General features: G+C 63.4%; 4 protein-coding genes across 36 annotated transcripts in view; all 4 read left to right on the top strand.

The window, feature by feature from the left end:
- UBAP2L (ubiquitin associated protein 2 like) overlaps nucleotides 1-15,827 on the top strand; it is a 397,837-nt gene extending 382,010 nt beyond the window's left edge. For 17 of the 28 annotated variants that reach the window (XM_073323130.1, XM_073323152.1, XM_073323146.1 and 14 more), the window contains 13 exons: nucleotides 706-760; nucleotides 1,333-1,507; nucleotides 2,027-2,099; nucleotides 3,646-3,841; nucleotides 4,035-4,123; nucleotides 5,223-5,276; nucleotides 5,973-6,054; nucleotides 8,425-8,642; nucleotides 8,738-8,843; nucleotides 13,036-13,103; nucleotides 13,577-13,774; nucleotides 14,198-14,248; nucleotides 14,934-15,827. In XM_073323130.1, coding sequence (XP_073179231.1) covers nucleotides 706-760; nucleotides 1,333-1,507; nucleotides 2,027-2,099; nucleotides 3,646-3,841; nucleotides 4,035-4,123; nucleotides 5,223-5,276; nucleotides 5,973-6,054; nucleotides 8,425-8,642; nucleotides 8,738-8,843; nucleotides 13,036-13,103; nucleotides 13,577-13,774; nucleotides 14,198-14,248; nucleotides 14,934-15,029 — 1,461 coding nt within the window. In that variant the 3' untranslated portion in view covers nucleotides 15,030-15,827. Of the gene's footprint in view, nucleotides 1-705; nucleotides 761-1,332; nucleotides 1,508-2,026; nucleotides 2,100-3,645; nucleotides 3,842-4,034; nucleotides 4,124-5,222; nucleotides 5,277-5,972; nucleotides 6,055-8,424; nucleotides 8,643-8,737; nucleotides 8,844-13,035; nucleotides 13,104-13,576; nucleotides 13,775-14,159; nucleotides 14,249-14,933 lie in introns of all 28 variants that reach the window. The other 11 variants (XM_073323155.1, XM_073323151.1, XM_073323150.1 and 8 more) reach the window with 4 other exon arrangements.
- A 1,940-nt stretch (nucleotides 15,828-17,767) lies between these two features.
- Nucleotides 17,768-23,662, top strand: LOC140902652 (uncharacterized). Of its 3 annotated transcripts, XM_073322970.1 has the most exons (7): nucleotides 17,768-17,973; nucleotides 19,480-20,799; nucleotides 21,599-21,740; nucleotides 22,272-22,373; nucleotides 22,496-22,736; nucleotides 22,818-22,937; nucleotides 23,361-23,443. In XM_073322970.1, the coding sequence occupies exons 2-6, from the start codon at nucleotides 19,757-19,759 to the stop codon at nucleotides 22,898-22,900; spliced, it is 1,611 nt and encodes a 536-aa protein (XP_073179071.1). In that variant the 5' UTR covers nucleotides 17,768-17,973; nucleotides 19,480-19,756; the 3' UTR covers nucleotides 22,901-22,937; nucleotides 23,361-23,443. The 3 variants fall into 3 exon arrangements, with proteins under 3 accessions (XP_073179071.1, XP_073179070.1, XP_073179069.1); XM_073322969.1 differs by lacking the exon at nucleotides 22,818-22,937 and having other exon boundaries at nucleotides 22,275-22,373; nucleotides 23,361-23,662; XM_073322968.1 differs by lacking the exon at nucleotides 22,818-22,937 and having other exon boundaries at nucleotides 23,361-23,662.
- Nucleotides 23,663-26,534: 2,872 nt separating this feature from the next.
- Nucleotides 26,535-31,481, top strand: HAX1 (HCLS1 associated protein X-1). Of its 3 annotated transcripts, XM_073323640.1 has the most exons (8): nucleotides 26,550-26,844; nucleotides 27,270-27,493; nucleotides 27,825-28,030; nucleotides 28,330-28,375; nucleotides 28,745-28,860; nucleotides 29,139-29,289; nucleotides 29,445-29,598; nucleotides 30,003-30,168. In XM_073323640.1, exons 1-7 carry the CDS (start codon nucleotides 26,792-26,794, stop codon nucleotides 29,561-29,563), a joined length of 915 nt encoding a protein of 304 aa, XP_073179741.1. In that variant the 5' UTR covers nucleotides 26,550-26,791; the 3' UTR covers nucleotides 29,564-29,598; nucleotides 30,003-30,168. The 3 variants fall into 3 exon arrangements, with proteins under 3 accessions (XP_073179738.1, XP_073179742.1, XP_073179741.1); XM_073323637.1 differs by lacking the exon at nucleotides 29,139-29,289 and having other exon boundaries at nucleotides 26,535-26,844; nucleotides 30,003-31,481; XM_073323641.1 differs by lacking the exon at nucleotides 29,445-29,598 and having other exon boundaries at nucleotides 26,540-26,844; nucleotides 30,003-31,481.
- Nucleotides 31,482-37,227: 5,746 nt separating this feature from the next.
- On the top strand, nucleotides 37,228-64,325 carry ATP8B2 (ATPase phospholipid transporting 8B2). Of its 2 annotated transcripts, XM_073323635.1 has the most exons (28): nucleotides 37,228-37,401; nucleotides 40,964-41,031; nucleotides 42,646-42,704; nucleotides 44,581-44,694; nucleotides 44,933-45,031; nucleotides 45,300-45,361; nucleotides 45,646-45,718; nucleotides 45,955-46,025; nucleotides 47,212-47,291; nucleotides 48,479-48,637; nucleotides 48,862-48,950; nucleotides 49,391-49,587; nucleotides 53,102-53,310; nucleotides 53,833-53,876; nucleotides 54,111-54,276; nucleotides 54,567-54,755; nucleotides 55,302-55,417; nucleotides 55,673-55,837; nucleotides 55,933-56,044; nucleotides 56,386-56,491; nucleotides 56,627-56,783; nucleotides 57,084-57,267; nucleotides 57,443-57,666; nucleotides 58,393-58,476; nucleotides 58,864-59,109; nucleotides 59,513-59,651; nucleotides 60,830-60,960; nucleotides 61,426-64,325. In XM_073323635.1, the coding sequence occupies exons 2-28, from the start codon at nucleotides 41,001-41,003 to the stop codon at nucleotides 61,708-61,710; spliced, it is 3,591 nt and encodes a 1,196-aa protein (XP_073179736.1). In that variant the 5' UTR covers nucleotides 37,228-37,401; nucleotides 40,964-41,000; the 3' UTR covers nucleotides 61,711-64,325. The 2 variants fall into 2 exon arrangements, with proteins under 2 accessions (XP_073179736.1, XP_073179737.1); XM_073323636.1 differs by lacking the exons at nucleotides 37,228-37,401; nucleotides 40,964-41,031; nucleotides 42,646-42,704; nucleotides 44,581-44,694; nucleotides 44,933-45,031 and having other exon boundaries at nucleotides 45,297-45,361; nucleotides 45,981-46,025.
- Nucleotides 64,326-65,169: the final 844 nt, after the last annotated feature.

The following is a 65,169-nucleotide window of genomic DNA, read 5'->3' as shown; positions in this document are numbered from 1 at the left end:
GGTTAGCTGCCGAGAGGGGCATTGGTCAGGTGCTGCTGCTTGGAGAGTCTGTCCCTTTCTGGTCTTCCCTGCTGGCTTCTCGGGGTGGCCTCTTTGGGTGGGGTGGGGGAATTGCCTCATGGATCCTTTGGTGTCGCCTCTTGTCTTGTGGAATCTGATAAATGTGCTGAGAACCCCTCGCTGTTGGCCACATGTCATGTGCCTGCCAAGTATCAAGAGTCCCCATGCTGAGATTTGTTCACCTTCAGTGAAATTCACTGGTGGCAAAATGAAAACTGACAGACGGTTCTGCTTTTCACACACCACCTGTGGTACTCACTGCAGAAGGGTAGTGCTGAGCTTGAGACTAGCATGATTCCAAAAGGGCTTGTAGATTCTTATGGATCACAAAACTATCCAGAGTGGGAATAGTTAATGGAACATCTGTGTTGGAGGAGATGTAGACCTCTTGATCAGCACTTGAGCCGGTCTCTAACTACTAGGTATTAGGAGGTTTCTTGCACCTTCCTCTGGAGCATCTGTACTGCCCATGGTCCGAGGGGAGCCTGAATGGGTTAGCCTCGTGTCTGATCCAGTCTGATAATTCATACGGTCCTAGGTCTGCTCCTGGAGCTATTGTGTGGGCCTGGAGGGGGGTTAAACAAATGCAGAGGAGTCAGTGAAGACAAGCTGTAGCCATCCCAAACTCTCCCCTTTCTTTTCCAGAATGGTTTCAGCTCTGTACAGCCCACACAGTTACAAACCACGCAGGCCGTCGAAGGTGAGTTGCCAGCATGACTCGGGGGTTGGGTTTGCTCACACCACACATTCCCTTGTGTTCCTTCTGGGGGTTGTGAGCAACAGCCTCAATCCACGCTGGCAGAAAATTGTCACCTTGCTGGCCTGCTCTGTGCTGCTTGTTTTATTTGCTTACCCTAAAATGTTCTGTCTTTTACCACTTGCCTCTGTGACTTTGGGCAGGTCGCTTAACTTGTGTGCCTGTCAAGTGGGACAGTCTATTCCTAATGATGATCCTTGGCCCTTATCAAGGGCTTTTCATTCATAGATCTCAGCTCTGTGTGAAGCTGGATAAGGATCATTGCTTCTGTTTTACTGTTGAGGGAAACTGAGGCACAGAGGTGCAGTGGCTTGACCATGGTCACGCAGCAGGTCAGCAGCAGAGCCAGAAATAAGCCCCAGGTCTCCCATCTCCCAGTTTTGTGCTTTCGCTGCCAGTTCATGCTGCATTCCCTTCCTCCACGGGCTGTTGGGAGGGGGGAATGTTTGTAGGTGGAAAGTGCTGGTGGTGTTCCCAGTGCTCAGAAGACCCCTAACCACAGCTTTCATTCATAGGTGCTCCAGGCCCTGTGGTGAAATCAGATTCCCCCTCTGCCCCCAATATTGCACCTCTGAATGATGCAGTATCCGCATCGTCCCTGCTGACAACAGCCAGCCAGCATTCATCAGCTCTGAGTAGCCTGAACCACACTGAGGAGCTCCCCAGTACGACCACCGCCCAACTCAGCAGGTGAGCTCGGGGCATGCCAATTGCTGGAGAAGCAGAACGCTAGGCCCTGTTCAGAAATGGTGAGTGGAGAGGACCTTTTGGACCACCTGCTGCCATGTGGTGATGTGGTACCCCTCCTCTCTCCAGAGGGGCCTCCAGGATCCCCTCATTTAGACACCATGGGATGGAGCTTCAGTCATTCTGGGCAAGAAAAGGTGTCCCTTCCCCTACCTGGCCAAGGCGTCAGGGAAGCGCTGGCTCCACAAAGGAAAGTGCTCTCAAGGGACCTTCCCCTGAAATGTACCACGCTCTGTTTGCCTGGGAAGCAAGCTCAGCTTTGCTGTCAGGAGCTGGACTGCACTTGGCTTCCAGTCTTGTTGCGCTCTCCATATCTATCGTCCATCCCAAATGCGGTCTGGTCCTGCACCTGACGTCTCCTGTGGAGGGAGGTAATGGAGCTGTATGGTAGCATTGGAGGGGTAGTGAGCCCTGCTGTCTAACTCTGCAGTTGGCTTGACAGCTTTTTCTCGCCTCCTGCAGCACGTTACCCACCCAGCAGAACAGCCTCTCTTCGTCTACGTCCTCTGGGCGCACATCAACGTCAACTCTTCTGGTGAGTCCAGATACTGCAGTGCAGATTTGCTCAGGCACTGAGCGCCTGTTACTCTGGCCCCACTCACTGGAAATATGGGCGCACCATCCCCTGTGAAAGCCAGGCCCTGATGCAGCAGCAGGCGATGTGTATAGCATAGATCTGGTGGCAAAACTGCCCACACAGCCAAGTAACGAGTGCAGCCTGTCAGAGATGGGGTGGGACTCAGCCAGGCTGGCCAGCGATCTAAAGGTTATGGGGGAGAGATTTGTTTCAATATATTGCATGCCCGTTCATGGCTCTAGGCAGGATGAGGCCTGTTTGTCGCATACCAATAGCTCCTTACTAGCTTGCTGTAGCCATTAAGGGAGAAGTGTATGCCACAGAAACCTGGAGTTGCAACCAGATGCAGTCAGACTAGACTGTGGCTGATTGAACTGCAGTGCTCCGACATACCAACTGCTGGCAGTGCGGAAATGCTGAGCCCAGTGCTGCTGGTGCTCACAGCAGAATGAAATTCTTCCCACTCCACGGCATGCATTCAGTCACTGCTCTCCGGGGGTTGCACCAGAGTTTCCTTCAGCACGTTTAAATACCAGGCAGAGGCTCCGGATGGTTTGCTTATGAGGGCACTGTTGGGAGCGGGGGTGGGCGTCTCTGGGACGTGGCACTTAACCCAGTAACACATGGAATGAGCAGCACCTTTCTCTTGGTCTCTCTCGCAGGACTGTATTGTTCCCCATGTGCTGGAGAAGGCTCCGGGCTCGCTTAGGGGTTTTGCTTCCTTTGTAATTGTGGGTTCTCTCAGTACTGCCCCTTCCAAACTGAAGGGCCTTTTCTTCCTGTATCAGTAGCTTGAAGGGCCTTGCGTCCTGGCCTGAATGTTGGGGTGGTTTTTCGTGCTGGCTGTTGGGCAGCCAGTTCCCCAGATTGTGACTAGATTGTGGCAGTTTGACATTAGAGGATCTCACCGGAGACGGAGTCTGAACAGGGAACCTGCCACAGGGACGGCTCTCTGTGCCACTTGCACAATAGGTGACTGGGTGTGAAGAGCAAACAGCATCTTGTTTCAGCGGCTTTTCTCACCCCTCTTGTCACTGTTCCCCAGCTGCCCCTTTCGGGGTGCTGGAGGGCTAGAGGAGCCCTTTAAACCTGGGATTGTAAGATTTGCCCTGGTGGCTGAGGGGAGGTTTCGGGGTGGGTTTTGTTTTCCTAGTGTAGGTAAACTCCCCCATCTTGTGACTTTTGGAGATGCCCAGTCGCTGTGCCGGATTTCCATGGCCGCATTTAGTTCTGCCTGCAGCCATGTGGTACTCTTTGATAGCTGGAGACATGTAACTAGAACCAGGCCTGCACTTTGGGAGAGCCCAACTGCAGAGCGGCATGCCCAGTGCAGGAGCAAAGCCCTTGCTGCAAACAGCTGCTGCAGTTAGGGATTTCCAGGTCCAGCAGTTGTTTGCACCCTCCCCCCTGCATACCGCTCCTCCTGCAGGGTGGTTGTTCATCCTGCTTGGCTACATGGAGACTGCCTGGGCCTCTAACTCTTTCTCTCCCCACCCCCCTTTAGCACACTAGTGTGGAGAGTGAAGCAAGCCTCCATTCTTCTGCTAGCACTTTTTCCACCTCCTCCAGCACCCTCTCGGCTGCCCCACCTGTGGTCAGCGTCTCCTCCAGTCTTAGCAGCGTCAGCAGCCTGGGCTTGAGCCTCAGCAGCAACTCCACAGTGACAGCCTCCTCCCGGAGCTCTGTTGCAACAACATCAGGTGGCGGGGGGCTGCCTGCAGTGGGGGGGAGGGTGAGAAGCTGATCTGGTACTGTGCGGGGCGGGGGGGCTGCATGTGGTGGAGGAAGGACAAGAAGCTGATCTGGTGCTGGGGGAGGGGCCGCATGTGGTGGGGGGACGGCTGATTTGATCAGTGTTTTTTTCACTGTGTAACTGTGTTTTTCCTCCTTCAGGAAAAGCCCCTCCCAACCTCCCTCCTGGAGTTCCTCCATTGTTGCCTAATCCGTACATCATGGCTCCAGGGCTGTTACATGCCTATCCGGTGAGTGGGGCTCTGGGGAGCTGGCCGCAGAGGTGCGGCATGCCAGTAGATCCTTCCTAGCTCTCTCTGTAGCTAGAAAGGAGGGACAGTGCATGCCAGAGGAATCAGAGTTGGTACCAGATGCAGTCAAGCAGACACCACCTGGTTGAACTTGCAACATAAAACTCTTACAAAAGGCTAATCAATGGGGCTGCACCAGGGCTCAGCTAGTTTGGAGGCTCCCCTCCTGGGAAAAGGCCCTGCGGGAGGGAGCAGTGCGTCTGTGTGCAAAGAGGGGTAAGTGTCACTTGGTGGAGATGACTGCAGGGGTATTCTTGGTGGAGGACTCTGTCTGAGCTGCCTGCTCTGTGGCGTGCTAACCTCCAGCAAGTAGGGCATGTACAGACATCCCCCACCCCCATCCAATGCAGAGCAAAGAGCCCTGGGTCCCAGCCTGGTCAGCCAGCAGCACCTATTGATCCAAGGTCCCTGGGAGCGGAGGTTTGGAGCAGTGCCAGCCCCTTGGTGGGTAACGTGCAAACAGCTGGAATGGGAAGTGGGTGGCAGTGGGACACTAGGACTTACCACTGAGCTTTCTCCTTACGGTAGAGAAACAGGAGCACTGAGTGCAGTGTCTCTGCTGGAGAATTGTCCCAGAAGCTGGGAACCAGGGTGACGGACTGAACCAAAGATCTTAGCCGGGGTGCTCAGTTTTTCCATACCAGCCCCCATTCTGTCGGGTGGTTGCGAGGCACCCCTCTCGGTCAAGAGCCCACAGTCTTAGCTGTGTGTGTGTGTATATGTGTGAAACGAGAGAAGTTACACACTTGTGTATACAACTTCTGCAAACTACTTACAAACCGGGATTGTCCCACCGATATTTGATGAGCCATACAATCCCATGCGGCACCACATCTCTCGGCCGCGAACTAGAGATCTTTGACCAGGTCCCGTAGCGGTTTCTCTCGTTCCAGTCATTCTGTCTCTTGTTGTCATGGGGGCTGGTCTTCATTCTTGGTCATATAATTATCTGGACTATAGTCATTCAGATCTGCCTTGGCTACTTGGTAATGAGCTGTAAGATTTGTGTACCTAATGCAACCTCCTGCTCCTTTCTTAGCCACAAGTGTATGGTTATGACGACTTGCAGATGCTTCAGACGAGATTCCCATTGGTGAGTATGTAAAATAAGATATGTAAGGCGCTTCTGTAGACCCAGCAGCTGGCCTTTATCTCTGGACCTAACCAGTGAATCCAGACAGGCCTGCCAGATTGTAAAGTATTCGTGAGAGACTAGGAAAATGGGATTCCATATGTATACAGCTGTGGCGCTTTCTGTAGAGGTCACTCTAATCAATTTGTGATCAGTTCAGCTCCTCCAGGTGTTCTCTGGCACTTGGGAATCAGTAGCGTTAATTATTTGGTCAGCAGCGGTGATTGGGACAGTAGGTTTATGAAGCCGAGTCCAAAGCAAGCAGAGCTCCGCTCACTGTGAGTGGCGGATGGTGCTGGCTGGACTGACCTTCTCTAGAGACAGAGGGAATGCTTGCCCCAGGGATGTGGTACATGGTCTGCAGAAGAGAAGTTATTCTTGTTCCCATGGCTGTGATGCTGGACGTACAGTCCTGGACCTTTTAAGAGCATGCATACCAGTAGACCTTTTCTAGCTCTTCTAATGGCCAGACGGGGGATGGTAAATGCAAGAGAAAATCCGGAGTTGCTACCAGATGCAATCAGCCTACTGTGTGACTGATCTGAACTGCATTACTCCAACACACTGGACTGTTGCAGCCTGGAAATCCTGTTTCTCCAAGAGGCCCGCCTTTGTAACAGTATGTAGTTCATTGCGCTTTCTCCCTGTCTCTTTTAGGATTATTACAGCATCCCATTCCCTACCCCCACCACCCCGCTGACTGGAAGAGATGGCAGCCTGAGCAGCAATCCGTATTCTGGTAGGAGGGAGGCACTTGTCCCTCGAGTTTGGGGTGGCTTGGCTATAGTGTGAGCACTGGGGCAGTGTTTTCTTCTGAAAGCAAGATCTCCGTATGCATGAGGTTTAAACACTGCACCTGGAAGCAGCCAAGCAGGGGAGCTCTTAGATTCTGGATGCTCCACGTGGCAGGCTCTGCTGGAGCCTCTCTGACTGCAGGCTGAGCGGGAGTGCTGGTGTGTTTCTCCAAATGAGTGTGCGGCATTTCCTGTGCACTGCCCCGCTGGGACTAGCACTGGGCAGTTCTAGCCTCGGGAGTGCGGGGATGGCCAGTGGAGTAGGCACTACCCGTGGCTTGCGGCGATTATCCAGCTTGGGGGCTTTATTCTCTTTTGGTCCCTCTGACAATCCCGTTTCTGGTGTTACCGTGACTGGATACCTCATTGCAGCAAAATATCTAGAGGGATCCATTTAGCAGGGAGATGAAGAGCTGCCTGTCTGGCTTGGCAAAGCAGAGTCTAAGCAGGGGAAGGTACAATTGGCAGATACACATAGAGGGTAGAAACATAGGAGGGACAGGAATGCTGAGAAGTAATGGGATGAAATTCAGGCTGAATAGCTGGAAAATCAGCTCTTTTGGGCTGTGGAAGAGTCTCCCAAGGGAAGAGTCAGGTGGGGCATTTAAAAACTTGACTGGGCAACACACTAGCAAATATGCCTTAGGGGTCAGTCCAGAGCTGGAATTAGGAGGGGCCACCTGGCCTAAAAGGGGCTTTCCATCCCAGCTCCAGCACTGAGGCCTGCAGTTAGCTCCTTAGCTGCTTGTCTTTGCTTTCCTGTGCATCGCTTCTCCTCCTGCTTCAGGCAGGAAGTGCTTTGGACCAGCCCGCTGACCTTAGAATCCCAGCCCCGGGCTGATGGGCCGTCGCACGCATAATTTGCCAAGTTAGCACTGGAGCCATAATTAGCATTTGTGGCTGTCGTGGAGCTGGCACAGTGCCTTACTGTGTGCACTCTGAATGGGGAGAGTGTTTGCAGGGAAGAGCAAGCAGGTGCTCTTAAAGAAATGCAAATGGAGGCTTTCCAGACCCCTCGGCCTGTGCCCAGTCTCCAGGGCCAGCTGCTTGCGGGAGCAGAGGAAGTGATATTTGCGAGTATTCTCTGCAGGTCATTGGGCCCCTGCAAGGGTACTTGCTTCTCTGCCATGGCATGGAGAGGACTGAGTGTGAGCAGCACTGTAAAAAGAAGCTATTCACATCTTCAGCTAGTCAATATCTGACTCCCCTGTTCAATGAGATCCGAGCACCAGGCAGCTACTGGCTGACGGTGCAGGGCTCTTAGGGTATGTCTACACTACTCTTTAGACACCTGTGGCTGACTAGGGCTAAGGGGCCATTTAACAGTAGTGAGATACTTGGGCTGCAGCCTGAGCTTTGAGACCCTCCCACCTTGTAAGGGCCTAGAGCCTGGGCTGCAGCCCAAACTCCTACACTGCAGTTAAGCAGCCCATGAGCCTGAGCCCCACAGGCCCGAGTCAGCTGGCCTGGGCCAGCCGCGGGGTTGTAACTGGAGTGCGCACATACCCTTACAGCTTGGGGTCACTCGTGAGCCTGCTGCTTTGTTCTGGGCCCGTTCCAAGCTGAGTTTGGAATTGCCATAAACTCCGGGATCCTACTTGTGAGATCCTGGTGTGTCTGGCGCCCAGGCTGCGAGTGGGGCCTGCAGGAGTTTCTCAGACAAACCCCAGTGTTGGTGGGTCTCGCTCCCCTGTATGGGGGTTGGAGTATGAAGGCCAGAGGCTGCTATAAGAGCTTGTTAAGCACTTTGGCAGGACACTATGTCGTGTAGCTTAGTCCCTGGGGAGCTGATTACAGGAACCCATCTCCCTTTAGGGTCTGCTTCTCTGTGGGTTGCTCCTTGAGGGGCACAGAGGACAAAGGGGCTTTGAGGAAAGCAATTAGTTTAACAATCCAGCCTTGCATGCTGCATGGCTGCTGTGTGTCTGTAGGTCCTGCTGCAGAGGGGTCTGAAATGAATTCTCTCTCGGCTGCGGGGAAGGGTCGTATGTACTGGGCCCCTTTGATTTAATGGCTTGGAATCCTCGAAGGATCATCTGGAGGTTGGGGCAGGGGCCTGCGTTCTGTTCCTGGTTCTGCGGCTCTCACTCTAGGACCCTGGGCAAGCCAGCTCTCCCCCCCCTCCCCCCCCGAGCGTCACGCAGCAAGGTTAAGGCTCACCAGCACCCCACGGGGGGTTGAGGCCTTTTGTTGGCAAGGTTCTCTGAGATCCTTGGGTGAAAGGTGACCAAGGCAAGGCAGTCGATCCCAGTCACTCACTCGTCGACCACTCAGCCCGGTGGCCTCACTCCCGCCCGTCTCCCTCTCTTCTCCAGGAGACCTCGCGAAGTTCGGCCGCGGCGACGCCTCCTCCCCTGCTCCAGCAACAACTCTGGCGCAGCCTCAGCAGAGCCAGACGCAGACACACCACACCACGCAGCAGACGTTCCTGAACCCAGCTCTGCCTCCTGGCTACAGTTACACCAGCCTGCCATACTACACAGGGGTACCAGGGCTCCCCAGCACCTTCCAGTATGGGCCCGCCGTGTTCCCTGTGAGTGCTCCCCCTTTCCACACCTGGTGGGGGGGGCAGGGCAGAGAAGCTTGGCTGGCCCTGTGCTCACCATCCTGGCCCCTTCCTTTCTCTAGGTCGCTCCTACCTCTTCCAAGCAGCATGGTGTGAATGTTAGCGTCAACGCGTCAGCAACCCCTTTCCAGCAGCCCAGTGGCTATGGCTCTCATGGATACAGCACTGGTAAGAGACGCTTGGTGGGCAGTCAGTCGGTACGTCTGTAACATGTGGAGGGTTGTCAGGGGGGTCACAGGAGAGGAAACGGGCAATTGTCCCGGGCTGGAACAAACTAGTCCACTGAGCCCTGCCTGCGCTGGGCTGCTGGACCGCCACAGACACTGCCTTTCCGCCTTGGGTCTCTCTGGGGTGCTGTTGGAAACAAAGTGCAGCTGCAGTCTGGACAAACACCACTTTCAATCCCAGGCTGGGAGATCCACCAAAAATCATCCTTGTGTCAGACTGCCCCAAGCAGTCCTGGGACTGACTTCAAGAGCCCTGGGGCTACATGGGCATTTACACCTCATGGGGAGGGCACCTGCTGGCTAATTAGAAGCAGTGCTGTGGGGCGACTTGTCCATAAAGATGCTGGGATGTCCTCTCTGTTTATGTACAGACACCTTGTTCTTGGTGGATTGCCCGCTGGTGGGTAAGAAGAGGGACTCTGCCCAGAGAAGAGTAAGGGCCCAGAGCGCTTCCTGGCAATGACTTGTAAGATGTTCATGTGCGGCTCTAGAGGGGTGGCCAGGACCCCTGGCACTCTGAGTCAAGCTTAAGTGAATTCTTCTTGCTCTCCCGATTGTCTGTGACTTCTAGCCTGGATGTACACTTTCAGAGCTGCTGCAGGATTTAGCCATCACATGAGTGACATGGCTGATGTTTCTCTTTCCCATCTGCAGCAGCATCGAGAATGGACTCGAGGAGAGACATTGCTCTGATGCACCCTTGTGCAGCATATTTATTCTTCTTGACCGGCCCAGCCATATCCCTGCGTTTGTTTGTATGGGATCCACGGAGCACTGCACACTCTTCCGGAGAGTCACGTGCTGGATTGCTGGCTCCCTGAGCATCGCTCTCAGAGACTGATAGCGTTTAAAGTTAGCAGGGACCATTAGATCATTTAGTCTGACCTCCTGTATGTGTCACAGGCCTGAGAATTTCACCCACATACCCCTGTAGTGAGTGCAATAACTTGTGTTTGGCTAAAGTACATAATCCTGAAAGGCAGCCGGGCTTAGTCTGCAGACCTCAGGAGCTGGTCAGTCAACCTCCTCCCTTGGCAGTTCGCGGGTGATTAACTATTGGAACACTGAGAAACACTTGTGCCGAATTTCTAAATTACATTTGTCTGGCTTCAGCTTCCAGCCATTGGTTCTTGTTCTGCTGCCTCTGCTAGATTGAAGAGCCCTTCGCTACTTGGGATTTTCTCCCTGTGAAGGTCCATACACGTCATCAAGTCACGCTTTGATCTTTTGGATGAACTGAACAGATCATACTCTCCGAGTCTCTCGCTGTAAGGCATTTTCTTCATCCCTCAAATCATTTCAGGGCTCTACACTTCCTTCATGTTTTCAGCTTCCTTTTGAAACATGCACACGAGAACTGGATGTGATATTCGAGCATCGAGCTAGTCAGTGAAGTATAGAGGTGAAATCACCTCCTTTCTCCCTAAGTCCGAGGATGGCATCCGCCCTTTTTTGCCACAGCATCACACTGGGTGTTCTTGTTCAGTTACTTGTCTGCTATCAGTCACTACCTCTGAGAGAGAGCCCCCGTTCTGTAGGGAATTACTTGTTTCTAGTTGTATAATTTTCTATTCAAACCCACTTTGTTTGAATGGCCCAGTTTACCAGACAATCCGGATTGCATTGTATGACTGCCCTGTCCTCCTCATTGTTTATATCCCTGCCAGTCTCTAGTTCATCATCAGTGACTTTATATTTGTTTCCAGATCACTGGTGAAAATGTTGAACAGGGTCCGACTTAGTACCAATCCCATAGAAACACTCCCATTGACGATGTCAGCCAGTTCTTAATCCATTTAACATGTACTCCACTGGTATTGTGTAGTGTCAGTTTTTCCATGAGAAAGTCATAGGGCACGAAGTCAAACACCTTCCAAAAGTATATTACATCTCTGCATTTACCTTTATCACCCGAACTTGGAATCTCAAGGAAGTAAGGCTTGTTTGACAAGACCTATTTTATGTAAAATCACGTTGACTGCCATTAATTATATTCCTGTCCTTTAATTCTTTTTCTCAATTGAATCCCTTATCAGCTTTTCCATTATTTTGTCTGCGATTGATGTCAGGGTGGCTGGCCTGTAGTTACCCAGGTCATCCTGCTTGCTTTTTCTTTTTTTGATGTTGGCACAATATTAGCATTCTTCCAGTCCTCTGGAATTTCTTTGAGGTTTCTGCACACGTGTTGACAGGCTGGGCTTTGCCTGACACCAGACAGTGTGTGCTGCCTCTGCTGGGCTTTTACAAATGGCAGGTGTATCTTGTGTTCGTGCACAGCATCAGGGTGAGAAGGCTCAGCCGGTCTGTCCCCTCCACCATGACCTATAAATCAGAGTAATTCTTGATGCTGCGCTGGCCTGGTGAGTCTGCTGGCCCTGTCCCGGCAGCCTACTGTCATATCTCTTCCCCCCCTAAGACCCTGAGCGACAGCACCTGTTGCTCTGTGATGCCAAAGTCTGGACCTGGCATGTAGTTTGCTGTGAAGTTGCTAGCTGACATGAAATCTCAGCCTATCTGGTGAAGTTCTGTGCGTGTATTGGCTCTCAGTCCCCATGAATATTGCCTACAAATCGAGGACTTTTGCTAGCACTGGGCCCGGGTGTGTGTTAGACTCACCCCGCCCCTAATGAGTGTGGTGTATTAAGGGGCTACCCTGCCCTTTCTGTGCCTTGTAGGGGTGGGAATGTGGTCTTGTCTAGCTGCGTCATCCCTGCTGCCCCCAGAATGCTATGGCCACAGCCCTCTAGCTCTCAGCCCCACATCCTTGGTTGCGAAGCCCTGGCTAGTTCAGGAGATGGGGAACTGTTCCATCCCCTTCGTTGCGGCAGCCAGGATATCCTGGAAATGTTGCGCTAGAAGGGACTTCAAGAGGTAACCAAGTCCTGCCCCTTGCACTGAGGTAGGGCCAAGTAAACCTAGACCAGCCCTGACTGGTGTTTGTCCAGTCTGCTCTTAAACCTCCTCCCTCGGACGCCTATGCTGGAGCTTAACTCCCCGGAGAGCTAAGAAGTTTTTCCTGATATCTCACCTGAACCTCCCTTCCTGCAGGTTGAGCCATTACTTCTTATCCTACCTCCCGTGGCCGTGGAGAGCAACTGATCCTTAATGAAAATAATTGACTGGTACCGGTCCCAGGCCTGTCCCCTGCAGGACCCCACTAGATACACACTCCCAATCTGACAGCAAACTGCTGATAACTCCTCTTTGAGTTCAGTCTTCCAATCAGTTCTGCACCCACCTTATAATAATTTCATCTAGACCACATTTCTCATTGGAGACCCGAAGAAACTGCTTTGGCAGCAGATTGTTCTGTTCTGGGATCCAAGAGCTGCTTGTCACCCTTGCCTGATGGTCTCCTCCTTGACAGATCTTCCCAGAACCAGATCGAAGTCCACTCCAGTCAGGATCCTTGCAGCAGTTCTTCCTGTTGCTGAACAGCTCTGCTAATTCTGCAGAGCCATGCTTCCCCTGGGGCTCTGTGCCATCAGCGCTGGTCTCCGTACCAGCGTTAGCAAGGTGCTAAACGGCTCCACGCAGGAGGGCTGGGGTGTTGGGCCGTCTCCTCAACACACCCCATAGTGGTGCTGAGGCTGCCTGGTGACAGTGTGTCAGCTCTGAGGGCATGCCCTTGCGGAGCGCACAGCCCAGGGAGCGGGCACTAGTGGAATGGGAGAGATGAGGAAATGGCAGCTGTTAGCCATCCACGGCCACCCGTTTCTAAGGTCAAAGCCCCTCTGGGGACTGTTGTCTGGAAGGACAAAGCTGCTCTGCCCTTTGTAGGAGCCCCTGCCAGGTGCCGTCTGGCAACTCCCACAAAGCAGAGGATTTCTTCTGGTATAATCAGGTTGAAGCAGCGGGGTGGGAGCAGGGTGGGGTGTCTGAGGCCAGGGCGTTCAAGCTGGGAATGTGACAGATTCTCCACTCTTCTGAGAAGGGGCTTCCTCCTGCCAGGTGGGAGCTCTCTCCAAACCCCACCTGGAGTGGGGGACTCCAGTGGCTGCATCCAGTGCTGTGGCTCCTTCCTGCCTGGGAGTGGCGCTGGTTCACCTGGTAACCTCAGGGTGCCCACCCCTGCCCTGCCTGCTGACGGGAGCTCCTGCCTGATGCTGACTTTTGGGTTCCTCCCTCCACAGGCGTATCTGTGACATCCAGTAACACGGGAGTGCCAGACATCTCGGGCTCAGTCTACTCCAAGACCCAGGTTGGTATCTCGTCCATATCTCTGGGCAGATAGTAGCTGGCGGGGGGGTACTCCGGGGGACCTGTGCCAGGCTTTGCGGGAACTGCAGGCCTGTCTGGGTGTCTGCACTGCAGCTAGGGACGTGCCTCTTGGTCCAGTTAGACACTCGCACGAGCTTGGCTCGCGCTACTGCACTGCGAGCCGCTGCCGACGTTGCGACGGTGCTGGCTGGACCGAGAAGCAGGCTCCCAGCTGCCGTGTAGACATGCTCTCTAATGCAGCGGGCTCTGTGGGGTGATTCTCTCCACCCGGAGGCAATCCGGCTGGGTGGGATTTGAGAGAGTGGCAGGAGATGTTTTGGGGTTGGGATACGTCTCCCGTCTGAAGCATTCAGGGTGAAAGAGCCCTCGCCCTGCGCTGTCTTAGACGCAGGCGTGTGCTAGGGTAGACCTGCCTGGCGCCCCTCACCCCCCCCCGTGGTGTCTCCTTGGCAGCAGTCCTTCGAGAAGCAGGGATTTCACACTGGAACCCCGGCAGCCTCGTTCAACTTGCCTTCAGCATTAGGCAGTGGTGGCCCCCTCAACCCCGCAACGGCCGCAGCGTACCCACCAGCGCCATTCATGCACATCCTCACCCCGCATCAGCAGCCTCACTCGCAGATCCTCCACCACCACTTGCAGCAGGACGGCCAGGTAAGCAGCCCCCCAGCCCCCTGCCGGGTTATTTCCTAGGGCTCTCTCTCGCTCCCCTGGCCCCCCTTCCCTTCTCATGCCCCACAGCGGACACATGCAGACACGCGGTCACATGCCTGCACATACACACACGGCCTGTGAGAGGAAGAGGTGAGGAAGGCCTGGGGTGCACTCAGCTGGGGGGTACTCAGCGCCACCCCATTGCTGCTGGGCCGTACCAGGTACGTTCAGCCATTGCCCCTCCCCCCGGGAACATACCTGGTACGTCCTGACCTCCCTGTTCCTGCCAGTGGCGGCTCTGCAGGCCAGCAGTGGAGGGGTTAATGGCCACCCCCACGATCCCGCCGTAGCTGTCAGGTCTAACCGTGGATTTCTATTGTCATAGTTTGTCCCTTTATTTTCCATATCCTGGCACTGCAACAGCTTCCATATTTGCAGATGATTCTGTGCTGCCAACGCCAGCAGGAGGACCAGGTAATGAACCTCTCTGAATGGTAATGCCTTGCCCCTCCCCATGCTGCCCCCTAGGCCCCTCAGCCCCCAATCAGCCCTTCATACGCTCCCGAACCCCCTATGGCCGCACCACCCTGCCAGGCGAGGAGGGAGGCCCCCAGTCAGTAAGTGCGCACACACTCACACCCGCGGCACAGACACACACGCCCATGCTCACACCTGCCCACCCCCACCCCCGGTTCCCTGAGCCGCAGCCCTGGCGGAGCCCTCCAGCTGCTGCTGTGTGGTGGTGTTGGAAGCATTCCTGGTCTGGAGGAAGATGCGCGGAGTGGCTCATGGGGAAGGGGGAGGCGGGGGGCCCAGCTGGGTCAGGGGCTGTGGGCTGGTGTCAGCCTGCTGCACTGGGCTAGAGCCGTGCCGGGGCGGAGGGCCGCAGCAGGTTGGCACCATAGCTGTCTTGTGCAGCCCAGAGCGATGCTGTGGCCTGGAGCTCACCTGGCATGGTGAGCATGGGGCAGCTCTCCTGGAACTGGTCTCGCAGGTCTGCAGCTCGTGCTGTTAAGCGCCGGTGCGGGACTCCTGGGTTTGAGGGCAAGGCACGGCCTGGCCTGTGGTGCGCAGAGCAGGCCGGGCTCAGGACCCTGGGGATTCTTAGGGCTTCCAGCTCGTCCCAGTAACCCTCTGCTTCCCCTCCAACCCCCCTCAGAGCGGCACCGGACAGCGCAGCCAGGGCAGCTCCATCCCCCAGAAATCCCAGGCCAACAAGTCCGCCTACAACAGCTATAACTGGGGCGCCAACTGAGGCTGCAGCGGCCCTGCGCACCTCGCCACTCGCTTCTGGAAGAGAAACGTACCGAAAACGACGACAAAGGAACCCGGGGAGGAGGGAGCGCCCCCTATCCCCCGGCACAGCGCCAGCAGCCCCCGGGGCAGGCCGGCCACTTGGCTCTGCATTGTGTCTGTTTTCAGCCACCTTTCCTGTTGTATGTAATATAGAATTTGTATTCTCTCTCTCTCTATCTCTCTCTGCATTCAGACTGAACCGTTTGCCGTAGGGGCCTTTTTTGGTTTTTACTCCTTTCTCTCCCCGACTTCTCCCCCATCCTGCTGCCCCCTGACCCTGGTGGACCTAAAGGAGTGGAAAGCTGCAAGCTCACCTACAGCAAACCCCCTTTAATATTAGGAATAAGAACAGTAATTGATATGAACAGCATTGTCCGATGAATTAGTTGAAGTGTTTTTTGTACTGTGTTCTAAATTTAATGGATAAATGTGTCTTGTATATAAAAACAAAAACCCCACGCCGTCCTGGAGTCCTCATTTCCTCAGCACACTCCACTGCTCCCACAAGCCCAGGAGGGTACGTGGAGGGAAACCCCTCTTTATTTTAAATTCTCCATCTGCCCCCTTCCCCCCAGTGGGCCCCAGGCCAGGCCCTTCGCCTCCCCCCTTGCACGCTGTAAGTATATTCTGCTTTTGGGTTTTTTTGGTCTTTTTTTCTATGCAGTCCAGATCTTGTATTTTTCAGTTGGAATTGGTCACTTCAAATGAAGCCCCCGTGCGGGTTATTTACTAAAAGAGAATAAAGATCACAAAGTGATGTGTGTATTTTTTAATACCTACCTTCTGAGCCTTGATCAGGATTTTTGGCACTGGGCCCTGGAGCACGTCATGGATGCTGGAGAGGGAAAGCGGCGGGCCGGGCCCTGTCCCGGTATATTGATGGGTAGTGGAGGAGGCCAGGCCCGCTCCATCTCTGGGCCTGCATGTCCCCTTTTTGTCTTGAGATGCTGACCCCTCCCCTCTGTGGTCCCCAGGCATCTCTGCCCTTTCCAGGGCACTCATCTTGGTGGGCCCAGGTGCAGGCATGTTCTCCTGCCCAAGGCGAAGCAGTCACTGGCTGCAGGCGGTGACCCAATGGGGCTGTTCTCTCATTAGGAGGTCTTTGGTTAGTCCCCACTCCGAGGCTGCCTGTCTACTGCATGCCACTGCCAGATGGGCAGGCCCAACGCCTCCTTACTGCCCCCTGTCTAAGGCTGTGCAGGGGTTCTGGCCTGAGTCCGCCAGGGCCATTCCCCCACTGTGCCTCTGGCAGGGGATGGTGCAGGAGTCTCTTGGGCAGAGGCTGCCACCCAGTGGTGACTAATAGACTAGCTACTGCTGACTTCCCTGCGTGGGGAGGATGGGGCTGGCTTTACAGACCCCACGCTGAAATCCCAGTCTGGCTACGGTGCTGCAGGGCCACAGCTGGGCTGGGTGCGGGGGCCACAGCTGCATGGAGCCAGCTGGCAGCTGCCCAGGCCCTCCTCACCCCCCTCCCCAGTCCCAGCCTCGCCCCAGAGCGTGGGTCCCCCCCTCATTTTTTTTCCCAGGGCTCCCGCCTTGCAGTGACCAGTTCTCCTCCTCTCTGTCTTGGAAGCAGTAGGGGCTGGTGGGTTGTGGGACCTGTCTCGGGCTTGGTAAATTGAACAGGCGGTTGGTTGGTCGCACCTTGGTTCGTAATGAAACCTACTGGAGACCAGAGAGCTGACATCAGCCAGGTTTTTTGCTGTAGTCAGTCACGTGGTGCAGCTTTTCGGTGCAGCATGGCTCAGTACGCACCCAAGGTGAAGCTACGTGTGTCCTCCGGGAGCAGGGGTAGGCTGATCTGACACCTTCCAGAACTCGCTACCTGTCCCTAAGGTCCGACCCATCAATTTGTTCCCTTTCCTTAGCTTCTTGCTCTGTCTGTGCCTTCTCTTCGGTCTGGATACTCGTGTGCGAGGTACTGCTCCAGTGCCCTGCTTGTCCCAGGGCAGAACGTTGCTCTCTGCACCTGTGACAAGTTTCCTGTTTGCTGATACCAAAGCTGACCTCAGCTTTGCAAAGTGCTCTGGGATTCGCAGCCATTTGGGCCCAGGAATGGTTAGAAATCCCTGTGTGTGTTGGCGATGCGTGCTGGTGTATGTGGTGTGAAGAACACAGATTGATGTGATCTACCTGAGCCTGGCCCATAGTGATCAACCTGCTGGGGGCAGGAGCGGCCCCTTCCCCAGTCAGGGGGCTTTGCAGGGGGTGCGAGTGCATGACTGCAGGGGCCTGCGCCAGGCCAGAGCTGTGTGTGGCAGTGGCTAAGAACATCCAGGCTGGCCCTTGGTTCCTCGAGGGGTGTGGCTCCCGCCGGTCCCCTGCCCTTCCCGGTCCCCAGTTGGTGCTGTGCGGGGCCCTCAGCAGCAGGCTCCTGTAGGCTCCAAGCTGCGCCCCAGGGGGCAGTTAACCCTTAATAGGGCTCAGGGCAGCTGTTCTTGCAGCAGCAGGACTGTGCAATGGGGGGTGGGGGGCAGACAGGGAGCGACGGGGGAGCTGTGGCCCGGACACCTCATTGTCTGACAGCCCCTTTACCCCAGCTCGGCTGCACCAAGGGGCTGCGCAGACACCTCCCTGCATGGGAGACCTGCCTCTGGACCACAGTCGTTGGGGCTGGAGCCTCAGCCTGTGGCAGGACCTGTCAGAAGGGAAGCCGTGGCGGGTTGTCCCTAGGCCCAGCGGAAGCAGGCGGGCAGGAAGTCTCCCCTGTACCTTGCTGAGCTGCCCGCAGAGAGCTGGGGGGGGCCTGCCTTTCTAACCCAGAAGCTGCTCAGCCCCCCACGTGCACAGCAACGGATGAGCAAGAGCCTCTTCCGGCTCCGGGCCGCCTGACGGTGCCCCAGTGGGGGAGGGTACAGTGCCGGCTGACTGCACCCCCCGGGCTGGGGCTCTTCTGCAGGGTAAGGCCAGGTCAGACCCGGTGGGGGGCAAAGACTGACCGCGACCTCCCGCTCCTGCCAGCAGTATTGGGGGGAGGGCAGATCCCATGTGCCAGGGGTGCCTTCCCCATGGGAGGACTTTATTGAATATACCCTGGGCAGGACGAATGAGACATGGGGGGAGGTTACCTGGCCCCGTGGCGGTGTGTTTTGGGGTGGGGGCGGTGCTGGGGGGGGGCAGTAGAAGGCCAAGCCTGTGCCTGCTCTGCCCCCTGTAATCACAAGTCCTATGGCTGCTCTTCTGGGTGCTGCATGGCAGGACAGTGCCTGTTTTCAGCCTGTCCTCATGGCCGAGTCCCTGCTCCAATCACAGCACCGGGGAGAGGGGAGGTGCGGCCTGTGGTGTGACGGGGAGGGGGCGGCTGGTGGGGGGACACCTGGATGAACCCCAAAGCGCAGCATTCTGGCTACTTGTGGTGCAAGGTACCTGGCACTTCTCTAGATGCATGTCCTGGCCAAATGGGCTGTTCCCCTCCCCATCCCTTGGTCCCCGGTAGGTGGGTTGGTGCATGATCCCTGCCCTCAACAGCTGGCACTTAAGACACGTTGCCCGGCTCACCATTGGACAGTTCAATCCAAATCTCCGGCTTCTCGCTGCTCCCCGAGAGGAGCAAGGAACAACCTGCTCTCAGCTGCCCTCTGCACACAGCTGGCTAGGTCCAGCACCCCGGGGTGAACACAGACAGGCCACTTTCATTTGGGGTCCCATGTGCGGGTAGAAAGCTGTAGGGTCTGGGCAACCAGTGCCTGTCAGGGCATGGGGTCTGGCCAGCCAATGCCCATGGTATCTGAGTGACTGGTTCCCATCAGGCCATGGGGGTCCAGGCTGCAAACTTGAAACAGAATAAAACCCCTGTTTTATTTGTTTTTAAATCTCATTACAAATCTGCTGCTGCTGTTTGTTTGTTTGCAAAACTCTTTTTTCCCCTTGAACCAAACCTGGCTCTGGGTGCCGAACGACACCTCACCCCCACCCCGTTCTTCCTGTTCTCCAGCTGCCTGGTTGCATCCCAGAGGTGGCTGAATCCATCGCTGGCTAGTTTGTAAAGTGCTTCTGGATGCAGGATTCAACTGGTGTGGCTAGAGTCCTGCTCACCCAGCAGTGGGCGCTGCCTGCCCTCTCCCAGAGCCTCATCGCTCTCACGGGCCACCAAATCCCAAAGGACACTGGAGTTTGCTCGGTCTAGGTCCCAGCCCCACCCAGAACATGAGACAGCCAGCGCCATGCTTGCCCCCTGTCATGCAGGGATTAAATGGCTCCCTCCCATGCCAGGGCAGGTTCTGTCTAGATGGCACCTTAAATAACTCAGTGGCTCTAAAGCACCCGGTGATGACACGCTTGGGGGAGCGAGACTGTGGTGGTGGTTGGGGGTGCCCAGGCCAGGCCATGTCGCACGGAGACGGAGCAGGGTCCTGCAGGTGGAGGGTCCAGGGAATCAACCCCACTTTGGCCTCTGCTTCCAACAGGTCCAGGTGGGACGCAGTAGCCCCAGGCACCCTGCGGTCGGCATCATCTCCTCAGTCGCTGCCCCGGTCCTGTCGGGCGAGGCTGGGAGGCCCCGTCACTCTGGGAAGAAGCCCAGTGCACGGGGGAGCATCCCCCCAGGAGGGACGTGTAGGGATTGGCTGGGAGAGGCTGATGGATCCAGCAGGACCGGCTACGCGGGACCTAGTGGGATCAGCTGGGGATCCCTGAGCCGCCCCGTGGGACTTGGACTCGGAGCTCTCTGACCCGCTGCTGGGAATGGAGCCAGACGCTGCCCAGCCCCCCTGCCTGGGCCCTGGCCCTGGCCAACCTTGTCCTGGGAGCTGGGCTGCCACAGCCAGGCCTCGGAGAGCTGGGAGCGGTGACGTCCCGCAGGGGCCGGGGCCCTCCCGGCTTTTCCAAGTCAGGCCCCTGCAGGAGGCGTCAGCCCAGAGGGCCCTTGGCCTCTCGTGCCTCAGCCTGCAGGAGCGGATCAGACGCTTCCAGAAGAGCTTGGCTGCAAGCGAGGAACCCAGCCCCCGGGCCCCCAGCCCCAGGGCCCGGGGGCGGGCGGGCCAGGAGCCGAGGCCCAGTGGAAGGGACTGGCCGCCCCGCAGGAGTGAGGAGAGCGTCCTGTCCAGCAAGGCCCCAGGCTTGTGCCCCAGCAGCTCCAGGCCCCCTGCCCAAAAGGAGCAGACGGAACCAGCTGGGGAGACGCGGCCTCCGCCCGGCAGGGCCAGGGGCCCCAGCGTGGGGCCAGGCTGCTCTGTGCGGGAGCAGGTTCGCTCCATCGAGCTGCGCTTTGGGGCGAGCCAGGCTCCCTGGGCGGCCGCTGCCCCCCGAGGCAGAAGTGGGCTGACGGGGGCCCCAGCAGCTGGGCCCCAGCGAAGCCGGGCAGCCTGGGGTGGGGAGCAGGAGCCACGGCCCCCTGGGAAAGGGCAACGATTCCCCCAGGGTGGTAGGAAAGACAATGCAGCACTTCGCCTGGGGGCACTGAGGGCAGGAGCCAGAGCTCCAGGGCTGCCCCAGGCCCCCCCAGACGCTGGCAGACCCAAGGCGGCCCAGGGGGAAGGTCCAGCTGGTGAGGGGCTGCCGGGGACCGGGCCTGCTGGGGGGCCATTGCAGAGCCACCTGCCCAGGCGTGGACCCCTGACATCCTTCCTGCTCCCTGCAGAGGGCAGGGCCCCAGAGCCGCCCCCAGCCCTGCCCCTCGCTCCCTGGGGCCTGGGGGAGTCCGACAGGGATGACTCTGACCCCACAGAGTCCTCACTCACCACCCCCAGTGAGCAGAGCCAGCCCCACGGCCGGAGCTTCGCCCTCAGGTGGGTAGCCGTGTTGGAGCCGGCCTTGGGGGTGCTCTGGGGTCTCCCCTCCAAGCCATCCTGGGGCTGGGGAGCTCTCACCCCCTTCTGCTATGCTGGGAGGCCTGGCACCCTACCGGTACCAAAGCCAGGGTCACTCCTGTGCCACGTGCCCCTGGCTGGGTGGCACGTGCCCCTGGCTGGGTGGGTGAACATCGCACTGAGAACCCAACGCAGCCACCCTTGGCAGAGCCGGGCAGGACCCAGGAGCTGAGCGGGAGAGGCAGGGAGCAGGGCTCTGCCAGGGTGGGTGAGGGCCTTTGGGGGGCAGCTGGGGTTGGTGCTGGGTGCCTGAACCCTAGGGAGATAGCGGCAGTGCTGGAGGGTGCGTGTGGGTGCTGGGGGGCAGAGGTGTGAGGTGCTGGGGGCAGTGTTGGGGGTGGGGGATGAGTGCTGGGGAGCAGGGTTGGTGGGGGGCAGGCGTGGGTGCTGGGGGGCAGTATTGGGAGGTGGGAGGTGCCAGGAGCAGTGTTGGGGGGTGGGGGCAGGCGTGGGTGCTGGGGGGCAGTGTTGGGAGGTGGGAGGTGCCGGGAGCAGTGTTGGGGGGTGGGGGCAGGCGTGGATGCTGGGGGGCAGTGTTGGGAGGTGGGGGGCAGGCGTGGGTGCTGGGGGGCAGTGTTGGGAGGTGGGAGGTGCTGGGGGCAGTGTTGGTGGGGGCAGGTGTGGGTGCTGGGGGCACCATGGGGGGACGGTCCCCTGGCTGTGATGGGGTTTCTCCTGCCCCCAGCCTGGCCGAGCTGATGGAGTTTGGCCTGGACAGGAAGGAGGCGCCCCTGGATGAGGGATGCTCAGCATCACTGAACTCCAGCCTGTCCAGCCTGTCCGTGGTGTCCCTGATCCCAGCCCAGGACCTGGAGCAGCTGCTGCAGGAGGTGAAGGGCCTGGGAGAGGAGAGCCTGCAGGTATGTGCCACCCGAGGGGCACCGTCTGTCTGTCTGTCTGTCCCCCTCACCCTGCGCACGGGACCCGTCCTTCCGGCTGGGCCCCAGGCCCCAGGCAGGAACGAGCCAGGTTGGGTGGGGTCAGAGTGAAGAGGCTTGGGCCAGGGCTTCGCGTGTGACAGGGGCTCCCCGTCAGGCCGGGGCTCCCGTGTGACCCCCCTGTTGGGCCAGGGCTCTGTGGCGGGCAGGGGCTCCCCGTGTGACCCCCCTGTTGGGCCGGGGCTCTGTGGCGGGCAGGGGCTCCCCGTGTGACCGCCCCGTCGGGCCGGGGCTCTGTGGCGGGCCGGTCAGGGGCCGGGTAGTTAAAACCGATCCTTCCTGCAGCCTGGGATCCAGCTGCCAGAGGAGCACGGGGGGCCGGCCTGGTGCAGCTGGTGCGGGCGTGTCATTGCCCAGTCCAGGTGCCCAGGTACAGACCGGGATGGAGGGGAGCCTTGACCCCCACCTCCGGGGTCTGCAGAGACCCTGGCCCCTAACGCGCCTCTCTCCCAGCAGCACCTCAAGGAGATCCAGGTGGTCGTGCTGCACAAGGACGAGGGGGCCGAGCTGGGCTTCAGCGTCGCAGGGGGGAGCGACCAGCACGAGAGGGTGACGGTGAGTGCCGGGGTCCCCCAGGGAGCAGCAGGGGGAGGGGAGCCTGGGGCCGGCAGGATGAGAGTGGAGGGTGGGCTTTGACTCTAGGGGCTAATGCAGCTCCCTGCCCTGATTCCCTGCAGATCCACCGCGTCTTTGCCAGCGGCCTGGCCGCCCAGGAGGGCACCATCCAGCCGGGGGATGAGGTTCTCTCCATCGACGGGCACTCGCTGACAGGCTGCAGCCATGGGGAGGCGCTGCAAAGGCTGCACCGGGCCCAGGCCGCCCGGCAGGCCATTGTGGTGCTGCGGAAGGGGGCAGTGGATGGGCTCCCCAACGGCTCCCTCCCAGCGCCGGTCCCACAGCCCCCTCCATCAGCACCGGGTGAGTGACGGCCAGACAGGGCCCTGAGCTGAGCAGGGAGGGGCTGGCGTCTGACAGCTCCATCTGTCTGTCTCCCCGCAGACGCCACGGTGAGGCCCATGCAGGTGGTGAAAGATGCCAACGGACTCAGATTCAGCCTGGATGGGGGACGGGGGTCGCTGTAGGGGGACAGGCCTCTGACCGTCAAGAAGATCTTCCAGGGTGAGAGACCGGGGGTGCGGGGGGGGGGGCAGCGTAGGGGTCAGGGCTGCGGAGCTGGCCGAGATGGAGAGGGAGGGAGACAGCGGCGGGGGGAGGCTGACTGGCGAGGGTGGGGGCGCTCTGCTCAGGAGCAGCTCCCAGCCCGTCGCTGCCCTGTGGGTCCCAGCACCTGTGTCATCAGGGGGGCCTGGCTGTACCGTCCCAGCAGCCCCACTGGGGAGAGGACTCAGGGACAAAGCCACCCATTGCAAGCAGAGAAATCCCCCCGCCTCCCGGGCCCTCCCTGCAGTGTGTCTCTCCCCATGGGCCCTGCTTCATCACCCTGGCTGCATGTGGACCCAGTGCAGTCCCCAACACGACATGCCAGCAGCCCCTCGATCCAGGTCCCAGGGTCCAGGCTCGTCACCCTGGTGTCTCCTGCAGGGGGCCCTAAGGACCTACTGCAGCCTGGGGACGAGCTGCTCCAGATCGGGGAGAGGAGCCTGCAGGGGCTGATGTGGCTCGAGGCCTGGCAGCTCATCAGGGCCCTGCCCATGGACCCGTCCAGCTCCTCGTGAGAAAGAGGGGGAAGCCCTGATGGCCGTGAGATCTGCACCCAGACTGGACTTGAGCCCCCAACAGCGCTGGCATCTCCAGATGGCTGGGGCAGACACAGACATGGTTTTCTCTGCTGGGGTCTTGTTTCCTGGGCCTCAGTTTCCCTGTTCATAGAATGAGGAACATAATCCTGCCTTCGTCTGGCCTGTTTATATCACGAGCACTTCAGGGCAGGGACAGTCCCTGGGTGACTGGGCTGCGCCCAACGGGCCCTGATTTGGGTGGGGATCTGGCATGATGGGGACCCTGATCTCGCTCAGGGTCTGTGCCACGCTCAGCACAAGGGGTGCTTTGATTTCGGCTGGGGTCTGTGCATGCCCAGCAGAAGGGGCTCCCTGGTCTCGGTGTCTGGGCCGCGCCCGGCATGACAGAGCCTTGCTCTTGGTGGGGACCACGCCCAGCACAAGGGGCCCCGCTCTCTCTGGGGTGGGGGCCGCGCCCGGCACAAGGGGCCCCGCTCTCTCTGGGGTGGGGGCTGCGCCCGGCACAAGGGCCCCATCTCTCTGGGGTGCGGGCCGCGCCCAGCACAAGGGCCCCATCTCTCTGGGGTGGGGGCCGCGCCCGGCACAAGGGGCCCCGCTCGCTCTGGGGTGGGGGCTGCGCCCGGCACAAGGGGCCCCGCTCGCTCTGGGGTGGGGGCCGCGCCCGGCACAAGGGCCCCATCTCTCTGGGGTGGGGGCTGCGCCCGGCACAAGGGGCCCCGCTCTCTCTGGGGTGGGGGCCGCGCCCGGCACAAGGGGCCCCGCTCTCTCTGGGGTGGGGGCCGCGCCCGGCACAAGGGCCCCATCTCTCTGGGGTGGGGGCCGCGCCCGGCACAAGGGCCCCATCTCTCTGGGGTGCGGGCCGCGCCCGGCACAAGGGGCCCATCTCTCTGGGGTGGGGGCAGCGCCCGGCACAAGGGGCCCCATCTCTCTGGGGTGGGGGCAGCGCCCGGCACAAGGGGCCCATCTCTCTGGGGTGGGGGCCGCGCCCGGCACAAGGGGCCCCATCTCTCTGGGGTGGGGGCCGCGCCCGGCACAAGGGGCCCCGCTCTCTCTGGGGTAGGGGCCGCGCCCGGCACAAGGGCCCCATCTCTCTGGGGTGGGGGCAGCGCCTGGCACAAGGGGCCCCGCTCGCTCTGGGGTGGGGGCCGCGTCCGGCACAAGGGGCCCATCTCTCTGGGGTGGGGGCAGCGCCCGGCACAAGGGGCCCCATCTCTCTGGGGTGGGGGCAGCGCCCGGCACAAGGGGCCCATCTCTCTGGGGTGGGGGCCGCGCCCGGCACAAGGGGCCCCGCTCTCTCTGGGGTGGGGGCCGCGCCCGGCACAAGGGGCCCCGCTCGCTCTGGGGTGGGGGCCGCGCCCGGCACAAGGGGCCCATCTCTCTGGGGTGGGGGCCGCGCCCGGCACAAGGGGCCCCGCTCTCTCTGGGGTGGGGGCCGCGCCCGGCACAAGGCCCCAGCTCTCTGGGGTGGGGGCCGCGCCCGGCACAAGGGGCCCATCTCTCTGGGGTGGGGGCCGCGCCCGGCACAAGGGGCCCCGCTCTCTCTGGGGTGGGGGCCGCGCCCGGCACAAGGGGCCCCATCTCTCTGGGGTGGGGGCCGCGCCCGGCACAAGGGGCCCCGCTCGCTCTGGGGTGGGGGCCGCGCCCGGCACAAGGGCCCCATCTCTCTGGGGTGGGGGCCGCGCCCGGCACAAGGGGCCCCGCTCTCTCTGGGGTGGGGGCCGCGCCCGGCACAAGGCCCCATCTCTCTGGGGTGGGGGCCGCACCCGGCACAAGGCCCCATCTCTCTGGGGTGGGGGCCGCACCCGGCACAAGGGCCCCATCTCTCTGGGGTGGGGGCCCCGCTCTCTCTGGGGTGGGGGCCGCGCCCGGCACAAGGGCCCCATCTCTCTGGGGTGGGGGCCCCGCTCTCTCTGGGGTGGGGGCCGCGCCCGGCACAAGGGCCCCATCTCTCTGGGGTGGGGGCCGCGCCCGGCACAAGGGGCCCATCTCTCTGGGGTGGGGCCCCCGCTCTCTCTGGGGTGGGGGCCGCGCCCGGCACAAGGGCCCCATCTCTCTGGGGTGGGGGCCGCGCCCGGCACAAGGGGCCCATCTCTCTGGGGTGGGGTCCCCGCTCTCTCTGGGGTGGGGGCCATGCCCGGCACAAGGGGCCCATCTCTCTGGGGTGGGGGCCGCGCCCGGCACAAGGGGCCCATCTCTCTGGGGTGGGGGCCGCGCCCGGCACAAGGGGCCCCGCTCTTTGGGGTGGGGGCCGCGCCCGGCACAAGGGGCCCATCTCTCTGGGGTGGGGGCCGCGCCCGGCACAAGGGGCCCATCTCTCTGGGGTGGGGGCCGCGCCCGGCACAAGGGGCCCCGCTCTCTGGGGTGGGGGCCGCGCCCGGCACAAGGGGCCCATCTCTCTGGGGTGGGGGCCATGCCCGGCACAAGGGGCCCATCTCTCTGGGGTGGGGGCCGCGCCCGGCACAAGGGGCCCATCTCTCTGGGGTGGGGGCCGCGCCCGGCACAAGGGCCCCGCTCTCTCTGGGGTGGGGGCCGCGCCCGGCACAAGGGGCCCCGCTCGCTCTGGGGTGGGGGCCGCGCCCGGCACAAGGGGCCCCGCTCTCTGGGGTGGGGGCCCATCTCTCTGGGGTGGGGGCCATGCCCGGCACAAGGGGCCCATCTCTCTGGGGTGGGGGCCCCGCTCTCTCTGGGGTGGGGGCCATGCCCGGCACAAGGGCCCCCTCTCTCTGGGGTGGGGGCCCCCCTCTCTCTGGGGTGGGGGCCCCGCTCTCTCTGGGGCTGGGCGGGACATGGCGGGGGAGGGGTAACAAGTACACACATAAAAGGCAGAACAATGGGATGTGTGTGATGCTTTTTACAAGTTGTTACTTTTATTGTTTATGCTAATTTCTGGGGGGCGGGGCGGGAATCCCACGTGTCCCGGTTTGACCCGCCCTCTGCGACCCAAACACAACAACGGGAGGGGCGGGGCCCGGCAGCTGCGCGGGAGAAAAACCCCACAACATTTCACGACTCTTGCGTGATTTGCTTTACGGCGACAGCGGCTGCCTCGGTTTACGGCAGGAGGGAGACTAGGAGCACGACGTGGGAGGTCGCGCTTTGCGGCGGCGCGCCCGAGGAGCGCGGGGAATCGCCCGAGCGTCGGGCCGGTGTCGCTTTACGGCGGCGCGGCGCCACTCAGGCCGCAATCGCCTCCCCGCGACAGGGGGCGGCCGCGCTTTGCGGTCGAGGCGGCAGCGCGACAGAGGAGCCGTCTGGCTTTACGGCAGTAGCGGGATGAGCCTTTACGAGCTGTTCCGCGGGTTCTTCGGCTTCCCGCGGGGCCGCAGGTTCGAGACGCGGAGCCGCCTGGAGCAGCAACGTCCCGCCCGCCGGGCTCGGCCCCCCATGGCCCCCCGGCCCGAGCCCAGCAACCATCTCCCCGGAGCCTGGCCCCCCCCGTGGCCCCTGGAGCCTGGCCTCGGGCCCCCCCCGTGGCCCCCGGAGCCTGGCCCCGCCCCCCACTCGGCCCCCCCCCAGAGCCTGGCCCCCGCCCCCCACTCGGGCCCCCCCGTGGCCCCAGGAGCCTGGCCCCGCCCCCTCCTCGGCCCCCCCCTCATCAGCCTGGGGAAGGCCCCCAGAGGTGCCCTGCCTCGGGAGTGGGACATTCCCCCAGAGTTGGGGGGGCCCTTCCCTGGGTGGGGGGGCCCTTCCCTCCCCTCCTAATGCTGATGCCCTTTGCCATGACTCCTTCTCTTCTCCACCCCCCTCATAGGCCCCGAGACCCTTTCTTCGGGGGCATCACCCGGGATGAGGATGAGGAGGACGAATATGATGAAGACGGGGGCCCCTCATTTGGGGTGCGCCCCACCGAGGACTTTGGGTTCAGCTTCAGCGGGATGCGCTTCCATGACAACTTCGGCTTTGGCGAGCTTTTCCGTGACTTTAACGAGCTCTTCAACGAGATGGGGGCCTGGACTCTGCCCTGCCAGCCTTTCGGTAGGGTGCTGCGCCAGGCCGGGAGCAGGGCTGGGATCGGCAGGGTCCAGGGGCTGCTGCTGGGCCTTTCTCTGTATGGGGCTGGGATCGGCTCTGAGCAGACAGCTCCATCGACCGTGGTTTCTCTAGCCCCTGCTGTTTATGATTGGCATCCTCTGCTGGAGTGAGCGCGTAGAGATAATGGGCTGCGAGTCAGGATTGAGGGGCACCAGCAGCCCTGCGGTGGAGGTAGCCCAGGGTTGGGACAGCAGCATGGGGGGATACACGTCACGGCTGAGGGCCGTTGTTAGAACAGGGGTGTGATGTGCTGCTTTCCCTCTCTGCTCCCTAGAGCTTCCTGTCACTGAGGCTGCCCCAGCTGCCTCGGGCCACTTGAGTGAGGAGCAGAAACGGCGGGCGCTGCGGGACTCGATGCTCAAATATCCAGACAGTCACCAGCCCAGGATCTCTGAAGAGGGCACAGTCCCTGGGAGGGACTTGGGGGATGGTGCGGGCCTGGCAGCCCCAGGCGTGAAGCCTTGGCAGCCGTTTGCTGGGGTGAGTGAACACGCGAGCTCCAGCTCAGGGATGCAGCTCGCAGCCTTCACGTCTGGGTCTCACAGCAGCCATCTCTCTCTCATTGCTAGCATGGCAGGGGCGCTGCCCATGCTCTCTGTCAGTACCTCCTTAGGGATAGCAGAGGCCCTCCTGGCAGGTGCTAGCATAAGCTGGTGGGCAGAGGCCTCCCCAGAAGGTAAGGCAGGTCTGTAACAAGCCATCAGAGGCCCCATCGCTTGCTCTGTATGCCACTGTAATGCCCCCACCCCTGTTAACTGGCTCTTTGCTTTCCATAATAGCTGGGAGAGATGCATCTGGCTCCCCCGAGTGCCAGAGAGGACAAAGGTCAGTGCCGATCGAGTCTGGTGGCAGCTTGTGCCCTGCGGGGACTGCATGATGATCTGAGCTTTGGGAGGAGGGTGCAGCTGGGACCCCCAGCCTGGCAGAGAGGCCAGGCCAGGCTGTGCTGGCTGTGGTAGGTGCTGTTCCAGAGCTCTCTGGACTGGGAGGGGACATCAGAGCCCTGAGACCCAAACTGCTGCACAGTCTGAGGCGGGTGCCCCAGCAGGTGGTTTGGCACGTGAGACACATCTTGGTGTTGCTGCTGCAGCGCCCCACTCTCTCCCGGGCCCTTCCCAGGATGGGGTCCCTGAGCTCCTGGAGGGAGATGCTTTGCCTGTGCTCCTGCCTTATGCACGTCCATCCTCTGCACAGATCTGGATTCCCGAGTCTCCTCGGAGGGGCTGGAGACGGTCCTGAGACCAGGCGAGCCAAAGGCCCACTCTTATTTCCAGAGCGTGTCCGTCACCACGGTGACGGGGCCCGATGGGGTGAGTGCTGCAGGGCCAGGGATCACAGGAGTGACTCCTCGGGGCTGTGTCGGGAAGGGCCGTCTCCTCTTCTCTCATTAGGGGCTTGCAAACGTGGTCCTGGGAGCGGGGTGTGTTCAGTGTGGCTCCTGCAGGCGGCAGGTGCGGCCCTCAGTGCAGTCACAGTTCCCACCCTGCACTGCCTGCCATGCCTCCTGGCTGCCGGTGACTTGGGCTTCTGCGGAGGGGCAGGGCTGCTCCAGGCTGGGTGTGACAAGGGCCTGCTGTCCCGTCCTCAGACCGTGGAGGAGCGTCGGACAGTGCAGGACAGTCAGGGGCGCAGAGAGACCGTCGTCACCCGCCGCAGAGGAGACCAGACCCTTGTCACCACCATCCCGGAGGGCGGGCAGGGCAAGGACCCTCGGGAGGAGGACACCATCCCAGATGACGGTGAGTGTGGACCAGGTGCTTCCTGTGTGGTGGGGCTGGGGGCAGGTGGTGATTGGAGCCAGTGGGGGAGTTAGGAAGAGGGCCAGGCCCAGCAGGGTTCTTGGGGACTGTCCGGGAGCGCCCAGCTCCACTGATCCCTTTCTTCTTTTCTCCAGAGGAGCTGGCGCAGTTTGTGGGTGACTGGCAGCAGCAGAGGAGGCTCCGCACTCCAGACCTGGGCGACCCCTTCTCCTTCCTGGAGACCTTCTTCCGTGGCTGGTTCTCAAGCCGATAGCCCTGGCCTCCCTCGGAGCATCCCTGGGAGTCTCCGTACGTAACCCTGGGAGAGGGAGTGCCAGGCACAGACATCCCTACTTCCTAGGCACTGGAAGAGGGCGTCTTTCCAGTCTGCAGTGCCAGGGGAGAGGCCAGCTCCTCAGGGCCTGGGCCCAGGCTGTGGCAGCCGCTTGGGGGCTCTCGGATGGGGGAGGAAGAAGCCCTGTTGAGTCTCCTGTGCTTAGGGTGGGGCAGCAGGCTCAGGGAAGGGGTGTTGATAGTTCACCTGGTCCAACAGGTGGGGGCTGGCTGGCTGGCTGGTGGCTCTGCCCCATTGCAAGCCTGGCAGGTGCTTGCTCCCTTGGCTGTAGGGGACACCTGCCGTTCTTCTGGGTCTGCTGCTGGATGTGGGGGTGAGCACCAGGGGGCACTTTCACTCCAGCTGCCCTATATTGCAGGCATGTCTGAACCCCAGCAGCGAAACCCGAGGCTACGCCAGGCCCTGGTACCCTGTGCTGGACGGGCTGCCTGCTTTCCAGGGGGATCACTGAGCTGCAGTCCCCTCCTGCCCCTGCGGGGGGTGCCACGTACATGCAGAGGAATAAAGTCCATTTATGCCACAGGCTTGATGTGAGCTGTTTGGGAGCGCCTGGTACCCACCAGTGCAGGGCAGAGCCCCTGTGCCACTCACTCTGGGGGAGCTAGAGTAGAGAGGGAACCAGTCCTGGGTGCTCGAAGGGTTGGCACCTCCCCTCTCATTTGCAGCCACTGGCAGGAGTGAGGTGGGGTTGGTGGCCTGCCTGGGCACAGGGCTGGCACCTGCCAGTGGGAAGTGATGGGCATGCACCAGCTCTGAGGGCTGTGTGGCTCTGGGAGAATGGAGACCCCTTAGCCGGGTGCTCAAGGCAGCAGCCGCTGGCGCTGAGCCTGGGGCGAGGGCACGGCCCTAGGTGTGGGGAGCGGGGCTGTTCAGGGACAGAGCTCAAGCTTCCCCCAGCTGCTGGAGCATCCCCTGAGGGGTGGAGAACCCTCGGCCCAGAGGCGAACACCCCTGTGGCAAACGGCTCAGGGGCATTGCTGGCAGCAGGGCCTGCCCACCCTGGCTCTGTGCCTTCCTGCCTGCACTGCCCCTACCTAAGCCAGCTAATTACACACACCCTGGCTCTGCTAACACCTCCCCTGGGCCCTTCTCTGGGGCTGGGGCTGTTCCAAGGCCAGTTTAATTAGCGCTCCTGAAATGCCAGAGCCGTCTGCCTGGCACGTTGCAGTCAGGGCAGGGACAAGCTGCAGGAGGAGCAGGTCAGGACTGAAGAGCACAGCAGTGTGGTGGGAGCCTACACAGTACTCAGCAAGACCCATATGGACTGATCAGGGGTATAAACGTCGGGCACTCTGACCCATTTGGGGGTCATCAAACCCCTTGCTGCTGTAGGGAGGAGGTTGCTGTCCCTGCCCCAGGATCATAGTGGGGCTTATCTGTGTGTGTGTGTCTGCGATGAAGTGGGACTGTTCTTAATGTTTCCTCTGAATAGTGTGGGGGTGCCTCAGTTTCCCCTAGGCAATTCTTAAGTCTCTAGGGGGTGGGATAAGGGGGTGTAATTGTTGCAGAGCAAAGGGCCAGGATACCTAAATGGCCGACATTCTGTCTCCTGGCAACTGATGGCCTGGGCCCTTCCCCCCTGCAAGGTGAGAGCTAAAGGGTTGGAGAACAAAGGAATCAGGTGGCCTCCTGGCCGGGGAAAGGGACAAAGCCCAGAGGAGGAGGGGCTGGAGGGAGTTTCAGTTTGCGTCTGGCTGGGACATGGAGTGAAGTGCAGACGGGGTTGTCTAGCTCACTGCCCCACAAAATGGACCTGGCTGAGGGGTCCTGTTCTCTGCTACAAGCTCTGTGTTGGACCTTGTCCCTGTCGTCTAATAAACCTTCAGTTTTGCTGGCTGGCTGAGAGTCACGTCTGACTGCGGAGCTGGAGGGCAGGACCCTCTGGCTTCCCTGGGGACCCCGCCTGGGCAGACTTGCTGTGGGAAGCGCACGGAGGGGCAGAGGAGGCTGAAGGCTCTGAGGTCAGACCCAGGAAGGGGGAAGCCAGGTGAGCTGTGTGGCCTGAAGACAGGCTGCTGCCAGAGAGGAGACTTCCCCAGGGTCCTGCCTGGCTTTGTGGGGAGCAGGTCCAGAGCATCGCCTGGGGACTCCGGGACAGTGTCCAAGCACCCTGCGGTTGTGGGGAACAAACAGGGTCCCAGGAACGCTGTTGATTTCGCTGCAGAGGCCGGGAGGCAGCGCGTGTCCCCGATGAGCCCCGGAGAGGAGTCATAGGGAACCCCGGTGCATGAGGTCTGACCTCATGCCACGAGGCGCTGAGCATCCTGGGTACTGCTATGCTATAACTCGCCTCTGGGGGCATGGAGCTGAGAGGCAGTCTGTGCTGAGACCATGCCACCCACCCTGCTGGGGGCACCATGCAGGGCAGGCTGCTGCAGCCCCTTTCCCCTGTCCCAAAACCAAGGTCACAGCATGTGCCCCCACCTCAGGCTGCACTCAGCCAAGAACCCCATCCGGAGCCCTCAAGCTGGGCTGAACTGGCATGAAATGGGGTCACCAGGAGCCACCTGGGGCCACTGCTCCCTGCGGAGCTGCAGCCAGTGGAGACTACAGCCCCCAGCATGCACTCCTCCTGGCCACGACCATGGTCACCTTCCCGCATGGCCCAGGGTCTAAGAACTGGAGAGAGGCAGAGGTGCCCCCGGGCCCTGAATGGGTCAGCCTCCAGCATCTGTCTGTCAGTCACGCTGTCTCCTGTCTGTCTGCTCCAACACATGGGCCGTGTGGTCCTGCAGGTCCCCTAGGGGTGCGTACTGGCCTGCTCCCCGCCTCCCCCCATTGCCCTGTGGGGGCTGGGACTTGGGCAGATCAGCTCCCTGTCCCTGTAGTTGCTCTGGCAGGTGATGGGCACAGACCTGCTGAAGCTGGGCATCATGAATGCAGGAACAAGGGCATCCCCCAGGGGCCATGGGGCTGCTGGTTCTGTCTAGGGGCCTCTCCAGGGGCTCCCACTGCAGCTGTGCCAGCCCTGGGACTTCAGGCCACGACTCCATATACTTGGCAGGCTGGGGCGCCCAGGTCTTCAGGAGGGTGTGAAGGCAAAACCCCTCTGGCTGGCGGGGGTGCTCTGGGCACCAGGCCAGCCCCAAGGCGCTGTGGGGGTCAGAAGGGGCTCAGGGCCCCAGCCTGCAGCTAGAGGAAAGGGGATAGTGAAAACCCTGGGCCCCATCTCCTTGGCAGACCATCTCCTGGGTGGGGCCAGGGGAGGGAAGATTCCCGCCTAGTTCCCTGTAGCTGGTCAGAGGGAGCTCGATCCCCATGGAGGGGGAGGCCTGCGATGGCCGGGGGGAGGGCGGCATGTCTCTGGACTGTGCCCTGCCCCTGAGCCCTTCAGCCAACGGGAAATGTACCCAGTGCCGGTGGGTGGGAGCTCCTGCCTGTGTGGGGTGGGCTGGCCGGGGGCACAGTCCCTGCCCTCCAGCAGCTGCCGCCCCCTCCTGCGTCCTAGTATCCCCCACGCCTGGCCGGATCTGGCTCAGGAGCACCCTCCCCTTTTTGATTACCCCGGGGCCCCAGCTGCTGCATTGCTGGGCTTGGGTGCAGCATTGCATGCTGGGACTTCAGCTCCTGCCAGCTGCACTTGAACCCGGACTTCAGTCCGCTCTGGTTTGCAGCATGGCCCCCCGCGAAAGTCTGTGCCAGGGCTGGGCTGTGGCCCCTGGGCCACCCCCCTCCCTGCATCCCAGAGCCCAGCATGTGCTCGGTGTAACGCCCTCCTCCCACCAGCACCCTGGCTGCGCGTCCCTGGGCACGTCTGACCTGGGCGCTCTCCCCTGGTGCTGGCAATGGCTGGAGGGGGCGCTGCCCTCTACCAGCTGTTCGTGGAGTGGAACGGCCCCTGGGAGTTGCCCAGGGAAAGCCCCAGCTGAGAGCAGAGATGGGCTGAGCTTTGCCACCCACCCTTGGGGGGGAGGCTGGGCCAGGCAGGGCTCAGTCACGGGGCCCCCCAGCCTCGGGGTAGGAGGGACGTGAAATTTTTCTGTGCTTAATGCCCCCTGGTGAAGCCTGTGCAGACACATGTCTGAGCCGCAGTCCCTGCCTGTAGCATCCCCGAGGGGCAGCCTGCTGTTAGAGGGGGCAGACACGGGCAGATCGAAGGCTCCAGGGAAATCCCAAGCAGAGATGGTACAGGCTGGCATGCAATCAGGTGAGAAGGGATCGGGGACAGCACTCTTACCTCACTGGCGACCCGAGATCCCCAGGCCTGGCAGCACTGCAGACTGGGAGAAGTGCCTGGCTACTCTGCAAGTCAGTGGCTGGGGAAATTAACCAGCAGGTCCCATCCTGGCAAGAGCAACTGATGGATTCCAGTGCGATTGGCAGCTGCTCGGTGCAGGACGCTGGGCTTCCTCAGGCATCCTCGTGTGTGGATCCAAGGGAGTTCTCGGTCCTTCCCCCTCACCTGCAGTATAGACATGAAATGGCCAGCGGCTGGCACTCCTGGGCCCTGAGCTGGCCACAGCACAGACATGCTGGTAATCGTGGCATCAGTAACTGTCCTTAGGGCCAGAGCAGAAGTTCTGCTCTTGCACATCAGAAAATAGCCAGAGGACACGGGGGGGCGGGCAGGGGTGTGGCTGGTTCAGTGCAACAGGGCTGTGGGCTTGAAAATGGGGATGGAGGAGGGGAGTCCAGGGGGCTACAGCCTGGGATTGAGGGCAGCAGCAGGGCTATGTAGCCAGCATTATTCAGTTTCTGCACAGGGGGCCCCTTTAGGGTATGGGTTTGCAGCCTGCCACTGAGCCAAGCCACTGCCTGGGGCTCCAGGTTGGCTCAGTCTCTGCCTCCTACAGACCCAGCTCCCCCCAGCACGGGAAGCGAAAGCCGAGGCATCTTGTCCCATCCCTGACCCTGCTGCTGGCTGCCCCGCTATCTCCCCCGCCCCACCCTTGGCAGGCTCACAGCCTGGCAGGGCGGGCAGCCAGCAAGCACGATGCCAGCACGCCTGGCCCTGGTGCAGCATCTCCCAGGGTGTGCGTGTGCCCCACTAGAGGCCGCCACTGCCCCTCGCACATTGGCTTGTACACACACGCCAGCTGCGGCATTCCTGGCCTTCTAGGAGTGCCCAAGAATGTGAGCTGAGCAGGGCGGGAGGCAGAAGCTGGGGCCTGCTCAGACCCTGGGCTGCTTCCTCCCTAGATCCCAGTGCAGCAAACCCCAGGGGGGCTCGGCTGAACCAGGCATGGGGCAATGTGGAAGGGGAAGCCAGAGCAGTGGCTGGCCCAGGTCCCGGTTGGGAAGGGCCTGGAGGAAGCAGGGTGTGCAGGGCAGCGGAATTCCCCCTCTGAGAAATCCCTGAGCCTGCTACTCTAGGACTCCCAGAGTCACCGGCACCTTAGGAGCTGGGGCAGTCTGGGCTGCTTAGCCTGGTCCAGGCTCTGAGCTGAGGTAGCTCCAGGGGCCCGGCCAGGCTTGTGCCTGACTGTTCCCTAGGGCTGGGGTGTAAATGTCCCCCAGCTGCCCCCCAGCCCGTTATAAACCTTTGTGACTCCCACCCCTTCCCTCCTAGCCATCCCCACTCATCCCATCCACCTCCATGCTAAAGGCAGCCTCCTGCTGGGGGGGGGGGGGGGGATAAACAGCTGCCACCACTAGTCAGAGGTGGCTGCTCTGCAGTGAGGGACGAGGTGGTCGTAGGGACAGAGCCAGCCAATGTGGCGCGTGGGGGGGGGTAAGGCTGGCAGAGGCTACTGGACCCAGCACGCAGTGCAGCCCGGCTGTGTCTGCGTCACACCCCAGAACTGCTGCCATCTCCGTGTGTGGCTGGCACGGGGCCCCGGGGGTGGGCAGCAGGAGGGCGTCCCCTGCTGGCCGTACCAGTCACTACAGCACTGTATAGGGTGTAGCCCACACAGCAGGCTCCCGGCCTGGGTCAGGGGGTGGGCGGGTGGTACCTGGTGGGAGCGCTGACGTTAATCGTTAGAAGCTGGGTGATGCTGCATGCCGGTAGGCGGCATTGCCAGGCGCGGACTGAGCGTGTGCCGCCCTGAGCAGCCGCCTGGTGATGAGTTCAGAAACAGATGAATGTCAGGGTGAGCAGGTAGTGATATTTTGACTGGACGCACTTCTGCAGGGGACAGGGCCCGGCTTTCCAGCTTTCGCCCAGCGTTGCCACAGGTAACATAGGATTCCCAGGTCTGGAGAAGAGCTGCCTTGCTCCAGACTTTCTCCCTTTTAGGGGCTGGTTCCATAAAAGATCTTCCCTCACCCACCTTGTCGCTGGGACCACTGGGCACAACAGCACCACAGGCAGAGAAGGAGCCGGGCAGGCCAGGTAACGAGATGGGTCCAGAGGGGCGGCCGGGTCCCAGGTCAGCGCAGAGCTAGCCGGGGAAGGAGCCGGGTCCCAGGTCAGCGCAGAGTTAGCCGGGGAAGGAGCCAGGCGGCCAGGCACCAGGCCCAGCTAGCCAGAGAAGGGGCTGGGTCCCAGGTCGGTGCCCAGCTAGCCGGGGAAGGAGCCGGGCGGCCGGGTCCCAGGTCGGTGCCCAGCTAGCCGGGGAAGGAGCCGGGCTAGCCGGGTCCCAGGTCGGTGCCCAGCTAGCCGGGGAAGGAGCCGGGCGGCCGGGTCCCAGGTCGGTGCCCAGCTAGCCGGGGAAGGAGCCGGGCGGCCGGGTCCCAGGTCGGTGCCCAGCTAGCCGGGGAAGGAGCCGGGCGGCCGGGTCCCAGGTCGGTGCCCAGCTAGCCGGGGAAGGAGCCGGGCGGCCGGGTCCCAGGTCGGTGCCCAGCTAGCCGGGGAAGGAGCCGGGCGGCCGGGTCCCAGGTCGGTGCCCAGCTAGCCGGGGAAGGAGCCGGGCGGCCGGGTCCCAGGTCGGTGCCCAGCTAGCCGGGGAAGGAGCCGGGCGGCCGGGTCCCAGGTCGGTGCCCAGCTAGCCGGGGAAGGAGCCGGGCGGCCGGGTCCCAGGTCGGTGCCCAGCTAGCCGGGGAAGGAGCCGGGCGGCCGGGTCCCAGGTCGGTGCCCAGCTAGCCGGGGAAGGAGCCGGGCGGCCGGGTCCCAGGTCGGTGCCCAGCTAGCCGGGGAAGGAGCCGGGCGGCCGGGTCCCAGGTCGGTGCCCAGCTAGCCGGGGAAGGAGCCGGGCGGCCGGGTCCCAGGTCGGTGCCCAGCTAGCCGGGGAAGGAGCCGGGCGGCCGGGTCCCAGGTCGGTGCCCAGCTAGCCGGGGAAGGAGCCGGGCGGCCGGGTCCCAGGTCGGTGCCCAGCTAGCCGGGGAAGGAGCCGGGCGAGCCGGGTACCAGGTCGGTGCCCAGCAAGCCGGGGAAGGAGCCGGGCGGCCGTGTCCCAGGTCGGTGCCCAGCTAGCCGGGGAAGGGGCTAGCGGGGGGCTGGAGAGGGAAGGGTCCAGGCAGCCCAGACGGGGGGTACAGGGGCCAGCGGCTGCACAGGGCGCTCTGGGGGGACCAGGATCGGTTCATGTGAATTCGCTGATGAGGGTCCGGGTCCCCCCCATCCCCCCGCTTTTGCACAGGCCGGGCAGCGCCTCCCCCCGGCACGCCAGGGGTTAACCCGCCCCCCAACCTGCCCCTCACCGCCCTGGCAGCCTCCCCAGCGGCCGGGCTCAGCGTCCTTTCATCACTTCCGTCCCCAGCCCCCGGAGCTGGCGGCGAGGCGCTGGGGCTGCGGCTGCACCGGGGGCCGCGATGGGGCTGTGACAGCGGCGGGGCCGGCCGAGGGGGGCAGCGCTCAGCACCCGGGGCCGCCTCCCCCACGCCCCGTCGGGCACCCGGAGCTGCAAGGACGGAGCGCGGGGGGGCTGCTCGCAGAGGTAAGGGGGGGCTGCTGGGACAGATGCAGGCTCTGCCCCCCCCCCGATGGGTCCCTGCCCCTGGGGGGGCAGCCCCGCCAGGCAGCGGCTCCTCGGAGGTGATGGGGGGGAGGAAGAGGATGAGGAAGGTGCTGCGGGAAGGGGGGGGCTCCTGCAGGGAGGGGAAGGGGCCAGGTGGGGGGGAGGGGGGCGGTGCAGGGGGGCAGTGGGGGGGGACCGTGCGCGGGGCGGCAGGAGATGATGTGGGACCCCTGCTCCCAATTCTCCGCCGGGCAGCGGGGGGGGACGCTGCGGAGGATTCTCCCAGCCCCGCTCCGGTTTTTGGCGGCGCGGGGGGGTTCCCCCCCCTCCCCGCTGCGGGGCCCGGCCCGGCTCGGCTCTGGCCCTCGCTGCGGCTGGAGCAGAATCTGCTTTCGTGTCATCCGGGCTGGGGGCCCCCCCGGCCGGTGCTGCAGCCTGCAGGGCCCGCGCCGCATCCTCGCCTGGGCCGCTCCCTGCTCCTGGGCCGGGCTGGGGAAGGGGGCAGGGACCGGGGCTGGGGACCCGGATTTCCCCGTGGGAGAGGCACCGGCTGGGCCCATCCCCGTGGAGGCCGCTTTACCCCCGAGCTCTGTGAGCCCCAGCTGGAGTCCAGCCCCTCCACCCCCCATGCAGCCCCCACCTGGGGACCGCGCCCCGCGTGTTGGGGGAGCTCGGGGGTGTCGCACCCGCCGGTCTGAATAAACCCCCTGTCCCAGCCCAGCTGGGTTTGGCTCCAAATGTGTTGGGGACATATTTAAACCTGGCAGGAGGGTTTTTTTGGGGGGCCCCTTCTCCCACCCCCAGTGGAAGGAGCTGGCAGAGCCCAAGTGGCCCCTGGGTGCAGAAATCAGCCAGCTCCCCTGGGGCCGTTTCTTCTAGTTTTATTCTGCCTGTCAGAGTAGCACCTGCCCCCCCCCCCGAGATCGAGGGCGGCCACCCTGTTGTGCCGGGTGCCCAGGCCCTGACCGAGGATCCGGGGCTGCCCCGTTGTGCCAGATCTGTGGAGACCGAGGAAAACGCAGTCCCTGCAATCACCACCTGAATGGGCCTAGGCAGGATTGTTCTCCCCTTTTACAGTTGGCACCGGAGGCCCAGAGGGCTTCAGTGACGGGTCCAAGGGCCCTCGGTGGCAAAGCCAGGAGTGGGCGTCCTGTCCTAGATCAGCCTCTGAGCAGCTGCAGCCGGGCAGGAAATGTCTGGTGCCGTTATGGTGACCAGAGAGCAAATGTGAAAATTCGTGACGGGGGTGGGGGGTAATAGGAGCCTATATAAGAAAAAGACCCCAAAATCGGGACTGTCCCTATAAAATCGGGACGTCTGGTCAGCCTGGCTGCAGTGGCCCTGTGGTCCTGGGAGCGGTGCAGCCCGAGCCCTGCTTGCAGTCCGGGCTGTCTGTTACTAACCTCTCGGGGTTGCAGGCCCCTAGCAGGGGATGCATGGACCCCACTCCCCTCCCAGAGCTGGGAATAGAACCCAGGAGTCCTTGGCTAGGGCTCTCTGCTCTGGGTCGCCCCGCCTGGGGCTTTCTCTGCCCTGAAGGCCCAGCTGCTGCCACCTGCAGAGTCCCCAGAGGCGTGAGCATGGGGCAAGGAGGGGGGCGAAGCTGGGGCCCTGCCTCCATCCCCCTGGCTGGGCTCCCTGTGGCATGATTGTGGTCTCTGCACCTACGGCCTCCGACCCATCCCCCCTCCGCTTCCTGTCGCGGCGGCTCTGCTTTCAGGTCCTGGCGGGGCTGCCGAGGCCGGCGTGCAGGGCCTGGCTCGCTGGCCTGCACCTCGTGGCCACACGCAGGGGCGTGATGAGCAGCCAGGATGCCTGGGTCCTCTGCCCGGCTGTGCCCCTGCCTCGGCGGCCTTTCCCCACCGTTCAGGCTCTTGCCTCCGTGGCCCCTCCGTGGCCCCACTCTGCGCTGGGCGTGTTACTGACGGGGGCCCGTGGCAGGGTTATCCAGCAGCCTCTGCAGACCCCCGGGCCTGGCGGGGAGTCAGAGCCAAGCTGGGGGTGCGCGGGCAGCAGCAGCGCAGTGGGACCCCCTTTTGCCAGGGGCTGCAAGGCACCCGGGGAGAGGGAGACCCTCCCCGCTTCACAGGGAGTCTGCCTCAGAGCTGGGAGCTGAACCCAGGTCTTCCAAGTCACAGCCCAGCACCGGAAACACGGGCCCGGCCAGCCTCTGGAAGATGGGGCGATGAGGTGCATGGGGCCGTACTCTCTGTGCTGTCAATGGCTCTCGGTCTGACATACCCAGGTGGGGTCTGGTCTAGCTGCCTGCAGCCTCTCCCGGCTCCTGGGACACGGTGCAGGAGATCTAGGCCAGGGTCTCCGGGAGCCGCCTCCAACCTGGGCAGGGTGCTCTGCGTGTGAGCTCAATGCCTGGGGTTCCCGGAGTAGCTCACCCCGGCTCTCTGGGCAGCTTGGAGTAGGCCACGCACGTCCCCAGGCGGGAGCTCCCGACACGGCTGACCCCTGCTGCCCACGGACACTGGACAGGAAACAGCCAAGCCCCCGGGTGCTGCCGTGTGTGGGCCCCTATCGCCCCCTGCTCTGACGGTTCTGAGGAGGCTCCTGCCATGCTGATCCCAGCAGCGACTGTCTCAGACCCTTGGGGCCGGCCCGGAGCTCCAAGTCTCCACTGGGGCCATGCGCAGAGCTGGGTGGCCTGGTGACCTGGCTCACAGGGTGTGTCGGGGGCAGGTTGGGAGGGCCAGGCCTGGGCACACGGGTCGGTGGTTCTAGGCCCTGCGCGTGCCATACGCAGTGCCCCTATCGGCAGCATGGGAACGGGACCTGTGCTGGGCGTTCCCCCCACTGCAGGCCTGGAGCAGGCCGGCTACAAGCCAGCAGCTGCCCATGTACTGGCGTGGGAGGAGGCCCAGCGAGCCAGACGGGAGGTGGCTGAGCCCTGTCTCGGGGGTCTCACAGCCACACGTGTCCTGGGGCTGCATAGCTGAGCTGTGTCCTGGCCGGGCAGGAGCCGCTCACCCTGCTGGGCTCCCAGGGAGCAGCTCCCACAGCCTGGGCTGCCTCCATTCCCCACAGGCTCCATCGGGCGCAGGATCCGCGGGACTCTCCGCTGGCGTGTGGGAAGGGGGTGCCTACACCCAATCCAGGGGTGCATCTAGGGACTTTCTAGAGCAACTGCTGAGCGGTGGGAGGCAGGGCTGGGGTAGCAGGGGGCTGCAGGTCGGGAGTGAGGAGCATGGACACAGGTCTGTGTGTGGTGGGGGGTGAGGGGAGAGCGCTCAGGGCTGGGGTAGCAGGGGGCTACAGGTCGGGAGTGAGGAGCATGGACACAGGTCTGTGTGTGGCGGGGGGGCATCACAGGTTGGCACTGGGGGCTCCTGCCCTATTCCTGGCTCTGGTCAGTTTGACTTGATCACAATCACCCCCAATCCCCTCCCCTCCCTCAGCCCCCGGGAGGGGGTAGTCGGGGAGCCACAGAAGCTGCCGGCACTTTCTGGGCTGTGGGTCCAGGAGCTGCAGGGTGGGAAAGGGGGTCTCTGGCTCTCCTGATGTGTTTCTCTCCCCCTTCCCCTCGGTGCAGGGTCTCCCATGGGCCTGACTAGCCGGACGTGGATGCCATGGAGCTGTGTGCAAAAAAACACCCCCCAGGTAAGGGGTCCTGCGGGGGGCGGGTCTGTGTAATGAAGAGTGTCACATTTTCCTTCTGCAATTCCCACCCACCGCGGGAGCGGAGTTGCTTTAAATATTTAAATAAGGCTAAAGTCATGGGGGGGGGTTAATTTGGGGGCAGTGACGAGTTTTGGGGCCAATGAGGTTGGACGTACACTGCAGAAATTGCCTCTCTTCTCCCCCCTTGCCCTGGGCCTGCAGCTTGGGTTCGGGGTTTCTGTATGACTGGGGGGTTGGAGAGCTGGGGGTGCTTGTACATCCCTTGGGGCGCAGAGTTCCCACCCCCTTAATCTCTGGGGAAGGGGGGCAGAGCAGAGCTCCTGCACTCCAGAGCTCTGACCTGAAACCAGATCCAGACTGAGAGGCTTCTGCAGAGCTGCGGGGGCTGTGGGTCAGGATTGGGGGGGCCTGGCAGAGCTGGAGGGATTGGGGGGGTCTGGCAGGGCTGGGGAGCTACGGGGGGGCCGTTAGGGAAGCTTCCATCTCGCTCCCAGGCCCCCCCCCGGAACCTCACAGCCGGGCATGTGTCTGCTTGGGGGGGCTCTGGGGCGGGCTCAGTGCAGCGGTTGCCCCGGCAACACCGTCCCGGCCCCAGTGGCTGGTGCGTGGTGGGGGTGAGCCCGGCAGAGCCCCTCCCGAGGGGGCATCCCAGGCAGGGGAGTGGGGATGGCCCGGTTAGGACGGGCGAAGGAGCTGCAGAGCACGGAGCTCCCCCGGAGCCATGACCGGCCCCAGGGAGATGCTGGAGAAATAGTCGGGGGCCAGCGGGAGCTGAGGGGCAGGTGCCTGCAGCAGGGGGGAGGGAGGGCTGCATGGGGGGCTCGGCCGGAGGGGCAGGTGCCTGCAGTGGGGGTCTGCATGGGGGGCAGGTGTCTGCAGGGGTGGGGAGCTGGGCTGGCGGGGGGGCAGGTGCCTGCAACAGGGGGCGGGGCTGGCAGCGTTGGGGGACGGGCTTGCAGTTCCGCGTGCAGTGGGGCTGGGAGGAGCTGGGGGGTCTCAGGCTCTGCCAGTGGGGCTGCGGAGCTGGCCGGGCGGCAGCTCCTGGGGGCTGGGTCTCCGTGCACCAGCCCCTCGGGCGGGACCAGCTGCAGCCCCTTCCTGGGGTGGGGGGGCGGCTTGCCCCAGGGTTCGCCCGAGTCCCTGCGTGACCTTGGAGGGCTTGGCCCCGGCTCCCGGGAAGTGGAGTGCAGGGCAGGGGGGCTGGAGGCCAGGGGTGACTTCCAGTGTGAATGGGGGGGAGGGGGCTTAATGGTGCATCCTCCCAGAGACAGCCCCAGGGGACGGGGCACAGGGCAGGGCTGCAGTGTACACCCCGCTATGGCTCCTGCCTCTTCCTCAGCACAGGGGCCTGTGTAACCAGTGGCTCCGAGTGAGGGCAGCCAGCCCCCCAAACTCCCCCAAGGTTGGGCTAGCAGGGGCTGCAGGTCAGGAGTGAGGGGCACCGGCAGAAGTGGTGCGGGGAGTGGGCCCGTGTCCCATCAAGGTTATCCTGTACCCAGAGCGTTGGCTATGGGCTGGGGTAGTGGCCCGGGCGGGGTGGGGGGCATGTGCCAGGGCTCCGTCGGGCTCCCTCTGACCCGGGTTCTGTTGCAGAGGAAGAAAGGCGGGTGAAGGCCAACGCCCGAGAGTACAACGAGAAGTTCCAGTATGCGGTGAGTGCCCTGGTGCCCACAGGGGGTGTATGCAGCTGCCCCCCACCTTCCAGGGCCCGGCTAATATGGGCAGGGGGGCTGCCGGGCAGGGCAGCTGGGCAGGACTCATGGGGTGGGGGTTAGGGAGGTGGAGGGGCCCACCCCAAAGGTTTCTCCCCATCTGTCCCCGAACCCCTGCTCTCCTCTCCTGAGCAGGGCCCCGGCAGAGGTGGGCTCTGGCTTGAGGTCTCTGCATGGGGCTGGGGGAGTGGGGCCCAGCCTGGGAAATGCGGGGTTGGGGGGGTGGCTCTGTTGGCCCTGGGGGTTGGGGGGCCTGCAGTGCTGGGGGGATCGTGGTTCTGGGTTGCGGGTCACAGACCTCATCTGACTCCTCTGGGGGTCGGGGGTGGGAGCTAAAAATGGGTTTTGTCCATGAGAAAATTCTGCTGCTGAGCGTCTATTAATAACACCGGGCTGGGACGTCCCAGCTGAGCGGGCCGAGGATGGGGCCCTGCTCCTGAGCCGCAAACCCTCCCATCCCCCGGCTTCTGGAGGTCCTAGGGGAGCCCCCACCAGCTCCTTCAGCCAGCACGCGGTGGGGGGAAGGGAGCAGCTCACCTTGGCCTCCCCCTTTTTGCTGTGGGAGGGGGCAGGGAAAGGTTACTAGTAGCTGCTCCCCGGGCCCAGCCTCTGTGCTATTTCAGGGCAGCTGGACCTGGGGGCCGGGCTGCTGCTCAGGGCCTGGTCTGGGAGTGTCTGGCATTGGGAGATGGTGGTGCCCTGCCTGGCAAGCTGCCGCGGGGGGGGCCAGCATCACTTCCCAAGATGCTGGTGTCACGGAGTCCCTGGGCGATGCTCTGGAGCTGCTCCCTACAAAGCCAGGCAGGACTCTGGGGAAGTCTCATCTCTGGGAGCAGCCTGTCTGCAGGACACACAGCTCACCCGGCTTCCACCTTCCTGGGTCTGACCTCGGAGCATTCAGCATCCTCTGCCCCTCCGTGCGCTTCCCCCCAGTGAGTCCACTCAGGTGGGGCTCCTGGGGAAGCCAGAGGGTCCTGCACCCCAACTCCGCAGTCAGACGTGACTCTCAGCCAGCCAGTAACCCAGAGGGTTTATTAGACGACAGGAACATGGTCTAACACAGAGCTTGCAGGTGCAGAGAACAGGACCCCTCAGCTGGATCCATTTTGGGGGGCAGTGAGCCAGACAACCCTGTCTGCCCTTCACTCCATGTCCCCAGCCAGACCCAAAACTGAAACTCTCTCCAGCCCCTCCTCCTCTGGGCTTTCCCCTTTCTCGGGGCCAGGAGGTCACCGGATCCCTTTGTTCTCCAACCCTTTAGCTCTCACCTTGCAGAGGGGAAGGGCCCAGGCCATCAGTGGCCAGGAAACAGGGTGTCGGCCAGTCTCTGTCTCCAGACCCCTGCACACACCTACCCTCTAGGGCTCTGCAAGGATCGTACACCCTTATCCCACCCCCTAGATACCTAAGAACTGCCTAGGGGAAACTGAGGCACCCCCACACTATTCAGAGGAAACATTAAAAACAGTCCCGCTTCATCACAGCTGGTTCTGCTTGTTTGCCCTGTTCTCCCTCCTGGGACTCTCAACACCGCCCCCCACCCCCCGTGTACAGGGGGGTAAACAGAGGCTGAGAGAGGGCCGGGACATGCCAAGGCGGCCCTGCGAGTCAGAGCTGGGACCAGAACCCAGGAGTCCAGGCTGCCAGCTCAGACGGTGGTTTTCCTCCTCTCTGAGCCTTGGGGCGTGTGGAATCTTGGAGAGCTGGGGGCGGGGGTGGGGGGAGATTCTTAGGGGGTCTCCATGGCTGGGGTTGGGCGCTTCAGGATGGAGCCTGTGGTCCGTGTCTCTCCTAATCCTGCCCATCTCACCCCCAGAGTAACTGTATCCAGACCTCCAAGTACAATATCATCACCTTCCTGCCCGTCAACCTCTTCGAGCAGTTCCAGGAAGTGGCCAACACCTATTTCCTCTTTCTCCTCATCCTGCAGGTGGGGGGACACGGTCCCGCCCTGGGGTACCATACAGTGGCTGGTGGGTGGGCGTCCCATGGGGAGGGGAAGGGATGGGCCCCTGTGTGGAGCCCTGCTGGGGATCCCTGCCTAGACTTGGGGGGAGATCCAGTGCCTTCTGCATGCAGCATCCCACCCTGCACGGGTGCCCTCTGGGGTGCCCGGGGCGGCGAAGGTGGGGTGCCTTTTGTGTTTAACCCCAGCCCCCTCTCTCCAGCTGATTCCCCAGATCTCCTCGCTCTCCTGGTTCACCACCATCGTGCCTTTGGTTCTCGTCTTAACCATCACAGCTGTCAAAGATGCCACTGACGACTACGTGAGTGCCCCCGGGGTGGGGGGGCGGGTGCTGGGGGGGAGCAGTGTTCCCTGCAGCGGCCCCTGGGCATGGGGAGGTGGAGCTGGTTCCGCTGTCCAGTGTGTGGTCAGGATGGAGCGGGGCCCTGCTCGGGCTCTGCCAAGCCCAGCTGCTGTCCCCCACCCCACTCCTGGCAAGGCCCAGGCTCGGCAGCCCGTGTTGGGGGCAGGTGGGGTGATGGAGCCCCTCCTGGGATCCCCTGACCAAGGTTTCTGCCTTCCCCCTCCAGTTCCGCCACAAGAGCGACAACCAGGTGAACAATCGCCAATCTCAGGTGCTGATCAACGGAACGTAAGTGTCCCGGGGCCCCGGCCTGGAGGAGCCCCTGGGGGGCCAGAGGGAGGCAGGTTCCCCAGCTGGAGAGGGGCTGTCTCCCCCCCCAGCATCCGGCACAGAAGTCCCATGGGAGAGGGGCTGGGGGGAGCAGGCCACCTCTGAAGAAGGGGTGGGGGGGGTTCAGGGCCGCTGCTCTCGTGGACTCGGGCAGGGAAAGGCCTTGGAGCCAGGGCACGGCTGAGATAACGGTGGGAGGGGGACTCCCTGGCCCCCCTGACTCTGCTCCTCGCGCCCCACAGCCTCCAGCAGGAGCAGTGGATGAATGTGTGCGTCGGAGACATCATCAAGCTGGAGAACAACCAGTTTGTGGCGGTGAGTCTGGCTTTCAGGTGGGGGGCAGGAGCCTGGGGGCGAGAGGTCCTCCCCCCGGGGATGTTCTGGCTCCCACCGCCTTGGCGAGGGGCGCTCTGGGCAGCCGGAGGCCGGCTGGCCTGCCTGGGTCTCGGAGCCCATGTCGCCCCCAGTGGCAGGGATATGGAGCATTGGGGTTGGGGGGTGGCAGGGACCCCAATGGCAGCTCAGCCCCGGCCGTTCCTCTCCCCTGGCAGGCTGACCTCCTGCTCCTCTCCAGCAGCGAGCCCCATGGACTGTGCTACATAGAGACGGCCGAGCTCGACGGGTGAGTGACCTCGCCTCTCCTTCGCCCTGCCAGCCACACGCATTCCCCCCACGGGGCTAAGGGGGTGGGACCGCCAGCCTCTCGGGGAGTGGGGGCAGGGGAGTAAGGTGGGGGCACCCCCAGCATGGATGCTGCGCCCATCAGCATGGCGGTTCAGAACCAGCAGGATCTGCAAGCCAGGGGCAGTTTGGGGCTGGGGCTGTGGGGTTGGGGGCTGGGGTGGGGGCAGGGTAGTTGCTCAGTTTGACAATCTGGGCTGAGTGCAGCCCTGAGGTGCCAGGGGAGACCTGGACTTTCGATCCCTTGTAGACTCCTCAAGGCCCCCACTGAGATGGGGGCATCCTGCCAGGTGCCGCTGTCACGGACCCACAGGGCGGGCCCTAGGCCCCAGCCCTGGCTATGCCCCAAGGGGTCCCATTCTTCCTTCAGGCTAGGCCCTGCGGCTGCAGCACCTCTCAGACCGAGCCTCTGGGCTGCAGCCCTCCTGCTTCGCCCCGTCAGCTCTGCCCAGCGAGTCTGACTGAGCCCGACGCCCACGGCCCCTGCGGGGTCCAGGCATCCCTGGGGTTGGCAGGGCACCCGGCAGCGTTCTCAGAGCCCCGGAGCCCAGTGTGGGGAGTCCGGAGACTCGCCCACAGAATAAAGGTTACGTCCATTGGTTGGCCTGACCCACGTCCCACCCAGCCAGGTGCTGTGGGCTCCATTCCTGGCTCAGGCTCTCCAGCTCTGTCAGGCACCGCTGAGAGCTGTCTCCCCCCCGAGCCTGCCCTTATCCCAGCTCCCGCAGGCCCGGCTGAATTCAGGAGCGTCACTTGCTCGGTCTTTGCGGCCCCTCTGTCCCCGTGCGGGGTTTGAGCCAGGACCCAGCCAGGCCGTGCTGCCCAGTTTTGTGACCCAGCTGCGCCCCGGAGCAGTTCGTCCCCCCGTTGGCACCCGCGGGCTGGTAGCGCCAAGCCCAGTGAGTTGCGGCCCGGCGCGTCAGTCTCACAAGTATGACAGGCCTTTCCCGCGCGGGCACGGCCGCTGGCCAGGACGGGGGCATCGCACTGGGCACCGCACAGATGCAGCGGGGGCATGAGACAGGCCCAGGCTAGGCAGGGAGTGGGGCCAGAGCTGGGACTAGAACCCAGGTGTCCAGGCCCCTGTTCTGTGCCCTCGCCCCGGCCCACGCTGCCTCTCCTTCCAGAGAGACCAACATGAAAGTGCGCCAGGCCATTCCTGTCACCTCGGAGCTGGGGGACATCCGCAAGCTGGCCCAGTTTGATGGTGAGTGCGGGGGTCGGGGCGGCTCTGCACCCTCAGCCTTTCTGTCTCTGCATTCTCATGACTTGCTGGGGGGGTGACGCTTCTGGGGGTTTCCTGAGGCGTTTGGGGTGAATTCCTACCCCCTGCTCACAGCGGGAGGGAGCCCTGTCTGTGCCCACCAGGGGAAACACTCCTCAGCCACCAGCTGTTGGCCACACAGGTGCTCCGCTCCGGGAGCCCTGCCCTTTCCCAATGCAGGCCAGCGGTTTACCCAGCCCACTTGGGTACGCTCAAGTGCCCCATCCCCAGCTGCCAGCACCCCCAGGGGCACCGACTCGCTGCCTCCGGGGAAGCAGGGCACCCAGGTCATGGGTTTCCCCCCAGTTCGACGCTCTCCTTAGCACGAGGCACTTTGGCAGGTTTAGAGTAAAACCAACCTGGCGTTGGCTGAACAGAGCTCGAGGGAGAGATTCCGACATAAGCCAGCCTAAGGATCTGGAAACGTTAAGGCTACCGGTAAAAGGAACGTAAGACACAGTTTATAGCCTGGACTTAGTAACCAGTGACTTTCCTGGCTCATTCGGTATTTCTCACCCACAGCCTGGTCCCTGCAGCGCGTGTCCCGTCCGGAGAGTAGGGAGCCATTTGTCATGAGCCGGACCCTGCTGGCAGAGTCCCTGTCACGGGTCACCTCTGGGGCCGGTTCTGCTCCGACACAGGCTTTGAGCCCAGCGGCTCCGCTGCCAAGAGCGCTCGGGGTTTGTTTGTCCCGTAGGTCTCCAGCTGGGAAACACAGGCTGTCTGGCAGCTGCCCTTCGTCTCAGCCTGGCTGGGGCAGCTCCCTGCCTCCCCCTCACGGCAGCACGCGGGAACCAGGCCAGCGCCCACCCCCTGGGGCGAAGTGCTGAGGAGAGGGTCAGACCCGGGGTGATAGACCTGCCTGCTCCTGCCCCGGTGTGTCTGTGTCACTGGGGTGGCTCATCCCTGGATCCAGCTCTGCTCCTGCCCCGCTCTCTCCAGCGCCCCCTGCTGGGGGGGGCCGGGGATGTCTGAAGGAAGCTCTCGGCCCCGTCTGAATGCCAGCCCCTGCACCCAGGTTGCCCGAAGTCTGTGGGGCTGGGGGCTGTGCCAGGAGCACTGGGATCGGAGCTGGGCTCCGGTGTCCAGCGCTGGGCTGAGGGGTACCAGGCTGCTGGCTCTCTCCCCAGGTGAGGTGATCTGCGAGCCCCCCAACAACAAACTGGACAAGTTCAGCGGGACCCTGTACTGGAAGGAGAACAAATACCCGCTGAGCAACCAGCACATGCTGCTGCGAGGCTGCGTGCTGCGTAACACCGAGTGGTGCTTCGGCCTCGTCGTCTTCGCAGGTGGGGGCGCGGGGCTGCCACAGCCCGGGGCCCGTCCCCTCATCCCCACGGCCCGCTCTGCCGTGGAGTCAGCCCTCCCATGGAGGGGGCTGTTCCCGGCCACGTGGCCGACCAGGTGTCGGGCAGAGCTTCAGCGGGGTCCCCCTGCATGGGCCGGTGGGAGTCCCGGGGGGCACTGGGGTGGGAGCCAGGGGGCGCCCAGTGACGTGTTTCCCACCCCCCAGGTCCTGACACCAAGCTGATGCAGAACAGCGGGCGGACCAAGTTCAAGAGGACAAGCATCGACCGGCTGATGAACACGCTGGTGCTCTGGGTGCGAGTGAGATGGGGGCTGTGGGAAGGAGACGCCCCGGGCGGGTGGAAGATCTCCCGTGTGCCGGTTCTGTTACCCCGTCTCGGCTACAGCCCGCCACCCCCTACGCATGGCCCTCCGGGCTGGCCCCGGATCGCTCCCTTCCGGGCGCAAAGGGCAGGGCTGCCCCCTAGTGGTGCTGAGGCACCAGGACATGACGTTCCTGGAAGCTTTTAAACCTAGAAAGGCATAAAGAACTGCAGAGGCCCCACCCCCCAGGTGCGCGGCCTGCCCCGATCCTGGGCTGGGGGACCTGGCCCCACCCCCCGGGTGCGCGGCCGGCCCCGATCCCGGGCTGGGGAACCTGGCCCCATCCCCCAGGTGCGTGGCCAGCCCCAGTCGGAACGGGGTAGCAGTGCAAATCTCTCGATGGGCTCTGACCCCTGCCCTCCCTCTGGCAGATCTTCGGGTTCCTGGTGTGCATGGGGGTAATCCTGGCCATCGGCAATGCCATCTGGGAGCACGAGGTGGGAGCCTGCTTCCAGATCTACCTGCCCTGGGACGAGGCGGTAGACAGTGCCTTCTTCTCCGGCTTCCTCTCCTTCTGGTCCTACATCATCATCCTCAACACCGTGGTGCCCATCTCACTCTACGTCAGGTAGGCAGCACCTGGAGAGCAGGAGCCGGCAGCAGTGGGGCTGGGGGCCGCTGCCGGGCTCCTGCCGTGGTGCTTCCCTGGGGTCAGGGGGCACAGTCACTTGGGGGGCAGAAGCCCAGGCCTGGTGGGGCAGCCTGGGAAGGCAGGGGAGGTGGCACATGGGAGGTGCAGGTAGAAGGCCAAGGAAAGGGGTCTGTGACTGGGGGACTCAGGGAAAGAGGGTGCGTGTTGGGGGAATCCAGGGAGTGTGGGGTGGTGGAGATGGGGGGAGGGACAAGAGTCCAGTGTGTGTGGAGTGCCCGGGGAGGGGGACCAGGCTGATGGGGGATGCCTGGGGAGGAGGTACCTGGCTGTGTGTTTGGAGGGATGAGGGGGGGGTACCGGGCTGTGTTCGAGGGAGGTGCCCAGGGAGAGGGTGTCACGGAGTCCCCGGGCGATGCTCTGGAACTGCTCCCCACGAAGCCAGACAGGACCCTGGGGAAGTCTCCTCTCTGTGAGCAGCCTGTCTGCAGGACACACAGCTCACCCGGCTCCACCTTCCTGGGTCTGACCTCGGAGCATTCAGCCTCCTCTGCCCCTCCATGCGCTTCCCACAGCGAGTCCACCCAGGCGGGGTCCTGGGGAAGCCAGAGGGTCCTGCCCCCCAACTCCGCAGTCAGACGTGACTCTCAGCCAGCCAGTAACACAGAGGGTTTATTAGACGACAGGGACATGGTCTAACACAGAGCTTGTAGGTACAGAGAACGGGACCCCTCAGCTGGGTCCATTTTGGGGGGCAGTGAGCCAGACAACCCCATCTGCCCTTCACTCCATGTCCCAGCCAGCCCCCAACTGAAACTCCCTCCAGCCCCTCCTCCTCTGGGCTTTGTCCCTTTCCCGGGCCAGGAGGTCACCGGATCCCTTTGTTCTCCAGCCCTTTAGCTCTCACCTTGCAGGGGGGAAGGGCCAGACCCCTGCACACACCGGCCCTCTAGGGCTCTGCAAGGATCATACACCCTTACCCCACCCCCCAGATACTTAAGAACTGCCTAGGGGAAACTGAGGCACCCCTACACTATTCAGAGGAAACATTAAGAACAGTCCCACTTCGTCACAGAGGGTACCTGGCTGTGGGGGTGTTGGGGAGGGGATACCTGGCTGTGTTTGGGGAGGGGGTGCTGGGGAAGGGGTGCTGGGCTGTGTGTCAGTGGGGGGTACCAGGGAGAGGGTGCCGGGCTGTGTGTGTGCAGGGGGGTGCAGGGCTGTGGGGGTGTTGTGGAGGGAGTACCGGGCTGTGTTGGGGGGGGGGTGCTGGGGAAGGGGTGCTGGGCTGTGTGTGTGGGGGGGGTGCCGGGCTGCGTGCGGGGTGCCCGGGAAGGGCGGTGCTGGGCTGCATGCGGGGGGAAGGGGTGCAGGGAGGGGGTGCTGGGCTGTGTGTGTGTGGGGGGTGCCCAGGGAGGGGGTGCTGGGCTGCGTGTGGGGGGAAGGGGTGTAGGAAGGGGGTGCTGGGCTGTGGGGGGGGGAAGGGGTGCAGGGAGGGGGTGCTGGGCTGCATGCGGGGGGAAGGGGTGCAGGGAGGGGGTGCTGGGCTGTGTGGGGGGGGGAAGGGGTGCAGGGAGGGGGTGCCGGGCTGCATGCGGGGTGCCCGGGAAGGGCGGTGCTGGGCTGCATGCGGGGGGAAGGGGTGCAGGGAGGGGGTGCCGGGCTGCGTGCGGGGTGCAGGGAGGGGGTGCTGGGCTGTGTGTGTGTGTGGGGTGCCCAGGGAGGGGGTGCCGGGCTGCGTGTGGGGGGAAGGGGTGCAGGGAGGGGGTGCTGGGCTGCGTGTGTGTGTGGGGTGCCCAGGGAGGGGGTGCCGGGCTGCGTGTGTGTGCGGGGTGCAGGGAGGGGGTGCCGGGCTGCGTGCGGGGTGCAGGGAGGGGGTGCTGGGCTGCGTGTGTGTGTGGGGTGCCCAGGGAGGGGGTGCTGGGCTGTGGGGGGGGGAAGGGGTGCAGGGAGGGGGTGCCGGGCTGCATGCGGGGTGCCCGGGAAGGGCGGTGCTGGGGTGCAGGGAGGGGGTGCTGGGCTGCGTGTGTGTGTGGGGTGCCCAGGGAGGGGGTGCTGGGCTGTGGGGGGGGGAAGGGGTGCAGGGAGGGGGTGCCGGGCTGCATGCGGGGGGAAGGGGTGCAGGGAGGGGGTGCTGGGCTGTGTGTGTGGGGGGGGTGCCGGGCTGCGTGCGGGGTGCAGGGAGGGGGTGCTGGGCTGCATGCGGGGGGAAGGGGTGCAGGGAGGGGGTGCCGGGCTGCGTGCGGGGTGCAGGGAGGGGGTGCTGGGCTGTGTGTGTGTGGGGGGTGCCCAGGGAGGGGGTGCTGGGCTGCGTGTGTGTGCGGGGTGCAGGGAGGGGGTGCTGGGCTGCGTGTGTGTGTGGGGTGCCCAGGGAGGGGGTGCCGGGCTGCGTGCGGGGTGCCCGGGAAGGGCGGTGCTGCTGCTCTCTGGTGGGGAAACATGTCGGCGTCTCCGAGGCCTAGGGCCCCCCGTGCCGTCCTGCTGGTCCCCCGGGCCTGGCTGCCGCGGCTCTGTCTGACCCAGCTGCCTGTGCCCCTCTCGCCCGGCCCCTGCCGCCCCTTCTCCCTCTCTTAATGTCTCTCTCTTTTCGTTCCCCAGCATGGTTCTGTCCCCTTAGCCCCGAGGTAAGAACGGGTCACTCCCGCCCCTCCCCTGAGCCTAGCCCCTCCGTTTCCTGCTGGGGGAGCTGGGGGGTCTTGCCGGGGCAGGGGGGAGATGGGGGCAGCTCTAGTCCATGGCTCTAGCACCGGGCCTGGCGCAGGATTCCTGGGGGTCAGCTGGTGCTGCCCCTCACTCCCACTCAAACCCCCCTTCCTCGGAGCCCCTCGGCTTGCAGCGCTTCTGCTTCTCCAGGCCAGAGACCGCGGCCAAGGGGCTGCGCTCGCCTGTGTTGGTCAATATGAGCGTAGGGGGGCCCGGAAACCAATGTAAGAGGAGTTAGCATGGTCCAGAGAGTGGGCACTGGGCCCCAGAGAGTGGGCACTGGGCCGGGGAGCCAGGACTCCTGGGTTCTATCCCCCTAGAGGGGATTGGGGCCTGGTGGGTTAGTGTGTGGGGGCCGGGAGCCAGGACTCCTGGGTTTTATCCCTGGCTCTGCGAGGGGAGTGGGGTCTAGTGGTTAGAGCGGGGATGGGGGCTTGGAGCCAGGACTCCTGGGTTCTATCCCCAGCTCTGGGAGGGGGAGTTGGGTCTAGTGGTTAGAGTGGAGCTGAGGGCTGGGAGCCAGGACTCCTGGGTTCTATCCCCCAGAGGGGATTGGGGCCTGGTGGGTTAGAGTGTGGGGGCTGGGAGCCAGGACTCCTGGGTTCTCTCCCCAGCCCTACCCCAGCCCTGTGTGACTGTAGGGTAAGTGCTGACCCTGTGAAATGGCTTAGCTGATGGAAGTGCCAGGGGTGCTGCGGGGTTGGCGGCTGGCGGCAGTGAGTTGCTCCCCAGCGGGGTGCTCCCCACCCAGCCGTGCTGAGCCCTGTGCCCCCTCCCTCCCTGCGTGCAGCGTGGAAGTGATCCGCCTCGGCCACAGCTACTTCATCAACTGGGACAAGAAGATGTACTGCGTGCAGCGCCAGACGCCGGCCGAGGCCCGCACCACCACGCTCAACGAGGAGCTGGGCCAGGTGGAGTACATCTTCTCCGACAAGACCGGCACCCTCACCCAGAACATCATGATCTTCAGCAAGTGCTCCATCAACGGGCGCAGCTACGGTGAGCGGGGCCGGGGGCCAGAGCCGCGGGGGGCCGGGGGCCAGAGCGGCTGGGGGGCTGGCGGCCAGAGGGGCTGGGGAGCAGGGCAGTGGGAGGGGGAGAGGACGTCTTTCCGTGGCCCTGGTGGTGGCTCTCCCCATCCCCAGGTCAGGCAGGGGTGGCCATGCTCCTCTGCTCCCTGGGGCACTTACTGTGGGGTGCCCCCCAGCTCCCTGGATGCTGGGACACCCCTCCTGCCAGGGCTGTCCAGGCAGCAGCTCTGGGAGGGGACCAGCCAAAGGAGCCAGTCCTGGTGCCTCTGCAGGCTCCCTGTGTCCACCTGCTCTCCGTCTGTGCCTGCTTCGGGGGTGTGGGGGAAACAGGTGAAGCTGGGTGGGATGGGGGCAGCTGCTCGTTCTGTCGGGCGGCTCTGTCTTGGGGACAGCGTGGCTCCTGTGGGGCGGGGGGCTCCCAGCACCCCCCCCCAGCGATGCTGTGCTGGCTGGTGTCCCCACATTAACCCTTTGCCCTCTGCATTTGCAGGTGACATGCTGGACGTGCTGGGGCACAAGGCGGAGCTGGGGGAGGTAGGAGCTGCCCCATCCCTTGCGGGGAGGTGACTGAGATGGTCAGAGAGTCCCAGGGAGGTGGGCTCCATAGGGGGCTTGGGGTGCAGATCCCGGGCACTGGGGGTGGTCTCTGCATTTCAAGGGGGAGCCCTGCCCTCCAGGCCTCTTCGTGTTGTGGGGGGCAGGCTCTGGCATGCCCCTGTCCATGGCAGCAGGGGCCGGACGGGGGGGTAACTCTCTCCCCCTCCCTAGAGGAGGGAGCCGGTCGACTTCTCCTTCAACCCGCTGGCCGACCCGCGGTTCCGGTTCTGGGATGCCAGCCTGCTGCAGGCCGTCCAGCTCGGCAACCCCCACGTGCACGAGTTCTTCCGTCTGCTCTCGCTCTGCCACACCGTCATGTCCGAGGAGAAGAGCGAAGGTGGGTGGGCCACCCGGGGGCTTTGGTCGGGGGGGAGCTCAGGCTGTCCCCTGGGGAGGGCTCCAGCCGGGGGTGTGGGAAGGGGGCTTGGGGCGTCCCCTGGGGCGGGCTCGGGCCAGCGGGGGGCTCGGGTTGTCCCCCCTGGGGTGGGCTCTGGCTCTGAGGGGCTGGGGGGCTTGGGCCGTCTCCCCTTGGGGTGCAGTGGGTGCAGAGGGGCTCGGCCTGTCTCCCGTGTGGGGTGTTGCTGGTGGAGGCCGAGCACTGACACCCCCCCCCGCTGTGCCCCCCAGGAGAGCTGTACTACAAGGCGCAGTCCCCGGACGAGGGGGCGCTGGTCACGGCCGCCAGGAACTTCAGCTTCGTCTTCCGCTCGCGTACGCCCAAGACCATCACGGTGCAGGAGCTGGGCCGGGCCGTCACCTACCAGCTGCTGGCCATCCTGGACTTCAACAACGTCCGCAAGCGCATGTCCGTCATCGGTGAGCCGGGCGGGCTGGGCACAGAGGGGTGGCAGCGGGTGGTGGCAATTGTGGGGGGGTGGGGAATGGGGCAGGCTTGGGGGAGATCCTGTGAACAGTGGGGTGGAGGACGGCAGGGGCAGGGTCCCATGGGGACTGGCAGTGTGTGTGCCTGGGGGTCACAGGGAGTCAGCCGCAGGGACTGGGAGCAGGGGTTGTGGAGGGGACCTTCGGCTCCCTAGGATTTGCCAGCCTGAGGCTGCTGGTCCTCAAGCTCCCACTGCCCCATGGGCTGGGGGTCCAGCCGCTGAGCGTGCCATGCCCCACACAGTGAGCAGGGTGGGACTGGGGAACACGGGGGGGCTTGGGGAGGTGCAGGATCACTGACCCCTCTCCCCTCCCTCGGCACCAGGGGCCTGACCTTTGCCGTCTGCCCACGGAGGGAGAGCACGTTGACCTGGCTGGGCCCAGGCAGCGCTGGGCTCGGGGGTTGTTCCCCTTGGCGCACCGGGGTCTCTGGTCGCTCTGGTCCCTGCATGTCCCAGCAGTCCCTTGCTCCCCCTGCAGTGCGGAGCCCCGAGGGCCGGATCCGTCTGTACTGCAAAGGGGCCGACACCATCCTCCTGGAGCGGCTGCACCCAGCCCACCACGAGCTGCTGAACGTAACCACCGACCATCTGAATGTGAGTGGGAGTCCCGAGCGCGGGCTGCAGCTGGCCCTCCGGGGGCCAGGGGCCCTGATCCTTCGGGGACTGGGTGGATCACAGGGCAGCCTCGAATCGACCCGGGGTCCTGGGTGCCGCCGTGGGGCGCGTCGACCTGGAACTCCACTGCCAGCCTCTGCCCCCCAGGGCTGGCTGGGGGGACCCATCCTCGCTGCGCTGGGATTGGCCTGGCCCCCGTCTGGGTTGGGAGCTGACGCAGCCACTGCCCTGCAGGAGTACGCCGGCGAGGGGCTGCGGACACTGGTGCTGGCCTACAAGGACCTGGAGGACGGCTACTACAAGGACTGGGCCGAGCAGCTGCTGCGAGCCGGCACTGCCCCTGACGGCCGCGAGGACCGGCTGGCCCGGCTGTACGAGGAGGTGGAGCGGGACATGACGGTAGGTGGGCTGGGGACGCCGCCTGAGGGGCAGGCCGGGGCCATGGCGCAAGGCGGTGCCCCAGAATCACTGCTGTGTCTCCTCTCTCTGCCCAGCTGCTGGGGGCTACCGCCATTGAGGACAAACTGCAGCAGGGAGTCCCCGAAACCATTGCCATCCTAACGCTGGCCAACATCAAGATCTGGGTGCTGACCGGGGACAAGCAAGGTGAGGCTGGCTCTGCGCCAGGGGCTGGGTGGAGGGGAGCCGTTCTGGGCTGGCACCAGGCTCAGGCAGAGCACTCAGCCCCTCTGTCCTGGGGGCAGGACCCCCGTAGGCATCTGATGGCCAGCAGTGTAGGGAATCCTCCTGCAAGGCACCTTGGGGCGCAAAGCCCTGGTGCCCCAGGGTCATGGGGGGGGGGTGATGGAGACTGGGGTGACACAGAGGGGGAGTGGGCTGGGGGAGTTGATCCCCGCTGGTTTGTGGGTGGGGGGGCTCCCCAGGGGGTCCAATGGGCAGCGCTTGGGCACAAGCTCCCTGGCTCAGCCTGTGTCTCCCGTCCCCAGAGACGGCCGTGAACATTGGCTACTCCTGCAAGATGCTGACGGATGACATGACCGAGGTGTTCATCGTGACAGGCCACACGGTGCTGGAGGTGCGGGAGGAGCTCAGGTGAGGGCTGGGGGGGGCTGCGGGAAAGCAGAGCTTGGGGGGGGGCCTAGGGCTGCGGGGGGAGCAGGGAGGACACCCCAGCCCGGTCCCTGCGCTGCTGGTGGGAGCCCGGCTAAGCCTTCTCCTCCCCACTAGGAAAGCCCGGGAGAAGATGATGGACTCGTCGCGCTCCATGGGCAATGGCTTCTCCTGCCAGGAGAAACTCTCCTCTTCCTCGTCCGCTTCCCGGCTCGCCTCAGTGCTGGAGGCCATTGCGGGCGAGTACGCCCTGGTCATCAATGGCCACAGCCTGGTAAGGGGTGTGACGACACTTGGCCAGGCCGGGCAGGGAGGGGAGTGGTGTTACTGAGGGCAAACTCCCCACTCCCCTTCCAGTACCCCTCAGTCCTGACCCGCAGCCCCCTGGCTTCCTCCTACTCTACCGCCAGCTCTGCCGGTGCCCCCCGTCCCAACCGGTAACCCCCTGCCATTCTCTCCCTCGGTGCTCCTTGCCGTCCTTGATTGCCCTCAATGCTGGGTGTCCCTGCTGGGCTCAGGTCAGACCCCGGGCCTCATCCCCCATGAGCTTACCCATCCGTGCCCCTCCCCACAGGCCCACGCGCTGGAGGCCGACATGGAGCTGGAGTTCCTGGAGACAGCCTGTGCCTGCAAGGCCGTGATCTGCTGCCGCGTCACCCCGCTGCAGAAGGCCCAGGTGGTGGAGCTGGTGAAGAAGTACAAGAAGGCCGTGACGCTGGCCATCGGGGACGGCGCCAACGACGTCAGCATGATCAAGAGTGAGCGCTGGGGGCGTGCTGGCCGGGGGGGCGGCTCTGCCCGCGGGGCCGGGCTGGGGGTGGGAGGGGAGCACCGGTTTCCCACTGCAGGGGGTTGTGTGGGGCTGGGCACAAGCTGCTGCGGCCAGGGCTGCTCTGAGTTCCCTGCTGACCCACACATCTCTTCCCCCAACAGCTGCCCACATTGGCGTGGGCATCAGCGGGCAGGAGGGCATCCAGGCCGTGCTGGCCTCCGACTATTCCTTCTCCCAGTTCAAGTTCCTGCAGCGCCTCCTGCTGGTGCACGGCCGCTGGTCCTACCTGCGCATGTGCAAGTTCCTCTGCTACTTCTTCTACAAGAACTTCGCCTTCACCATGGTCCATTTCTGGTTCGGGTTCTTCTGCGGCTTCTCGGCCCAGGTGTGGTGCCAGGCTGCTGGGCCCTGGACAGGCCGGCTGAAGCCTCCTGCGGCTGCGGGAGCAGGGTTACCCGGGGCCGTGGGGCTTCCCTCCAGGCTGTGCCTGCTGGATTGGGCCCCAGCCGGCACCCAGGGGCCCCAGCCAGGATCAGGGCCCTGCCGTGCCAGCTGCTGCGTGGACACAGGGAGGGAGGGGCCCTGCCCTGCAGTTCCCCGTGTGCAGGGTGATGACGGGGGAGGGCTGCGTTGGGGCCTCGAGCACCCAGCCTGTCGTGGGTCAGCAGCTGGCACTGAACCTGGGTGGAAGCACAGCCTCTGCTGTGTGACTGCGGCCCAGGGCTGGGCTCAGAGAGCTGGGCTCTGCCGTGGCTGCATCCTCCCTGCCTTGCTGGAAGAGCTTGGAGGATGCCCAGGCAGGACTGGCAGGCCCCAGGTGAGCTCCCTTCTGGCCACCCTGCCCGGGCCTGATTCATTGGCCGGGGGCAGAGAACCAGGCTGGTCGTCGGGTCCTTCAGCGCTTGGGGATGGCCGGGGGGGAGCACAGAGCTGGGGGGAAGCACGTCTGGCTGGGGGAGCACAGAGCCGGGGGGTGTCTGACAGGGGGGAGCGAGTTGGGGGGGGCACGTGTCTCCGAGACAAGCAAGTGAGTGCCTTGTCCATTCCTGCATGCAGTGGGGCAGGGGGTGTTTTCCCCGCCCCCCTGCCCTGACCTCCCCTTTCTCGACAGACGGTCTATGACCAGTACTTCATCACCCTGTACAACATTGTCTACACCTCGCTGCCCGTGCTCGCAATGGGGGTGTTCGACCAGGTATGGTGGGGCTGGGGCAGGGTGGAGATCTGCTCCTGCTGGGGTGGCTGGGGGGGCCCAGCCTGTCTCCTGTGCTCCTGGAGCCCCCACCCTGCAGAGGGGCCGCAGGCGGGGAGAGAGGGAATTCTGTGGGGGCAGCAGGAGGCTGGCTGGGGGTCCCCCGTCTCCGGGGCCCTGGGCACTGCAGGGCCCTAGCCCAGCTGGGTGGGGTCAGGGCGAGCCCTCCCCTCCCCCCCGCCATGTGACTCATCTGCCCTGCTGGGACCCCTCCTCAGGGGCAAGAGGTGGGCTCTGTCCCTGGCCTGTTCAGCCCTCAGCTTCCCTGCAGGGGGCTGCTCCTGGGCGCGGGGACCCCAGGCTCACCCCTGCCATGCCCCCCCCTCGCAGGACGTGACGGAGCAGCGCAGCATGGAGTACCCCAAGCTTTACGAGCCGGGCCAGCTCAACCTGCTCTTCAACAAGCGGGAGTTCTTCATCTGCATCGCCCAGGGCATCTACACCTCCGTCCTCATGTTCTTCATCCCCTACGGCGTCTTCGCCGACGCTACCCGCGACGACGGTGCCCAGCTGGCCGACTACCAGTCCTTCGCTGTCACCGTGGCAACCTCCCTGGTGATCGTGGTCAGCGTGCAGGTGGGCAGCCCCCGTCCAGCCCCGGCTCGTGTATCCTGGTCCCGCAGGCCCCGGGACCCAGCGTGCGGAGCCGGCGTTCGGCTCTGCATCCGGCCTCGGCGCAGGGGGCTGGACTCCCTGACCTCGCGGGTCCCTTCCAGCCCCACGTTTCTCGCGGGTCCCATACGGGGTCAGGTAGCCCAGGAAGTGAAGCAGCCTGGATCTAAGCTGTTGATGAGGTGGCTGCATCTTGGCGCTGGGCGGAGTGCATGGCGCTCAGCCCTGGGAAGGGCGGTGGGCCAATGCGATGTGGTTTGTGATGCTGGGGGACTGAGGGCACTGCCCCGGGGCTGCCCATCGGCTCTCTCTGCCTGGCTCGGCAGCCTGTCTGCACTCCCCCCTGAGCTCTTCCCTCTTCCCCCAGATTGGGCTGGACACGGGGTTCTGGACGGCCATCAACCACTTCTTCATCTGGGGCAGCCTGGCTGTGTACTTCGCCATCCTCTTCGCCATGCACAGCGACGGCCTCTTCCAGATGTTCCCCAACCAGTTCCGCTTCGTGGGTGAGTCCAAGCAGCTGCATTTGCCTGGTGCTGGGTGCCCAAGGCGGGACCGACCGGTCCCCGAGATCCCCGCGATGCCAGGGCCTGACTGCATGAGACATGCCCTGGTGACTGCGCCCCATGCTGCAGGGGAAGGTGGAACAAGCCCCCAAGGTGCCTGCCGATCTGGCCTGGGGGGAAATTCACTCCTGACCCCACTGCGGGGCTCCCCAAGGCAGGCGAGAGCAGGTTTCTAGTGGGGCAGTGGCAAGGTTGCTGGGGAGCTGTCCCGGAGTCCCCGGGCGATGCTCTGGACCTGCTCCCTATGAAGCCAGTCAGGACTCTGAGGAAGTCTCTCTGTGAGCAGCCTGTCCCCAGGGCAAGCAGCCCACACAGCTTCCACTTTCCTGGGTCTGACCTTGGAGCATTCGGCCTCCTCTGCCCCTCCGTGCGCTTCCCACAGCGAGTCCGCTCATGCGGGGCTCCTGGGGAAGCCAGAGGGTCCTGCCCCCCAACTCCGCAGTGAGACGTGACTCTCAGCCAGCCAGTAAAACAGAGGGTTTATTAGACGACAGGAACAGGGTCTAAAACAGAGCTTGTAGGTGCAGAGAACAGGACCCCTCAGCCGGGTCCATTTTGGGGGGCAGTGAGCCAGACAATCCCATCTGCCCTTCACTCCATGTCCCAGCCAGACCCAAACTGAAACTCCCTCCAGCCCCTCCTCCTCTGGGCTTTGTCCCTGTCCCCGGCCAGGAGGTCACCTGATTCCTTTGTTCTCCAGCCCTTTAGCTCTCACCTTGCAGGGGGGAAGGGCCCAGGCCATCAGTTGCCAGGAAACAGGGTGTCGGCCATTCTCTCTGTCCAGACCCCTGCCCACATCTGCCCTCTAGGGCTCTGCAGTGATCATACCCCCTTATCCCATCCCCTAGATACTTAAGAACTGCCTAGGGGAAACTGAGGCACCCCCACACTATTCAGAGGAAACATTAAGAACATTCCCACTTCGTCACAGGAGCCCCATCCCCCTCCCGATCAGAGCCCCCTGTGAACTCTGCTGTTCTCCCTGCAACACGCCTGATTCCCGGGGGCCAGGGGGAGACCCCGGTGACAGCCTCATTTCTCTGCTGCCTCCTGCACCCCACTCCTGGTGCTGCTCCCACCTGCCTGGCTCTCAGGTCTCTCCCCCTTCTGCTGCCCAGGTAATGCCCAGAACACGCTGGCCCAGCCCACGGTCTGGCTTACCATCACCCTCACCACCGTGGTCTGCATAATGCCAGTCGTGGCCTTCCGATTCCTCAAGCTGGACCTGAAGCCTGAGCTGTCGGACACGGTGAGTGCGTGCGGCCAAGCCGGGGCCCCTGCGCATCCCCCAGCGCGGAGCAGGCCCCCCCACAGGGATCGGACGTCTCTCACCCCCAGCCCCCCATGCTCAGCTGAGGGCAAGGGGGCTGCCCCGCAGCGCCCCCTCTGACCAGTGCCGGGAAAGGCCTTGCCATGGAGCAGGGGGCCGGATCCATCTCCGCTCGGCCAGGGTTGTGTGGGGAGTTGTCTGCCCCCAGTGATCTCACCTCCCCCGCAGGTTACTGCCCCCTCACTGGAACGTCTCCATCGCTTTGGCCCCTGCCCCCGTCTCTGACCAGCTCCTTCTGCCGGAGCTGCTGGGGGGTCTCGGGCAGGCTTTTTACGGCCCCACTCACCCTGGCTGGGCCTTCGCCCCTGCCTGGCCCCCTGCAGTCTCACGAGAGGGCGGGCTGTGGGGTCTTTGGCTGGGCTCCTCACTCTGCCTCCCCCCCAGGTGCGCTATACCCAGCTGGTGCGGAAGAAGCAGCGAGCACGGCACCGCTGCATGCGGCGGGTGGGGCGTGCCGGCTCGCGGCGCTCCGGCTACGCCTTCTCCCACCAGGAGGGCTTCGGCGAGCTCATCATGTCGGGCAAGAACATGCCGCTCAGCTCCCTGGCGCTCTCCAGCTTCACCGCCCGCTCCAGCTCCAGCTGGATCGAGACCCTCCGCAAGAAGAAGGGCGGGGACAGCACCGCCAGCAGCCCCAGCGGGGGGGCCGACAAGCCGCTCAAGGGGTGAGGCTGGGGGGCTCCGATTCTTACCCCCGCCGGGGGCTGGGCGGCCCGTCAGCGCCCCTGGCTGTTCCCACCGCGGACCGTGGCTGGCTGCTGTGGGTGCTGCTCGCTTGGGAGACCCCCACCCATGGCAAGGGGGAGGAGCGCCCCGGGAGGCTCTCCAGGTGCTGAGGTTTGGAGGCAGAGTCTGGACCACAACCAACCGTGTAACCAAAAATCCCCCCACCCAGAGGGACAGGCGGCTCCCCCATCCGGAGCCCGGGCGCAGAGAGCCTGCAGTGTCTTTAATCGGGACCTCCACCCAGCCAGAGCGGACAGCTACCCTGAGTCACGCGCGAATGTAATGTGCTGGAGACACGGGGAGGGCCAGGCCTGGCAGGGGGCAGCTGGGCCTGGCAGCGCATGCCCCCCCCCCCCGCCACACGTGTCTTTTTTATAGATATCAAATGAGAAAAACAGCAGCCAACGGAGCCCCCACGTTTACGAAGTGACTCTTCTCTGTCCCCGCTGGCACTGGCTGCTCCTGGGGAGGAGCTGGCTGAGCAGAGACTGGCACAGACGTGCTCCCCACGCGAGCTGTGCCACTTCCAGGGCTGCGTGGGCGCCCCAGGAGGGCGGGCTATGGCCTTGGCCTTCTCCTGCAGCAGGGCAGGGGTGGGGTGGGGAGAGGGATGCCCAGGCATGGAGGAGTTATGGGTCCTGCCCTCTCTGGGGCAGGGCAAGTGCTGTAGCAAGGCTGGGCCCTCTCCTCTGCCCAGCTGGTTTCTACACATGGTGAAACCCTACGTGGCTGGGCGGAGACCCGATCCCCTGGGTGCTGCGCCCAGTCAGTGCCCACCCCGGGGCTGGAGGGCTGTGGCACCTGGAGCCGAGGCCAGAGCCGGGGAGGAAACCGGGCCCTAGGGAGCTGTTACAGACCAGAGCAAAACCGCGGTGGAAAGGGCCAGGAAACGCCCAGCGTCTGACCTGAGCCGGGCTCTGCGGGTTCCTGGCTGCAGGGGCGGCCCTAAGGTACTCCCAGCTTGGGGGTGGGGGGCGCAGCCGCAGGGCTTTTGGCTGCTAGTTCACCCCCCCTACCCCGACAGCTGGTGGAGCTTGGCTCTGGCCTCGTGCAGCCTCTGCCCAGGTCCTGGGACCAGCCCAGCTGATGGATTTGAAAGGGGAACCAGCCCCCCCCCCAACTCCTTTCTTTTCTGCGTGCCAGAGGCTTAGGCAAGGGGCTGGGTCCTGGGGTCAGCATTGTTGACGGGCTGATTGTGATTCATTCCCCGCAACAGGGAGCCTTTCACAATCGTCTGGGTGTTTTGGGCTCTGTTTCCCTTCCCCTCTGTGCTGGGAATGGGCAGGGTCCCGGGGGGTGGGTCTCCTGAGTCACCTTCCTTGGGGCTCCCCAGCCCCTCCACCTCCCATCCACGCTCCCCTGGGGAAGCGTCCAGCCTGCTGGCTGCTCCCTCGTGCCGCGCTGGCAGGTGCATGGCCCTTCTCTTGCACACGTATTCGTAGCTCATCTCTGCACGCTTCTTGTGATGCATTCCTCATGTCCTTTGCATGGCCCCTACCCACCGGTACCACCCCCGGCACGCCTGGTACGCACACTGCCCGCGCCCGGCTCACTGCGGTCAGTACCCCCAGCTGCTCTGGATCCCTCGGAGGTTGAGTTGCTTGAGGCTGCAGGATGTAGGAGACCCGGGGCTGTGGGCAGGCTGGGAAAGGTCCCAGGGCCCCCAGTGTGGGGATCAGCTCAGGTGTCAGCCCCCAGCGAGGTGGGATCCAGCTGGAGGCAGAGGGGTTCTCCCGTACTGCTCCTGGACACCCCCTGGGGAGGGTCAGTTGGGGTGTGTGGGGGGGCAAAATGGGCCCAGGCCAGTCTTGTGCAGGGCATGCCTCCTGATCCACCCCTCTTCCCTCCCCTTGATCCGTGTCTGTCCAGGGTGCCAAATAAGATGGGTGTGGGGGGAGGGAGAACCCAGTGTTCACTCCCCCCCCCCGTCCCATTCTGCCTTTGAATGGGAGGGGCTTTGCCAGCCAGGGGCAGGTTCGGGTGGGTGCTGTCACAGTTTCAGCCATTCTCTCCCCACCCGCAGCCGCTGGGGTTGACTACAGAGCTCGACCCACTTGACGAAGGAACAGTGTGCTTGGAGCGGGGGAGTGGGGTCTGAGACCCAGGACGCCTGGGTTCTATTCCCAGTTGTGACACTGACACCCTGTGACTGGCTCTGTGCCTCAGTTTCCCCACCCCCCACCTCCCGTGAAGTGCTAGAGTCTCCTGGGGGGCTGGGTTCTGGAAGGTCGGGGCAGCTTCGGGCATTGCTGTGGTTGTGTTAAGCCCTTCTGGGAAGGGGCGAGGGCTGGCGAGGCCTGGCTGGGGGAGGGCGTGGCCCCCCGTGTCTGACTTTTATACCAAAGAGGAACTGTCTGTTTGGGAGCTGGCTGGGTGCGCGTGTGCTAGAGTATCTATTTTTGGTTTTTTCTGTTTGTTTGGTGGGGGGAGGTGGCGTGGGCCGGGCCGAGGAGCAGTCGGTATAATTTATTACACATTTCTATACTTGCAGAATTGTATCATTTTATGGGTATAAAGAGAGAAAAAAAATAGCCTTTTATAAAAACGTCTCTTTCTGAGATCGTCTCACGTAGCCTCTGTTTTCTGCTGGGAAAGGGGAGAGGGCCAAGGCCCTGCCTGTGCCAGAGGGCTGGAGCTTGCCCCCAACTCCTCCAGCCCTGCCTCCAGGCCACCCATCACATCCACGCCCCTGGGTGCTCTGCAGACAACGGACCAGATTCTGCACAACGCTCGTTTGTTGTGTCTCCATGTAAACCCTGCACACGCCGGGCTCTGCAGTGCGAACACCCCTCTGGCTGCTGAAAAGCTGAATTCTGTGTGTGTTTGCTGCTCGCACACACAAACTGGGGCCCTGAGCGAGGGCATGGGCCAGTTCACACCTTGTGGAGCTGTTGTTTTAGGCTCTCTGTAAACTCAGGCAGGCATCAGCTACACTGTCATGGCATCTGCACAGCCGAGAAACTTCTTGTTTTTGGTAATGCAGCAGCTGTGATGCTGGGGCGAGGGCTTGAGTCTGTGTCTGTGGAATCCAAGGGCCCTGTTTGTATCGGGAGCAGGGCGCATGGAGCCTCCGCCCCTGCCCAGCATTAGCCCAGCTCAGGGTTCTGTTCTCCGTGGACGGCCAAGGCAGGAGCCTCCTCTCTGTTCTGCAGCCAGGACCTAAGCTGGGGAGCGTGAGGCTGAGAGTCAGGTGGGGGAGTCCGTGGCAGAGCTGGGTGCAGAACCCAGGTACCCATGGGGCTCAGCCTGGGGTGTTTACCCCACAGCTCCCTTGTGGGGCAGGCTCTGGATTTTAACTCTGTGTTACTGGGGGAACCTGTCAGCTCAGTTCTAGCCCCCTTTTGTTTAAAGAGCAAAAGTTCCCCCAAACCTGAGCCCGTCACTGCATAGGAGAATGCACCA

This window comes from Lepidochelys kempii, chromosome 24 (genome assembly GCF_965140265.1).
Source record: "Lepidochelys kempii isolate rLepKem1 chromosome 24, rLepKem1.hap2, whole genome shotgun sequence".
Taxonomy (NCBI): domain Eukaryota; kingdom Metazoa; phylum Chordata; order Testudines; family Cheloniidae; genus Lepidochelys; species Lepidochelys kempii.
This window is presented reverse-complemented; position numbering and strand designations above follow the sequence as displayed.

Bases quoted from the DNA above. Each gene is read 5' to 3' on its own strand.
- ATP8B2 (XM_073323635.1), top strand. From the start codon at position 41,001: ATGGAGCTGTGTGCAAAAAAACACCCCCCAG. The intron at 44,695-44,932 runs GTGGGGGGACAC...CCCTCTCTCCAG, and splicing joins TCTTTCTCCTCATCCTGCAG to CTGATTCCCCAGATCTCCTC. The intron at 54,277-54,566 runs GTGGGTGGGCCA...TGTGCCCCCCAG, and splicing joins GTCCGAGGAGAAGAGCGAAG to GAGAGCTGTACTACAAGGCG.
- LOC140902652 (XM_073322968.1), top strand. From the start codon at position 19,757: ATGGAGCCAGACGCTGCCCAGCCCCCCTGCCTGGGCCCTGGCCCTGGC. The intron at 20,800-21,598 runs GTGGGTAGCCGT...TGGCCTGGACAG, and splicing joins GGCCGGAGCTTCGCCCTCAG to GAAGGAGGCGCCCCTGGATG. The intron at 21,741-22,271 runs GTATGTGCCACC...CCTCTCTCCCAG, and splicing joins TGGGAGAGGAGAGCCTGCAG to CAGCACCTCAAGGAGATCCA.
- HAX1 (XM_073323637.1), top strand. From the start codon at position 26,792: ATGAGCCTTTACGAGCTGTTCCGCGGGTTCTTCGGCTTCCCGCGGGGC. The intron at 26,845-27,269 runs GTTCGAGACGCG...CCCCCCTCATAG, and splicing joins GGCTTCCCGCGGGGCCGCAG to GCCCCGAGACCCTTTCTTCG. The intron at 29,599-30,002 runs GTACGTAACCCT...CCTATATTGCAG, and splicing joins GAGCATCCCTGGGAGTCTCC to GCATGTCTGAACCCCAGCAG.